Genomic DNA, 60,948 nt, shown 5'->3' with positions numbered 1-60,948 from the left:
CTACACCAGGTAGCCTACACCAGGTTTCCCCAGGTCGCTTCTTCTCAGGTCGCCTCTCCCGCCCTCGGTGTATAATCAGCAGTCTAACATAGTAAAACCATCTTATTTCATTTCAATGCATGATATGCATGCTTAATGAAAATGCAATGTAATATATTTCACAATATACAGATATTATTGAACTCACTGGTTCAAACCGCATCAATTTCGGAGCTCACAGACTCCTTCAACATCAAATATAGAGTTCACAGGCTCAACCATATCACATACAGAGCTCGCAGGCTGAAACCAATTTATATACGGAGCTCGCAGGCTCAGACCACATAATCACAGAATATTAATCACATATTACAGTTTTCTGATATTCACATATTATCAATCAAATATAAATAACTCACAAATAATATATTTATGCATTGTAGTTGCAAATGAATTTCTACTTACCTGAAATTCGCCAAAAACGTCAATAACCCTAATTCTTAAAGCTCTTTTTCCCGATTCCAGTATCGTATCTAAAAATAATTAATTACAAATATTACCCCAATTTACTAAATAATTATTTCTACTCAAAACTTCCTATACTTACTAAAATAGCAATAATTCATGAATACGGAAAAATATATGAACTAAGCTTTAACCGAATTCGGCGTAAAAGTTTCTTTTTTTTTTTTTTTCCTTTGCGTTGCCTTTCTCCCTTGCTCCTTCTGCAATTGATAGATATGGATTTGGTTGATGAGGTGGTGGGGTGGGGATTATTACCCCCACCGTCTTAATTTATTTTTTTATTTTATTATTATTATTATTATTATTATTATTATTTTATTTATTTATTTATTCTATTTATCTTACTTTTTATTTGATTACTACAAATAAATTTTCAAGTGATTTATATTTAATTTACATCACTAATATCCAAATAATTTACCTATTTGTATCCTACTAGAATCTCAGATAAATTATGATAATATTTTCTTATTAATAAACAGATAAAAAGCATATACCAAATTATAAATAATTTAGCATTCAATAGTAAAATAAATAACCTAACATCATCGGTGACATATAAATAATATAAAGTTCACTCGAAGCATAAATTATACTCAAGTAATTATAAATTAACACATAAATAATGTAAATAGAACATATAATTAAACAATTAATACTCAAGTAAACTAATGTATGCAATTCATGAAGTATATTTTTAAACTACCACCAATTAACATATAAGTAATTTACCAGCACCTAAAATATAAAATATATATATTGGCCAATGAGTAGTGAGAAACTCGGGTATCACATCCTCCCATCCTTATAAAAATTTCTTCCTCGAAATTTAACTTACCTGAAGAGTTCTGGGTATTTAGATTGGTAGAAAATGAGCTGATTTAGTCAATCTATCAACAATTACCCAGACTGCATCATAACCCTTTACTGTATTGGGAAAACCCTGTAATAAAATCCATTGTAATACTCTCCCATTTCCACTCTGGAATAAACAAGGATTGTAAAGTTCCTGCTGGTCTCTGATGTTCTGCTTTGATCTGCTAACAAGTCAAACATTGTTCTACGTATCGAGCAATGTCCCTTTTCATACCTGGCCACCAATAATGCAATTTCAAGTCCATATACATTTTAGTGGCTCCTGGATGTACAGAATAAGGTGTCAAATGTGCTTCAGCCATCATATATTCACGAATTTTATCAATATCTGGGACATATAACCGGTTCCTGTATCGGAGTACGTCATTCTCTGTCAACTGGCAATCAGAGGGTTCACCTAAAGTGATATTTTTCTTCACCTTAGCAGAGTACTCGTCATGTTGTTGTCTTGTGTGAATTCGATCTAGCAATTTTGGTCTGAGTGTTAAAGCTGCAAGTTTTGCTGTTACAAGTCCAGGTTCAATAAGTTCGAGGTTCATCCTCTGTAGGTCAAGGAGTTCAGGTTTCTGAATTAAAGTCATAGCTGCCACTCTTTCTACTGATTTTCGACTCAATGCGTCTGCCACGACATTAGCTTTACTAGGGTGATAGTTGATCACACAGTCATAATCTTTCACAAGTTTTAACCATCTTCGTTGTCTCATATTCAATTCTTTCTGAGTGAAGAAATATTTCATACTCTTGTGATCGGTATAGATGTTGCAGCATTCACTATACAAGTAATGTCTCCAGATTTTGAGCGCAAACACCACGGCTACTAGCTCCAGATCATGTGTAGGGTAGTTCTTCTCGTACTCTTTCAACTGTCGAAAGGCATAAATGATAACTTTATCGTTCTGCATCAATACACACCCGAGACCAATTCTTTAAAGGTTAGTTCACATGATTCTGTCCATTTATATGTCACATTCTTCCTGGTCAATTGTGTCAAAGGAGAAGCAATTTTAGAGAAGCCTTCCACAAATCTACGGTAATATCCTGTCAGTCTGAGAAAACTACGCACTTCTGATGGATTTGTAGGTTGTGGCCAGTTATTAATGGCTTCGACTTTGCTTGGGTCAACTGAAATTCCTGCTCCCGATAGTACATGTCCCAAGAATACAACTCGATCTAGCCAGATTTCACATTTCTTGAACTTTGCATACAACTGTTTCTCTTTTAGAACTTCTAACACATACTTCAGATGCATCGCATGCTCTTCTTCAGTCTTGGAATAAATTAAAATATCATAAATAAATACAATAACGAACTTGTCTAGAAAGTCTTTGAACACCCGATTCATCAGATCCATGAACACTGCTGGGGCATTTGTCAGTCCAAATGGCATTACTAGAAATTCATAGTGCCCGTATCTCGTACTGAATGCTGTTTTGGGAATATCTTCTGCCTTTATCTTCAATTGATGATACCCAGATCGCAAATCAATCTTCGAAAAGATAGTCGCACATTGTAGCTGATCGAACAAATCATCGATTCGGGGTAAAGGATATTTATTTCTGATCGTGGTTTTGTTCAATTCTCGGTAATCAATACACATCTTCAACGTGCCGTCTTTCTTTCGAACAAACAAGACTGGTGCTCCCCAAGGTGAGAAACTAGGACGGATGAAACCTTTATCTAGTAGTTCTTGCAGTTATGCTTTCAGTTCTTTCAATTCATTCAGCGCCATTCGATATGGTGATTTAGAAATAGGTGACAGTCCAGGTTGTAGCTCAATCACAAATTCAATTTCGCGATCTGGTGGTAGCCCTGGAAGATCATCTGGAAATACCTCAGGATATTCTCGCACTACTGGCACATCACCAACAGTAGGACATTGTTTCCCCTCGACACCCATCACACTTATCAAATAGCCTTCACAACCACTTTCAAGTAATCTTTGTGCCTTAACAGCTGATATTATAGGAAATTTAAAACGTTTCTTCATCCCGATGAACAAAAATGGTTCTTCACCCTCACACTGAAATACAATACTCATGTTTTGACAGTCGATTGTAGCACCATATTTCAATAACCAATCCATACCCAATATCACATCATAATCATTCATGTCCAACACGATCAAATCAGCATAAAATTCTCTACCTTCTATAAGAATAACACATCCTCGCAGGATCTGATTCGTTCATTTTGTATCACCGAAAGGAATCATCACATCGAATTTAGCCTTAGTTAAGTTAGGTGTTCTACCCAATTTTCTCACATACTCAATGGATGCAAAAGAATGTGTAGCCCCATAATCAAATAACACATAAGTCAAAGTACCGAAGATAGAAAGCTTACCGGTGCAACTGGATTTTCTTCTGCATCTTTCTTTGTCATCGTAAAAACTCGCGCTGGTACTCTCTCTTGGTTCTTTTGTGCTCTCGGACACATACTAGTCATATATCCCCTTTGTCCACAAGAAGAACAAGTTTTCGGTTCGTAACGACAGATCCCAAAATGTGGTTTACCACAATTTCGACACAGAGGTCGTGGTGGTGGTGGCGGCGGTAGTGGTACTCCTCTTTGTTCCACCCTGGGACGTTTATCTGGTCCTTTTTGTTCAGGTCTCTGTCCTTGTCGGGGTTGGAATGGTCGTGATGGTTGAGCTTGCCATGCTCTTTTTCTATTATTTTCACCCCACTGTGGTGCTTGCCGCTGCTGAAAATAGTCTCATCTCTTGTGCATGTTTTATTCGTATCTCAGCTTGTTCAGCAGTTTGTGCTCTCTCTGCAACTTGTGCATAAGTCATTCCTTGAGTTCCCGTCATACTCACATATCTATAAAGCTCAGGCCTCAAGCCTTCAAGGAATCTATCCACTTTTAATGCTTTAGTACTGACCATGTGTTCCGCAAACCTAGATAACTGCTCAAATTTACAGAGGTAGTCTGTAACAATCATGGTTCCCTGTTTCAACTGTATGAATTCATTCATCTTCATGATTCTGACTGGAGCAGTGAAGTATTTATTTCTGAAAATCTCCTTGAACCTCTCCCAGGTCATTACAGCAATATCTTCGATACTTTTGACTATGTCCCACTAGTGTCCTGCGCTACCACGTAACATGAAGGAAGCACACAAAACCTTCTCTGTATATGGAATTCTTCTATATTGGAACATATTGTTTAAAGTTCTCAACCAATCTTCAACAACCAAAGGATCGGTAGCATTTTCAAAGATTGGTGGATTCAGTTTACGTAATCGCTCGCACCCCAACTCAACAGGCTCTGTTCGCGGTTGTGGTTGATTCACATCAGTACGTTGGTTGTCCGCATTTCTTTGTTCAATAAGCTGTTCAATCTGTTGCGTCTGGCGTTCAATTAAGTCTGTCAGCCGAGCTATAACAGCATCCCGATCAACACCAGCAATCGGTGTTGTCTGCTCAGGCATTCTTTCCATACCATTACTTTCACCCCGTTCTCTCTCCATATCTATTCAAAAATACCACCCATCTTGAACCACATGGCCAATATAATTCATAGTACATATAATGTGGGAACAAGAAATAACGTGACTCTAGCCTACTAAATATGTACCCGATTCGTTTTACATTCGTATTATTCACAGTACACCATGTATAAGATAATTAAAACTGCTTCTATCCAAACTTAAACACAAACCTAAACTCACAAGTACCATGACTACCACACATGTACTGTACCTCAATACACATGCACGATCACACATGCTCATGAGCACACACTGCTGCATCAGCGGCTCAATGGTGGCGATCAAACAATAGCATTTTAGTAACAGTAGCACTATGTAGAAGTACGGTAGTAGGAATCATTTTACCACATATCATGTTCATTAATTTTGAAACCAATCGCCATTCATTATAAAATCATTTAATAACCAGCAATTTATTATCAAATAAAATCTAAAGTCAATATAATTCATGATACGCAAATATAAATAAAATTTAAAGAAACACTTACTGGGTGTAGCCGGGCTCTCTCAAGTTCTGAGCTCGTGTACATAGACATTCTACAGGAAGCTAACTGTGCTCTGATACCACTCTGACACGACCACACTTACACTACACTACTAATATCAATTCACATATAAAAAAACGATAAATATGCTATAATCCCTCTTAATTACTTACATATATAACCATCTGTTCACCTGCTATAATATTTTTTTCCTCAGCAAAACATAACATAACTCAACAGTAGCTTGTTAACATTCACCAAAAGGATCTCAAATCATATCAAAAACTACACCATCGACATACTATTTATAACAACACCATACAACTTCTAAAACATACGAAATATAGAACAACAGAAGCAAAACAAGCAACGGTCCTACCCACAGGTCGTCATCTATGTATACGGTAACTCAAAATGCCTGTAAGAGCGCTACGGCTGCTCCGGTCTGTCCACCAACTCATATATCATCAGGATTGCCTACAATGCATAAACTGTGTGAGATTTATAAATCTTCATAAGTAGAAATTATGCATGATGTGAAGTTTATCTCAAAATTCTCACTATGCAGAATGTGCTCTCGTTTGAAATCACCAATTTATTTATGAAATACTCTCCAGGGCCCCCTAAACACACTGCTATACACCGGAAGGAGCTCAATATCCACATATTCAAATCAAACGGTGGCCTACATCGGATTTCCTCGCAAGGTTCCCCCGGGTCGTTTATTCCCAGGTCGCCTCTTCCGAATGCATTGTTTAAGCAATGTATGTAAAGTCACAATAGACGGTGGCCTACACCAGGTAGCCTACACCAGGTTTTCCCAGGTCGCTTCTTCCTAGGTCCCCTCTCTCGGCCTCGATGTATAATCAGCGGTCTAATATAGTAAAACCATCTTATTTCATTTCAATGCATGATATGCATGCTTAATGAAAATGCAATGTAACATATTTCACAATATACAGATATTATTGAACTCACTGGTTCAAACCACATCAATTTTGGAGCTCACAGACTCCTTCAACATCAAATATAGAGTTCACAGGCTCAACCATATCACATACAGAGCTCGCAGGCTGAAACCAATTTATATACGGAACTCGCAGGCTCAAACCACATAATCACATAATATTAATCACATATTACAGTTTTCTGATATTCACATATAATCAATCAAACATAAATAACTCACAAATAATATGTTTATGCATTGTAGTTGCAAATGAATTTCTACTTACCTGAAATTCGCCAAAAACGTCAATAACCCTAATTCTTAAAGCCCTTTTTTCCGATTCCAGTATAGTATCTAAAAACAATTAATTACAAATATTACCCCAATTTACTTAATATTTATTTCTACTCAAAACTTCATCTACTTAGTAAAATAGCAATAATTCGTAAACACGAAAAAATATTTGAACTAAACTTTAACCGAATTCGGCGTAATTTTTTTTTTTTTCTTCACGTTGCCTTTCTCCCTTGCTCCTTTTGTAATTGATAGATATGGATTTGGTTGATGAGGTGGTGGGGGGAGGATTATTACACCCCCACCGCCTTAATTAATTAATTTATTTATTATTAATATTATTATTATTATTATTTATATCTATTATTATTATTTTATTTATTTATTTATTTATTCTATTTATTTTACTTTTTATTTAATTATTACAATTAATTTTTAAGTGATCTATATTTAACTTACATCACTAATATTCAAATAATTTATCCAACCTATTTGTATCCTATTAGAATCTCAAATAAATTATGATAATATTTTCTTATTAATAAACAGATAAAGCATATACCAAATTATAAATAATTTAACATTCAATAGTAAAATAAATAACCTAATATCACCAGTGACATATAAATAATATAAAGTTCACTCGAAGCATGAATTATACTCAACTAATTATAAATTAACATATAAATAATATAAACATAACATATAATTAAACAATTAATACTCAAGTAAACTAATGCATGCAATTCATGAAGTATATTTAAACTACCACCAATTAACATATAAGTAATTTACCAGCACCTAAAATATGAAATATATATATTGGCCAATGAGTAGTGAGAAACTCAGGTATCACATGTTAGCGACATCCGGTGGACACGTGAATTTTTATATTTTTTAATTTTTTAAATTTTTTAATTTTCAATTTTTAATTTTTTTTAAAAAATTACAAAAAAAGATAAAATAAATAAATTATTTTAAAATAAAAATAAAAATCCACGTGTCCGCCGGGTATCGCTGACTTAGTAGACATGTGTCCTCTGGCGAACCATGCGGGTGCAACGTAAGCATCTCCGGCACCGGAAGACTAAAATTGCAAAAGTTTTCACTTACGGAATTAGCTTGCTAATTTGCGACAAATTCCAATTGCGGAACTAAATGGTAAATGGTTTAGTTACGGGACTAAAAAATTAATTTACCTTTTATTTTTATTTTAGTTCTTTTATTTTTATTGTGTATCTATTTTTTAAATATTTTTTTTCTTCTACTAATCAATTTCCTTTTTTTATTTGTATGCATTTTTTCTAATTGGTTTAGTTATGCATATTATATTCTAATTCATTTTAAAATTTACTAGATTATCTCCAAATTTCAAATTTTTTATTTGAAATATATATATTTGAGGAATTATATAGAAAATTATAAAAAGTTTTTAAATATATATATTTTTATTTTAGTCATTTCATTCTTATTGAACCTATTTTTTTAATTATCTATTATTTTTTTCACTAAATATATTTTTTTTCTTATTGTCTATGTAAAATTCTTAATTGATTTGGTTTTTGAATTTTTATATTCTAATAAAATTTTTAATTTGGTAGATTATGCCATATTTTTTAATTTTTTGATTTGAAAAAATATTTAAAAAATCAATACGGAAAAATTATGATAAATTTTAATATATCCTTTTTTTATTGTAATAATTTTATTTTTATTGGATATGTATTTTTCTTTAATTATTTACATTGTTATTCTCATTTTTTCCAAATTAAAATTTTTTTATTTTTATTGTGTAGGTTATTTTTCTACTTATTTGGTTCCGAGTAATCTATTTTAATATTTTTAAGTTTGTAGATTATATCTAAATATCGAGTCTTTTGACTGAAATGAATATTTGAGGAATCCAGCCAAAAAAAAACAATGATAACTTTTAATATATAAAAAATATTTTTATTTTGGATTTGTTTATTTTTTTATTTTTGAATATTTTTTTTAATGTTAAGTATAAAGATTTGTGTTGGTAATATAAAATTAATATTTTTTGTTTAATAATCAATTTTTGTGAGTGAATATAATATAGTATTATATTTTTTAAATAATATTGTCGAAAAATTTTGTCATAGAATATCGTTGGACGGACAACTTTCATTCTTAGGGTGTGTTTGTTTTGTGAGATTGTTGAAAATAAATTTGTTTTTTTTTTTTTTTTTATATGTGAGATATAAGGAATTATGTACATAATATAAAAATAATGAATGTATGTAATGTATTAATTATCTATTGTATTCCTTTAATTTTCTTGAATCTTTTCTATTATTATTATTATGTATATATTTTTTTATAAAATTTAATTGATTTCAAATATTATATTTTGATACTATTTTTAATTTTATAGATTATGTTTAAATTTTGAATACTTCATCTGAAGAAATATGTAGAGAATTCATTAAAAAAAACTTACGGTAAATTTTAATTTATAAAAAAATATTTTTTATTTTATTATTTTCATTCTTTTGTGTATGTGTTTTTTTAAATATCTATCGCCTTATTTTTATTATCTACTAAACATTTATTTATTCTAATTGTATACATATTTTTTTGAATTGATTTGTCTTTGAGCATTATTTTTCTAATTGTTTTTTTTTTTCTTTTTTTCAACTTTGTAAGCTTTATTTAACTTTTGAATTTTTTTTTAAAATTATAATAAATTCTAATATAAATTTTATTTATTTTCTAATAATTTATTCTTATTTGTATGTGTCTTTTAAATTATCTTTAGTTTTTTCCTACTATCATTTTTCTTTATTTTATTATGTATTTTTCTAATTGATCGTTATGCATATTATATTTCAATATTTTTTTTAAAAAAAAATTTAGATTTTCTCAAAAAATTTTAGTCTTTTGATTTAATTGAATATTTGAAAATTTTATACAGCAAATTATGATAAGTTTTAATATATACAAATTTTATTTTTATTCTTAATGTGTATGTATTTTTTAAATTATCTATTGTGATTTTTATTACCAATAAAAAAATTTTATTCTTATTGTATACATATTGTTTTCTAATTGATTTTATTTTGAGTATTATATTCTAATATATTTTTCAATTTTATAAATTATGTCCAAATTTTTAATATATACATACTGAAAATTATGGTAAATTTTAATATATACATATATTTTATAAATTTTCTATTTTTGTATTTTTATTTTTATTGTGCATGTAATTTTTTGTAATTATCTATTATGTTTGTTTTTTCTACTGATAGGATCTTTTTTTTTTATCATTATTATGCATATATACTTTTAAAATTTATTTGGTTCCGAGCTTTATATTTTAATACTTTTTTTTATTTAATAGATTAGAAAATTATAGCATAAAAATCCAATACTTTAATAGATAATTTTATATAAATTTTTCGTGCATAGTATAGGTTTTTAGGCTAGTAGTTTGATATTCTAGAGATTTTTTCTTTAAAGTTGAATTTGTTTACTCGATATAATTGTCTCTTAGGTAATTATATTGATAGAGTAAAATTTGGTGTGTGTTTTTTAATGCTCTACAAGTGAAATACATACTATTTTAGTTGAATATTCACAAATTGTGTTTCATGATTTGCAATTATGTACATTTTGTGGTGTTAGATTGATATTAAGATGTTAGTACTTTTTATTAATAATAATTATATGCTATAAGATTCCATTTTATATGAGATTTACTAATATTTTATTTTTATTTTCAATATTTTTTTTTTTGTTTATTATTGTGTTTTTCATCTCATCATTATTAGATTTGTTTTATTTTTGTGATTGTTTCAAGCATGAATATTTTTTGGGTAAACTGTTTTTTTAGTTCCGTAATTGGACCCCTTTATCGTTTTAGTCCTGTAAGTGGAGCTTGTCGCAAACTAGTCCCATAAGTGAAAAATTTTCGCTGTTTTAATCCTCCGGCGCCGGAGACGCCCGCGTGGCTCGCCGGAGGTGACGTGTCCGACAGGTCAGCGACACCTGGCGGACATGTGGATTTATTTTTATTTTTTATTTTTTTTATTTTTTTAATTGGACCAAATAAAAAAAATAAAAAAAAATACAAATAAAATTTAAAATAAATTAAAATAATTTTAAAAAAATGAAAAATAAAAAATAAAAATCCACGTGTCCGCCAGGTCAGCGACACCTGGCGGACACGTCACCTCCGGCGAGCCACGCGGGCATCTCCGCCGCCGGAGGACTAAAACAGCGAAAATTTTTCACTTATGGGACTAGTTTGCGACAGGCTCCACTTACGGGACTAAAATGATAAGGAGGTCCAATTACGGGACTAAAAAAACAGTTTACTCGTGTATATATATATATATATATATTTCATATGTATTTTATAGACTTCAATTTGATATTATTTTTATTTTTCCTTCCAAATATATTATTTGTTGATTGCAGTTGCATTTTAAAAATCTCGATCTGAAAAGTCATGGTCTTAGGTTCTTATATTTGCATATTACAATTTTCTTATCATTTTTCGACTTTTGAACCTTAAAATTAAAAGAATTATTAAAATGTTTCGTAGCAATCATTCATATGTATATATATATGATTCATTTATCTATACAAATTTATTTATATTTCCTTTTTATATAACTTCTTTTTTTAAAAAAAAAAATAAGTTCTGATTAATTTTAATTTTAAATAAAATTATATTGAAAAAATTCGTGCATTTGAACTCATGAATAATTTTGAATTTGAACATAATTTAGTACCCAAAATATTGACAAGTAGCTAGTTGGCTATATACATATATTAAAAAAAAGTAAAAGTGTGGTAGTGGTTTAAAACTGAATCACGAATGGACCACCAGCACCATTTGTTGTTTGATTTTGTAATGATGATACAAAAATAAATTTTTTAAAAAAAAGTAGTAGTGTTGTAGTACTTACTTGTACGTCCCCAATTCAAAATTAAAACTTTTTGCCATTGCTAAAACAAACAAACAAGGCAAGCATTAATTACCACTCATATTTACATGATGTCGCATTAGCGATTTTGTCCTGACTATAATTCTATCTGTCCAGTGAAACTTTAGAGTAAGTGCAATGGTGAGTTCGTCGTATTAGGACATATACAATGCAATGTTCTTCAATTTTGGAGAACGTGATCATCTTATGTGGCCAAGCCACATGGGAAATAAAAATAAATAATAAAAAAATAAAAAATACAGGAACTATTCTTTTGAAGAACAACAAAAAAATGTACGCCAGCGTGACCGCGAGGTCATTGGTTCAAACCTCTCATGCCTCAAGTCACCTGCTACACATGGGGATGTCAAATGGGACGGGTTAGCCCTGAATCCACCTCGGATCCGCTCTTAATAGGGCGGGTTCGGGTCTAAATAATATATTTTGGGGCGGATTGTGGATTTAAAATTTTAAACCTGGCCGGATTCGGGGCGGGTTACGAGTTTTACTAATAATCCGCCACAACCCGAATCCGGATATTTTTTAAAATTATTATAACTAATATATATGTACATTTATATAATAAAAATATATTATTTATTTACTTAAATAATTTTAAATATAAAATTCAAATTAGTAGTCTGCTCCAAATAATTTTTTAAAATTATTATACCTTTTTATATATGTATATTTATATAATAAAAATATATTATTTATTTACCTATCTTATTTTTATGGATCAATATTTGATTATTTTTAGATTTTTTTTGTGCTTTTAATGCTATTTGTTTTAGTATTCGATTGTTAAAAAAATATTTATTATTATATATTTTTTAAAAAAACGAGGTTGCTGGGTTGGCCCTGAACCTGGAGGGTTCGGGGCGGGGCGGGTCCTGGGGCCGGGTGGAAGCGGGGCGGGGCGGGTCTCGGGCCTGCAGAACTCGTCTCAAACCCGCCCCGTTGACATCCCTAGCCACACATACATGGTTCGTCTAATTTATCTGTCGAGCCCCGGGTCTAATTTACAAGGTATTAGATAAAGTATTACAATTTTTATTATATAATTTTTTTATTAAATAAAATAAATGTATTGATACGAGGAAAAAAGGAATTCATGTTTACAATGTAAGTAAAAAATTAGATAAATTCTTATTGATCTCTTAATATGATGTGGCAGGATGCAACGGAAAGAAAAGACTTGGAGAAAACAAAAATAATTTCTTCATTGAATATGATTTTAGAATAACACATCCCTATCTCATGTGAATTTACATATAAGTAAAATAAAAATTAAAATAATTAAAAAAGATAAGAATTTTTTGCAAGAAGTGCTTTATACAAATATCTTTGTTATATTATTATATCATTATTTTTATTAAAAAAATAAGGTAAAATTATTTTAACACTATTTTTTAATTATTTATTATAATTAAAATAATATAATTTTATATTATTATTATATCATTATTTTTATTAAAAAAATAAGATAAAATTATTTTTACATTATTTTTAATTATTTATTGCAATTAAAATAGTTTCATAAATTCTAAGTAAAAAATAAATATATACTTACTATTAATTGAATGGAAAAAATAATTTATTTATATTATGCATTGAATATATTATATTTTAATAAATTAATAAAATGATGTAGCAAGCAAAAATTATTGGGAAACGTGAATACGAGTTTTGGCACTGTAATGGTCTTTAAAGACTTAAAGAATACACATAGCATTAGCATAGAAATAATTAAAATCTGATTAAAAAATAAATAAATAAATAACACTTCCACAAAAAATACTTTTTCTGTCTCATTTCAATGGTCACATTTTCCTTTTTCTTTTTTTTTCCTTTTTTTTCTTTTTTTTTGTCCCACTTTACTTCAATTTACACGATTATATTTTTAGTAAAATTTACTAAATATATTCATATTTAATAAATATAAATTAATTTAATTAACTTAATAACATGTAACATAATACATAATGTAAAACTCACTCAAGGCTCCTCTATTTATATCTCTCCTCAATAAATAAATAATTTATAACTTTAAAACATGTACTTTTTATATAATTAGTTTTATCTTAATTATAAATAAATAAATAAATATTTTTTTATTTATATTATTTAAAATTTTATTATCTACAAAATGATATTTATATTGCATATATTTTATTGAGATATAATATTTAAAATATTAAAACATATATTTTAAATTTATTTTAATCATATATATTCAAACTACTAATAATATTACTCATAGATAAATATAATAAAATAATATTATAATACAATATTATTAATTAATTAAACCTATTTACCTTAAATACAGTATCTCAAAAATCAAATGTACCGTGAAATGGAGGGATTATATATATATATATACATACATATATAGATAGAGCATTACATCATTTACATGTGCTGAATTATTTTTTACGTCACGCTTTATCCACCGCCAAAATGGTTACGGAGGTTAGGCCGGCAGATTGCCTATTAATTGTTTAGCTTGCTTTGGTTGACTGATACTATTTGTTAACTTTGTTCATTCTGCATAATTATATCAACTAATCAAGCAAGATAACTAGTCCCGTAAGGGATGACCTGGTAGTGATGTAGGGGTTAACTTGTGAATTTCAAGTCACCTGTCACATATGATTCGCTTAGTGTGATTTTTCCGCCGGACCTGATTTGCAGGGTATTAGGTTTGACCGAAGGTTTACTAGAAAAAAAAAAAAAAAAAAAATCAAACAAGATAACTGAAGATATGGAAATTATATCAAATTCATCTAGTTTTTAATAATAAGCTACACATAAATTATTTATTTATGTATGCATGTATACAATGTTCCTTTCATTTTCAATTTAGTGTAGCAGAACAATTTAATAATTATTGAACATGGGGTGTCCGTCCATGCTCCAATTATTTAAATTATAGCAGCATGCATATTTTGTTACGCATTGCATTGCAACTAAGTTTGCATATGGCCTCAGCCACCACTGATTGACTGACTCGGACTCCGATAGACTCCTATCTATATTAAATTAATATTTTAATTAATATATTCCATCAAAATAGTAGTATTTGGCAATGGCACTGTGCACATGACATGATCTGATTTTTGTCCTTTATTGATATTTGGTACTCGCCACACACTACGAACCAACACGCTTTTTGTTACTATATGTAACTTTTACATTGTCACTAGCGATTTTTACCATTTTTTTTTTTTTTAATTAGCGTTTCCAGCTTTATATTCGAACCTAGTGGCAGGCTACCAGGTACCGATTTTAAAAATAAAATTCTGTACTATTAAAAGTTACTGGTGGTTTATTCGATGAACTAATAAAATTAATTTTAGTTAAGTCTGACGTGGTCCGGTCCGGTCCAGTCCGTGGAAAATTCAACAGTAGTGCCGGCGAGCTACGGCCTACAGGCACGTGCCCATACAGCATCGGCTCTGTACGGCGCTGCCATGTTTCTTTGATTAATTTATTGACAAAAGCAAGTTGTGAGAGAGAAGAGAAGAGAGGAGACACCATTAAATAAAATATCATTGTGATGTTTATAAACAAATTGGCAAAGTCTAGAAGCAGAGCCATGCCAGTCAGCCTTGGCAGAAAACACTAGTGTTACTGTCGGTAACTTTAGCAGCCTTGAGTGCGTGTATCTTTTTTTTACTGTATTGTGTCGCTGAGTAGTGAGTGTGCGTCTCCCTTTGACTTGCTGCCAAAAGGATATCTGGCGGTGCCAAGATTATGGCCAATTATTATGGGACAACTGCATGTCAATGGATTGAAACATAATCTTGCAATTATGTGTGATTTCAGTTATTTTTTTTAAAAAACAAAAACTATTGAAAAAGTCAATTGATTGATTATTAATTTTGTAAAATCAAAACGTTGTGTTTTAATGTCATTTTAATTGTTTTTATGAAATACGAATGAATGTATTTATATCGTAGCAAATTTGAAAAAAATTTGGTGGTTGTAAGTGGATAGCGTTTGGTGCATTTGCGTTTGAAAATTACATGCGAAGCTTTGTATATAAATACCCGTTTTCCGTCTCTGGCGCTCACTTATTTCAAGTTTTCTTCTCTACTCTTCTCCGAGGAGCCTCGTGCTTCGTGCCCACTGCATTTTCTCTTTCTCTCTGTTTCTCAACTAACAGTAACAAATAGAATTTCATTACTTCAATACTCCTCGCCCACCTCACTGCTAACTCCCTCTATTGCTCGTTATTACTCGCTCCTACTCACATAACTCGTGCCACCACTTCCTCTGCCGGAAATAATGGTTATAAGGCACGGTGGAGTAGGAGGCGGTGGATTTCTAGCGGGAAGGCAAGTGGTTCCGGTGAACTACGAAGCGGATGTATCGCAGCGGCTCATTGACGCCTCACTTTGTAATGATTTGAATTCGGTTACCGAATGCCTCTCCGATCCGTTCGTCGATGTGAACTATGTCGGCGCTGTGTACTTGAAGATTCGTAGGACCTCTATCGTTTTGCGAGAGGAGTCGCCTAGCGAAGTGCGCGTCGACTACGACGAGTTTCGCACTGATGTTACGGCGTTGTTTGTTGCTGTTGCTAATGATAACCTGGCGCTCGTGAGAAAATTACTGGTAAGTTCCCTTTTAGCTTTAGTGCTCTAGCATATTTATAAAGATCTCTCGTTGTTGAGAACGGAAACTTATCTCCGATATCATTATTTTGTGTTCTGTGTTTTATGGATTTTCGCCGGACTATGATAGTGTTAACTACATTTCGGATAATCAAAATATCGATCTTAACTAATGTGATGTGTTTCAGTGATAGTTGGTGGTGCAAATTTTGAATATCTTGTTTAATCTATACAATATTCATCCCTTGCTAGTCAGATTTCCTGCTATATTTTGTATTTGCTTCATGAGTTTATGAGTTCACTTATTTTGAGTTGAAAATCAAACAAGTATTCTCAAATCTCAAGTCATTAGAAACTCGTGTCTTACACGATATGTAAAATGTGATCTTATTTTGTTCATGTACTATATTTTTTGAGTTCTAGAGTCATTTTTCTTGAGATTGTACAGTTGCTTGGATGATACGTTTTATAGTCCGATTTTCAACATTCACCTGAGATTGATTTTAACTTAGGCTGAGCTGACTTTAATCCATCGTTTGAAATAGCATGACCCACGCACGGTTGCCGTTATTTATTCAGTTCAGAGCCATAGATAGATCTTTCTAGTTGAGCACATGTATTCATCTCATAGGATATGCATACGCAGATAAATTCTGGAACTTTTCAACAGTAATCTCTAATTAAGGGAAATCTATAGAGAAAGTATGTGATCTGTGATCTATGAGTTCATAACTCTATTCCCTACTGGTAGAATAGATTCCTTCCGGTGGATTAACCAAGACGTTCCATGTTCTTTGGATTAATCATTTTGAGACTGTTCTATGAAATTGTTGGTGGTGTTGAAAAACAGAAGAAAAAAAAAAAAAAAGGAAAAAGGTTTCACAGTGTTGGTGCACAGCAGGTGTTTCAATTTCTTTGACAAAGATTTTTTGGTGATTCATGATACTCACAATGAGTGCTTTGTCCATTAAAATAAGTTTTAACTACTTTTCTCGTTATAATAAATTTCCCCCACCGCCCTAATGTACGACATTAGGATGGGACACCAAATTCCATATTTTTATGACGATACTTACAATGAGTGTTTTATCAATCAAAATAAAAGTTTTAATGATTTTCCTCGTGATAATAAAATTCCCCCATCACCCTAATGTACGACATTAGGATGGGACACCAAATCCTATATTTTTGTGATATTATTATGTGTAGATGCTAGGTCATGACGTTCATGCATTGAAGCTTAGATCTTAGTTTTTTATTTTCAATTGTTTTTGTTGGAACGTGAAACTTAAAATATATATTAACGCATATTTATAGTGTGATACAAATCATTTAAATAAGTTTAGAATAGTAATAATTATCTGTATCTTTTATTGTATAGAATTATAACAATTTTTTGAATCATTTTATTGTATATGAATTGCTATGTACCTTAATTTTACATGTCAAGCTATTAGTTGATGGTGCACTAGCATAAGCCATAAGTTTGTTCCCGAGGTTTGTGACAATCGGTTTTATTCTTTCAAATTAGATGCACTACCTGAACTAATCCACAGTAACTTTTATATGCAATCTGTTCATGTCTATGTTTTTCCCACAATGGCAGTGTGCTGGAGCTGATGTCAACCTACAATTGTTTCGGGGTTTTGTGACTGCAGCAGCTGCCAGGGAAGGCAACCATGAGATCATGGAGATCCTACTCAAGGCCGGGGCATCCCAACTGGCTTGTGAGGAAGCATTGTCCGAGGCCTGCAACCATGGGAACTCGAGCTTAATAGAGCTACTTATTGGATCTGATCTTATCAGGCCACGTGTTGCTGTTCATGCCCTTGTCACAGCATGCTGTAGAGGCTTTGTTGATGTGGTGGACACCCTAATGAAGGTACGGCTATGAACCATGCTTAGAATTCTTAAAAGATGCATGTATGCTGTAAGGTTAAAGAAAACCCAATAAGTATTAATAATGTGCTGAAGATATAGTTGTTTCATTTTGTTTTCGTCAAGGCTCATTGGCCAATTTTATCATTAAGTTTGCCACTAAATTGCAGTGCGGAGTGGATGCCAATGCAGCTGATCGCATTTTGCTTCAATCTTATAAACCTTCTCTGCATACAAATGCTGACTGTACTGCACTTGTGGCTGCTATTATCAGTAGGCAGATCTCTGTTGTCCAGTTATTACTTGAGGTAGATAAACTGATCTTTCTTTTTTTGTTTGTTTTTTTTTTCAAGTCCGCAGTATAGTATGGATTCTTTTTCTTGAGTACATCAGCTTCAATAACTTCAACTATTTCTTTTTCATTAATTCTAGGCTGGTGTCAGAACTGATATCAAAGTGCAACTTGGGGCATGGTCATGGGATACGGCTACAGGCGAGGAATTGCGGGTGGGCGCAGGGCTGGGCGAGCCTTATCCAATCACTTGGTGTGCTGTGGAATATTTTGAAGCGACTGGCTCTATTCTGCAGATGCTCCTTCAACACATTTCCCCCAACGTTCCTCATTTTGGAAGAACTCTTCTCCATCATGCTATTCTCTGCAACAGTGGAGGTGCCGTGGAAGTTCTTCTAAAATCTGGTGCTGAAATAGAAGCACCCGTCAAAACCACCCGAAGGAGTGATACTCGACCTATTCATATCGCAGCACGCCTCGGATCGTCAAAAATACTTCAAACTCTGATTGACTACGGCTGTGACATCAACTCCACAACAGCCACTGGCGACACAGCTCTAATCATCTCTGCAAGATACAAGCACGATGATTGCATCCATGTCCTGGCAAAAGCAGGCGCTGACTTCGGCATGGTCAACAAAGCTGGTCAATCCGCAAGCTCCACCGCTCGCTCCAGTCAATGGCACCTCGGTTTCCAGCAAGCTCTGCTCCATGTAATTCGAGGTGGAACCGTACCCATCTCCTCCAACGCCTCTGTCTTTTCGCCTCTTCTATTCGTCGCCCAATCTGGCGACGTCACGTGCCTGAAAGCTCTGATTGGCCGTGCAGACATCAACATAAACATCAACCAGCAGGACGAGAAAGGTTTCTCCGCCGCCATGTTCGCCGCAATTGAGGGCCATGTTGATGCTTTCCGTTTGCTTGTCTATGCTGGGGCTGATGTCAAGCTATGCAACAAATCAGGCGAAACTGCCCTCACACTCATCAGACTCACTAAAAGAAGAGATGTATTCGAAAAGGTGATGCTCGAATTCGCTCTGGAGAAGGGCAACCGACTTGCCGGCGGATTTTACGCCCTGCATTGCGCTGCGCGCTGCGGAGGCATAGACGTCGTCAAATTACTAACAAGGAAGGGCTACAACGTAAATGCCTGTGATGGCGATGGCTACACTCCACTTATGCTGGCAGCCAAGGAAGGCAACGGTAAAATGTGCGCTCTCCTCATATCATTGGGAGCACAGTTGGACATGAAAAACTCCAAAGGCGAATCCGCACTATCAATTGCTAGACAGTTTGGTAATAAGCAGAATGAAGCTGAAGAGGTTATCCTAAATGCCTTAGCACGCAAGCTGGTGTTGGGTGGGTCGTGTGTGAAAAAGCACACCAAGAAAGGGAAGGGAGCTCCACACATGAAGATCCTCAAAATGGTAGAAATAGAATCCACAGGTATTCTTCGATGGGGAAACTCAAACCGCCGCAGGGTTACATGCCAACACGCGGAGGTTGGGCCGAATTTAGATTTCGAGAAGAATAGGCTGCGGAAGGGCGCCTGTGATGGCAACGAGCCTGGAATTTTTCGTATTAGGACCACTAAGAATAAGGAAGTACATTTTGTGTGCGATGGAGGAGCTGAAATGGCTGGGCTTTGGGTGCGAGGGATAAGGCTTGTGACAGGTGAGTCTGTTTTTGGCATTTGAACATATTTTATTTTGAATATAGATATTCATTTAGGAAGAGATTTACAGTCACGTAGTACAGTACAATAGTAAAGATGTAGTACATGCTATTAGTAGTAGTAGCAGTACTTGGAGCACTGGGACGTTTATATTTGCATATTGCCATATGAATTGGGGTACGGCAACCATAAATAGGCCCTTTCTTGCCACCATATTCTACCTTTCAATCTGTTGATATCAATTGTTGGGTTAGGCCCATTTTTAATTTGGGCTCCAAGTGGATGAGTCGAAATATTGGTTGAAAAACATACTACTCCATAACGGGTAACAAATAAATAATTAATTAACTTGCCCTAGATTAATAAGAGCACTTGATTTTGTTTGGTTTTAATTGGAAGGTGCAGATTTAGAAAGCACATTATTATTATTATTATTGATTTTGTATGCTCTCTTTAGAATTTTGTGTGTACACTGTTTGGTGTTTTTTCTTTTTCGTTTTAAATTTAGAAATCAATCCCGCCTTTCCTCAAGTGTTGGTTTTGTTCTATTTCAGAATTTTGTTTATCGCTGTTGAATTTACTGCGATTTCAGGATTTTTAACATTTTGTTTTATTAATCCACGTAAAGTTTTTATTAAAAAACTACATTATTTTGTTCATCTTCCAAAGATTTGCTGACCTTTGCTAATTAATCTTAGATATTTTTTGAACATTATTAATATGTTGGCAGTTTCTAATATTTTATTGAACTATTTTTTCACAAATCTCTTCTCCCTCAATTAATCTAAAATCTTTAATAATTAAATAACGAAATCCAGGTAAATTAATTCATTGCAGCCAACTGTTACCCATTTACCCACCACCGAATTAAAAATTCACCCGTTTTCAGTTTTACGGAAAAGTGCCACGTTGACCTTTGTATGAGAAAAGACAGATAGGAAATTTAAAGACAAAAAGAAAATAGAAAATTTTTAAACACGTAAAAAATAATGAATGCAGATAACGTTCAAAGGTTGGGAATATGTGTTTTCAACCCCAAAAATTATCTAAAATTGCAAACCTGGCCCCTCCCCAACTCTTCAAGAGAGGTGACAATTGACATCAAAACTTTTAAATGGTAACAAAAAGGGCAAAAAAATGGTGAAAATAAAAAGATTCTTCCGTTCCTCCCTCCCTCCCCTCTCCTCTCTTCTGCAGTAGGCGGTTACAGTCTGTGTGGACGCAAACTCAAATTTCCTCAGCTCCATCTCGGCGCTGCAGCTTTGCTCATTCCGTGAGTTTCACGCTTAATGCACAGCAGAAACTACGGTGAAGCAGCATGTTCTACTCACATTTGATGCTGTCGAAGAAGGGGGCGTTGGGCGTCGTTTGGATGGCCGCTCATTGCTACAAACGGCTGAAGAAGGATCAAGTCCAGCAGACTAATGTTCCTGCTTCTGTCGGTCTGTCTCTCATCATGATCTTTCTCTTGCTTCGGTGTTTTGCTGTTGTTGTTCTCTGCGGAAAGAGAGGTCACTTGTCTATTAAGAATGTGAATTTTTGCTTTATGGATGAGTGTGTTTTGTTTGGCGATTAAAACCTTTTTATTCCTTTCCCCCTTTTTTTTTCAAAAAAAAAAAAATTATATTGTGTGGGTGGTGGGCGCTAAGGGTGTGGGTGCTTTCTTCTGTAGAATGATCACACGCAAACCCAGCCTCCGTGAATTCATTGGAAGTTCTTTGTTGTTTTATAACAGCGCCTGAATTTGAGGGGGGAAAAAGAATTAATCTTTTGATATGTGTGGAAATTTTCGAAGATAGGGGTGTGTGGCACCAATTTGTTATTTGTTAGAGAAATTGATGATTTTATGTTCACAAGACGCACAATCAAAACACAGATATGTGAATTTGTATGTGGCTCAGTCAGAGAATGAGTGATAACAGTTTTACAGACATTTTGTGCTTCCTTTTGCTCTTGCATTCAATAGCAAGAATCTATTCTTGGCCCATAGGTTAGGTGTATATATATATGAGAAGTAGCGTTTGTGATATTTGTATCTTGTAATGGTAAGAACGAGTGCAATTTGTAGCATTCATTTGCACCTCCCACATTGGAAGATTATGTATTAACTTGTAAAAATCTGAACTTGTTTACAAAATGTCAGGAATCCTCCTATTTTGATACATGTTTCCTCATTATATTAGTTTGGATTGTTTTCAGATATGATTCTTAAGGAGGAAGTGCCTAAGCTGACGCATAGAATCTTAGCCTTCCTTCTACTCGGCATTGCGAGGATATACGCGAAAAAGGCGGAGTATCTGAACAAGGACTGTGCAGACCTCCTAAATAAACTATGCGAGGTTTTCAAGAAAGAAGATAACACTGACTCAAGCCTACGAACTTTGCGGAAATTCTCGATCGCCATGCCGAACAGCTTCGATCTGGATGCTTTTGATCTTGACCTCTGTGAAGATCTAGACTTTGTGGGGTGAGCTTTGTAAACTATATCTGCTCGTTTTTTGGACTTATGCCATTTAGTAGCTCCTTTCTTCATGGGCATTTTATGTACTGTTTATTTCATGGTTTTCTTTTGAATTTGTTATCATGCAGTGGAAATGTGCGGCCGCACAATCAACTTGTGCTTGCAGGTATATATATATATATATTCTATTGTGTCACGCTATTTATATACGACATCTTGGGCTAATATGAGAGTTTATCATGTTTCAGAGGTGCAAGAAAACAACAGGAATGCACATGATTTCCAGTGTGAGGTACGGTTGTGTATTCATTTTTCCTGTCTGTGATCGTGTTAGAGTAACTAATATGCATAATGATTGAAAATTAGTTCAGGTTCGGTGTTAAATCTTGATGTAACGGTGCACCTTCTGCTGCATTTATGGACTGTCCGGCTTTTCGGATATTTTAATAATTGATACATGTCGAATGATCATTAATAGATAACTCAGTAAGCGTGCATTGATTATTGATCATTACCATTCTTTGTCATTTAGTTGTTGGGGTTAAATCTTGATGTAACGGTGCACCATTTGCCGCATTTATGGACTGTCCGGCTTTTCGGATATTTTAATAATTGATACATGTCGAATGACCATTAATAGATAATTCAGTAAGCGTGCATTGATTATTGTCTTTCTTTGTCGTTTAGTTGTTGAAAGCTTAGTAAGGGAAGATTGATTATTGTCATTCTTTGTCGTTTAGTTGTCGAAAGCTCAGTAAGGAAATATTGATCATTCCGCTTTTGTCTTTTAATTTTTGAAAGCTCAGTTAGGGAATATTGTTTATTGCCATTCTTTGTCGTGTAGTTGACCAAACCTCAGTAAGGGAATACAATCATTTAAACATTACGTAAGCACCATGTGTTCTATCTGTTGAGATTCGATACGCGTGTTCTTACTCATCTTTTTCTATTTATGAAGATTTGCCTGTTTGTTATGTGAATCTCTTACATCTAAATTGATTGGCGGAGGGTTGCTTTAATAAACTGTTTTGCATTGAATTTGTCAGCTGCAGGAGAACACAACAAATACACTACCCGGAAAGTAAGTAGCCACAAATTCCTCTGCTGAAATTTAATTCTGCACTGACCTTGTTATCTCAGGCCTCCGATTCTGTGTTGCAGTGCATATTCGCGGCATTATGAGGACAGACAATTGGTCTTGGCCTCATCCGTTAACACGGATTCTTCTTTGGCTCGCCTAGGGGAGGTACCCAATACAAGTTATTTCTTGGAAGATCGTTTGGAGCCACTGGTGTTAGATGTGGCTGAAGAAGAACAGCTGTGTATGAAGGCAACGGACACCATGTGCCTTACATTGCCGAGCTTGGAGAGACCTCGTGATGCTCAGTTCTCTTTTGAAGATTGCTCAGACTATATGTTGTTGGATGGAGCAGAAAAAGAGCAAACAAGCCATAAGCCATCTGATGACATGATAGGGACTGACTTCCCTGATCCGATCAAAGATGTTGAGTTCGATGATGACTCAAGTCCATTAACTCTTGGAATTGAGTCGGCCAAAGGTACGGAGATACTTGAAGCAACTGATATCTCCTTCGAATACTGCCCCACTTTGAAAACATCAAATGAGGCTGAAAAGGATCAAGGCAGCAACGAGCCTTCTTCTACAGAGAGTGGAATTACGGAAAAACCTGTGGAGAATCTAAAGGCTCAATTGAGCATGCAAGAGGGTGGACTGGAACGTGTTGATATAGCGCAGCCCGTGGCTGTGAATAAGAGGAATGTGCTGGAGGTGCTTACCCCAGACATTATGAGCTGCCAGAATATGGATGTGTTTCCGATGTCCATTGGCACTCAAAATCCACAGCAGCTAGGTAATTCTGTTTCTTCCCAAATTCAAACTAGCATAGTGAAACTTGCTTGTCAAATGGATTTCTTGATTTTTGTACTTTTGTGTAATGGTTATCTGTTTCATTTGTTTGTAAGTTATCAAATACTCCTTATCTTCTTCTGGTTTTATTTTTCAGATACAAGTAGCCCTGAGCTTGCTGATATCCTGACTCCTGCTGCCCAAGAATGTGGTAAAATTCAGAGCAAGCCGGAAAATTTATTTGACACTCCTAGTGCACAAGAATGTGGTAAAACTCCGAGGAAGCGGAAGATTTTACTTGATATGGACACTATTATTCCAAATAGGTATGTCAATGTATCTTTTATATCCTTTTTAGTGATGTATTGTAGACATTTGCCAAACATGTCTGTATTTCTTGCTTTATCAAGTTCTTACAGGTGTGATGAACATGCTACAGAGTAATATTAATGGATGAATTAATATTTTATGGTTAATTATCTTGTCAATTTGTAGGGTAATCAAAGAATGGATAGCGAACAGTCCAAGTGCTTTGAAACGTGAGAGAAAGGATGTTCCAAAAACTGTTTTGCAGGCATGGAGGGCTTGCAAACTTGGCCAAAGCACTCCTAGCTTTTCCGAGCCATTAATATCCGGTGAATACCTTCTTTGATTTGAATTTGTTGCAAATTTCCTTATTCGCTTGCTCATTTTTGTAATAACCATGTCACATGCAGGCATGTCAGCTGATCTAGCATCACTTCATTGTGACAAGAATTGTGCAGCAGCGACTTCTGGTGCCGAATTGCATGCCAATCCCGACAATTTCCAATTTCCAGCATGCACAGTTGATGAACAAAATGTGGATGCTGGTTTCCCGGCTATCGAGTGTCCTCCAAGACCAGCCCCGCTTGCTCCCAGAACACCCACATCTAATCTGGGTTTATTGAGGCCACAGAAGATTGGAGAAGCTCCGGATTCAGACATCCTGGAAGCCTCCACCTCACATGAAAGCATGGACAAGATGCAATCTTCAAATGAAGAAGAATTGAATGAAGTCTTTTGTGAGGTACCAATTTTATATTACTATTATTTATTAAGATCGCAGTGTATGTTTATCCCTACTTGGGATTCTGTTTTGTTTCTCTAATCTGTGTTTGACGCAAACGATGCTTACGGTGTAACATCTTTCTTTGCCAGGAAACAACTTCAAGTGACATAGACAGCCAAGCAAAATGTAAGCCCACGTTATGTATTTGCTGTTATTTAAGAGGACTTTGTCTGTTCCACCTTTGTTAACTTTGTCTCTTTATTTATTCCAGATAACTATTCTGCAAATACAAGGTATGTATTATAAACTCTTATCTTGTGCCCTTTTTCTAATGGAACATATCCGACTTTGCTTTGATCATTTTTCTTTGCCTCTCAGAACATTGGGATGCTATCTTCATAGAAAATTCATGGCTAAAAGAAGAAAAGATGAAGAGGAAGTATTGAACTTGTCGAAGTTGCTGAGTGGAAGGAGAAAGAAAGCAAGCGCAAGGACATTTTTCGAGATATTGGTACAATTAGTTATCTCTTATCGAAGAAAATTACCTTTATATCCCATCCCATCCCATCACATGCATCTGATCTAGTATTCATATATACAAACAATGACAATGCTTTGGATGGATTTTCAGGTGTTGAAAACCACAGGCTGCATACATGTACAACAGGACAATAACTATGGCGATGTTATGCTGCGGGAGGCTTCCAAATTGAAGCAGGTAGTAGAGAATTTTGTGTAGCTACAAGTTGGTATATAAAACTTGCAGAGTGCAGTTAGATGACTTACTAAGTATAAAGAAGAGGATATAGTTGGGACAGAGTTAGTTATTTGTAACATGATAGAGAGACAGGCTAGGCTGTTGTAGTTTGTAAATTTATCATATGATGAATTAATTGATGGATGCTTTGAATTGTACAAATGTAACAACAGTTGCCCAAACTAAAATTTATTTATTTATGATGGATGGAAGAATGATGCTTCTTCCAAATAACAAAATATGAATGGAATGGTTCTTTGGATTATTATTATTATGTATAGATGTGAACTCTAATATCTTTTCTAGTAAGTTTTACAGCCACCTTTTGGTGCAGATAAAGATCATGAATATAAAGTCTACTATAAGGATTGAGGGCAATCAATATACAACATGTCTGAATACATAAAAATTTTGGCCTTGAAGAAAATAACAATAATCAAACTGTTAATAAAAACAGAAACAGTGAGTGCTACTGCTATGCCTGGTCGACACAAATCAATAATCCAATTCTGATGGCCTGTAGAGTTTCGAGAACAGGTTGAGAGAGATCAATCGCTGGAAGATCCATCGTCATTGTCTTCGTGTTCTCTCACTACCCTCTCCAAAAACTTCTTCCTGACTCCATCAAGAACATCGTCTCTGGATTGCTCCCCACTGTGCCCGTCATCAAGCACAGGGTCTGACTGGCACAGAACTACCGCAACACCTAAATTCAAACCACAATCTCATTAATATCCCGTCACAGAAATGGAAAGCACAGAACAGCTATAGTAATTAAGGGGAAAATGGATAAGAAACTCTTCAAGAATGCATTGCCATACACAATTCGGGCGGGGGTTGGGTTGGGTTGGACACATCACTGTGTTTTTAATTCTTTTCATCCCAATTCATATATCAAATGTATTTTTCTCCTTTTCTGCCTAAGTTGTTTGTTTCCCACTTTATCACTGAAACTGTTAACTTACAAGGGAAGACCTTCAACATCAAAATAAAAATTTCAGAACCAGAGAACTTTCTAAAGATGGCACAACTAGAAAACTGTTAAACTCTAATTAAGGTAAGCAAAAAGACAGCATGGCGAAGAGAGACGTACTTTCAGGAGTGCACCTTCGTCCAAAACTACGCAGTCCCACATGAGTTGCCTTAACAGCGCTATTATTGTAAACCAGAATCGTCGGAAGATTTAGGTCAGGATAGTTGGGAATACACTCTGTTGATATAATTTTGACAAACTTTGTCGCAGGGTACTTTTTAGCCAGTTCTTCAAGGCATTGAAGAAGCACTCTACACTCCGGGAATCTGTCAAAAGAACCAAAAAGATACAAAAGAAAAACATATGTAAAAATGCAAAGATACAAAAAAACACAGGAAATGGCTTTTGCTTGGATGCTAATGGTATTTACTTACCCATCTTTATACAGTAGCACTACAACCCAAACATCTTGAGGAGCTTGTGAAACTTCTCGCACAAAATCAGATCCTGAAATTGGAATCACTGAACCAAACTTTGCAACTTTGACTGCTTCCCTCATCTCAGCCAACCTCTTTTTCCTACCACACCCAAATGAAAGAACACCCATCACATCTGATTGTCACATTTTACAAAGATTGATACAATAAAAGGGTTTATCTACTTAAAGATATAAGAATTCCTTCGCCAGGAAATTTAAATTTTCATTTTAAAGTGTTTCTGGCATATGCTCAATCTCATTTTCCAAGTAAACCAACTATTGAAGTATAACAGGATAAATATATATATATATATATTGTGTGTGTGTATATATATATTTCAATTAAAAAACATCCAAACGAGCCCTTGTGACTGCAATCGATTCCATTCAACTAAGATTATCAATTTTCTGTAAATGCATCAAAACATCAACTTCTGAATCATCTCAATTTTCGGATAAATCTCTTATTAACTCGGCAAATGCTCAAACCTTTCAATGCTAATTTCCAATCGTTCAACCGATACATGAGTAAAGCATCTCAAAAGTATAAAGTAAAATCAAATTAAATATTAAAAAAGCGAATCACTACCTGTACTCATCGAGGAATCGATCGTCGTCGAGATCATCTTCAAGATCTTCAAGCTCTTCCTCAGTTTTCTCGTCGATCCAACTCTTGTCTTTAGACTTCGAATCCTTGTCTTCAGCTGGCGTGAAGGAAGGGGGCTTGAACGGTGGCTGTTTAGCAGGTAGATTTCCAAGTTTTCTTTGAATGTCATCCCACTGCGTTGAAGCTCCTTCTACATCCTTGTAAACGAAATGATAATCCGCCATTGCAGTGGATTTTCTCAGCTCCCAGAATTGGAGTCGCACGTAACAGAAATTTCCAGGGACTTATGAAAATTTACATTGGACCGAGAAAGCCCAATACTGTCCAATTTGGGTCATAGGCATAAAAATTGATAGAACTATCACTTGCGCATTACGTTCGAACCGGCGGTCCGCTTCAAACCGGAATCGCCACCGAACCGAAATCAAATCGATTTTTACACGGTTCGGTTCGATTTGATTTCGGCTCCTTTCTTTCGAACCGTTACTCGCCAAACGCACCCTAATTATTTTATATTGTTAATTTTTGATAAAAACTAATATTAATAAAAATAAATGTAAATAATGATATTAATATTACTGAGTATATTTATGTTTTGAATTTTATAATTATTTATTTAAATTATATATTATCCCTTTCATATTAAGTATAATGTCACAATTTAACACAGAAAACAAAAAATATAATTAATAAATAATTAAAAATAAATTAAATAAATTAAATAAAATAAAATTTAAATATTATAAATTTAATTAATTAATTTTATTAAAATTTTAGGAAAATATATAAATTATAAAATTTAAAGGATTTGTTTGGCTCTAATTTTTTATTTGAAATTGATATTAATTCTAATTTTTGTTTAAATAATAATAATAATAATATATTTCTATTTTAAATTATTTAATTATAAAATAATTATTTTTACATAAATTATGTTTTTATAAATATTTTTTACTTTATTTGTACACTATATTATTATTTTTATATTCCCTCCGTCGCGCGAAATTAATCGTGTTTCTTTTTTGCGCGAATTTTAAGAAAATTTGGTTTATATAGTTAATTAATGTGATTAGTTAATGTAATATGTGTAATAAAATGTTATTTTATTTTTATTCGATGAAATATTGAAATAAAAGTTGAAATATTTTTTATTTTATTAAATTTAATATTTTATTTATTGAATCTTTTTATTTTAAAAAAAAATTATTATATTGATTGTAAATTATGGAATTAGATAAAAAAAAATTAATTGTAATAATTTAAATACAAAAATAACAGCCGTAATACTAAAATTTTTAATATAAACGAAACATCAAATTTTTTGAATTTGATTGTTGGTAGGGATAATTCGATATTGCATACCAAAATTTATAGCGCATATTTTATATATCGTACCAAATTTTTTAGTATGTTATTTTATCGTAATGAGATATTGTATCAGTAATTCGATATACCGAATTTATAGATGTAAAATTACTGAATTACAGAAATAACACATACTGTAGTAAAAAATATCAAAAATGCCAATTTTCAGTATATCAATTTTTTTTTGTATGGTATCGGTATTTTTTTAAAAATGCCAAAAAATTTGGTGTGATATACAATATAGTTCGGTATGATTTGAATACAGTATCGAGTAATTTATAATCGAATTACATGTATAGTATCAATATAATATTTTATGCTGAAAATACTCCTTTCATCCATAACAAAGTATCCATTTTTTCATTTTAGTTTGTCTCGTAACAAAGTATCCATTTCCTTTGTTAATAACTGTACTATCTACTAACATTACAAATACCCTTATAACTTACAATATATTACACAAATGTCGTTACCTTTATATTAAACGTACTAATAAGGTTATTTTAGTCATTTCAACTTTATTTCCTACTATATCACAATATAATATTAATATTTCTAAAATTACGTGCAAAAAACAAATGGATATTTACTTATGGGACGGTGGGAGTATAAAAATTAACAATAATTTTACAATTTTAAGAATATATTAGAAAATTAATTATTTTAATACCAATATACTAAATTATTGATATAGACCGATATATCAAATACTAAAATATCAAATTGTATTGATATTTTCAGTATATATTATACCAACAATGCTAAAAGTATATACAATTGTCTCATACCATATTTTTTCATGCATTATTTGAGCAAATTGATAATTTTCACTCTTAATAATAGTGATAAATGAATTTTTTTTAATGAAATATAAAAATCAAATTCTAAATCAAATCTCATTATTAACTAATTTTCAATAATAAAATATCAAATCAAATTTTTTTATATTATATTAAAAAATAATTAAAAATTTTAGACATCATATAAACAGTTATTTATATCATATTGAATATTTATTATTTTTATTATTCAAAATTATATTACTACTTTTAAATTTACAATAAAATAAACGAACAAACAATAAAAGTTAGGGGTATTAATAATTGAATAAAATATAGTTAAATTTGTAATTGTTATTAGTATTTACTAATTATTATTGTATTAGAAAATGTGACTAATTTAGCGGGACAACCAAAAAGGAGAAATATGGACTAATTTCACGGGACGGAGGGAGTATAACTTTTAATTATACACGAGCCAGTATTTTATATTTTTATTGACAAATATGTTTAAATAAGTAATACAAATTTGAATTTAAAAAAATAAAAAATAAAAATAAAAATAAAAGCAAATCCAATAATATAAGAGGAAGATAGTATATACTCCTCACTCCATCCTATTTGAAAATATATATATTTTTATTTTGGGATATTCAATTACAATGTAAATATTTCATTAAATGCCTAGTTTTACACACAAAAAAAAAAGATAAAAATATCATTATACTATTTTTAACTGCCAACTATAACTAAAATACTATAATTATATGTGGACAAAGGGAGTATATTTTTCTAATATTGAACCAAACATATAGAAAAATAGCAATCGTTGAAAAAAAAAAAGATGTATAGGATAATAAAATATATAATTATTATATTTTGAATTATGTCAGTTATTTTACATAAATTTTTAATTGAGATTATCTGTATAATTTATTTCTTCATTTAATTTAAATATTTCAAAAAATAAGATAATAATAAATTGTTTCTAATATGTTTTCAATGTTAGAAGCAAAATATTGAAAAAATAAAAAATAAAATAAAATACAAAAGTGCAGAAAGAATAGACACCGTAATAGATTTGCAATTTTTATTATTTATTGTATTTATACACAGAACAGAAAAAAGAATTATAAATAAAAATATTGTATCATTATTATTTGCTAAATTTGCAATAAGGCATATAATAAGCCCAAGTCACGACTTAACCTCTCGCTTCCAATCCTCCTCGTTTCGCTTTCGGCCTTTCGGATCGTACCACGCTCGCCATCTATCGAAGTTTCAGTCTTTCCTTCTTAAGGTAGATTCAATTTTTAGCGATTTCATTCTTTGTTTGATAATTTTCATTACCTATTAGCGTTTGCCCCTCTGATGTTCTGAATTTTGTTCGCCGTTGGAGTTGTGGACGCGTAGTTCTAGGTATCGTACAAATTGCTGCCGTAGATTCTCTCTGACTTTCATTTTCAGCTTTAGTGCTGTATTTTCATTTTGTTTCCTCTGATCTTGAATCAATTCGAGCTGGAAATGATGTGTGTGAGTTTCATGTTTCTGATTGTGAGAAAGCGAATATGGTTTCATTGCGAATCGCGTGTTGTTGGCTTGTGTGATGATTTGGAGCAGTTTTGGTCTGCCTTCAGTCCTGACACGTCATTCTTAGAGTAGATTTACATATGGAAATGTTTTCGCTTGCGTCATTAATTCTTGCTAGATTTTCATTTTGGACATCAGTGTGTGGTTCCCGGGATTTCCATTTTGAATTCATTTCTCCCGGTCGAGGAATTTCAATGGAATCCTCGTGCGAAATGATAATTTGCTTGCATCACATTTGATTTTTGTTCAGGTGGGTTATTTGAAAAGAATGAAAGTGTGGGGATATGATGGAAGGGAATAGTCTGTTGGTCATCTATTTCATGCCCTAATATGCGAATCATGATGTGGGATTGGAAATTTTTCTTATGAAAATTTTGGGCTGCTGAATCATTGCAATATATTTCTCAAGCATTTATCATCTATAAGTTGATTGAATTTAAAGTTTCACTTTCTTTTGGTAAATAAGCACATTCAAAGTATTTTATTTGGTGGTGGTGGTATAAAAATTCAGACAATCAACAACTTCAATGGCATGTTTTCAGTGTGCAGTTCCTTCCAAATTTTAAAAATCTTTTTTCATCAGTGTCTTGAACCAACATACCATCAGCACACATAAAATGTCAGCTGATTCTTTCCTCTGTTAAGCATTCTGTATTGTGGTATTCTCTCTTGCTTTTCTGAATTTTAAGGATGAAAATGCTACACAACTTCCCTTATTCTCTATGCTGTTCGCTTGCTTATCATATATTTTCTTTTTCCCCCTTCTGATGAATAGACACGGTTACAATTAAGATGTTTGGAGGTAGAGCCATCCACCGGTTTCTTAGAGAGAAACTTCAGTCACAAAGCAGTGTAAGTTATCATAGTTTTGATTTTTCTAATCCTGATTTTATTCTTCTTTTGTATAGTGTTTATTTTGCTGAAAAGCAAAACCACAAGTCTTGCTGTGCAAACATCCAACAAAACTTGATTGCCCAATTTTTTGCTTTGCCTGACCCATTCTCAGTTCTTCACTAACTATAAAAGAATCACAAACTTTTAGATTTTTCATTGATAGTTAAAATAGGATTTTAATACAAATTGTGTTTTATGGACTGAAACATCTGTCTCAGTTTGCAAATTTTTAGAATTATATATACACATGTACAGTTTGTTGATAAAAGAAGTAAAACCAATATTTTTCTGTTTCAGTCATCTTTGTTTTTGTCATCTTTTATTTCCAAGAAAGGGCATGAAGGTCTTGGATTTGGCACTTCAAATTCCTTGAGGGCATTGGCTGTAGTTGGAGCTGGTGTATCAGGAGTGTTGAGCTTTGCTACAATCTCATCCTGTGATGAGGCTGAACATGGTCTGGAAGTCCCAAGCTATCCTTGGCCTCATAAGGGCATTCTAGGATCCTATGATCATGCTTCGTGAGTTTTCAAATCTTCTTTTTTATTTAAGTTCCATGAATAGTCAGTTGAATAAATTTATGATAAGCTGTGCTAATCATCTCATTTGTGAAGTTTGGTTTAGAAATTTCCATTCGAGACTTTTAATATCACTATCAAGTTGTGCATATTTACAATTTGACACCACTTTGTTTTTGGTGGGTATGATGTTCCATTTCCATATCTGAAATATGTTTATGCCGGAGCACTCAGCTTGCATACTTGTGTCTGATACTGTTTTGTGTTTGATTTCGTATTTGGGAACTTAGCGTTGTCGATGTATGTTTATTGTCAACTGTTATCAACCTCTGTGCTCCACTTGAATAATTCCTGTGTCAAAGCTACCTAAATTTTAATTTTGTTAGAAAAAATTAAAATGAAAACTATATGCCATATTTCCTTTACCCCCTTTTCTGGAGTCTTCATTTCACATTAATATATTTTCCTGAGAAGCTTTGGTTAAATACTGCTAATATTCTAAAATACAAAATAAAAGATGAACATGCACTCTTTTGTGTTCTTGCTTTTGTTGAGTTTTTTGTTTTGATGTTTTTGAGGTGAATAGTTGTTGGATACAATGTTTTGGGAGGGAACATAATTAGATTGAATAGTAAACTTATGAGAATATATATATATATATATATATACAAAAGAACACACCCTAATTTAAGTCGAATTGGATATACCTATCAAATACCATAGAAAAGACTAGAGAAAACTTTGTAGAATCTATATTATAAGCATGTTTCTTTTGTGTCCGGTTATTGAATGATGTGAAGATGCATTCTCTTCGAAAGACAGCAAGTCTTCTTTTAATTGTGATTTTGAAGTTTTAGCATAATAAAATCTTGAAGCTTGATGGTAACAAGTCATGTTGTTTATACACCATAAAGATTGTCTTTTTAGGTTCTTTCTTAATTCCGTGCATTTTACCACTTGTAACATCTATTGATGTCAAAAGTATTATCAACTATTTTCTACATTTGTTCCAAGGTTAATGATTTGTTCAGCCAGTCATGGACAAGATTTTCGTAATTTTTGAATATTTTGGAAGCTCAGATAAAACTTACCACTTTCATCACATTGATAAACCAACAACTGTATGTCCTTGATTTACTTCAACACTGCTTGTTTTAAATAGGATTCGGCGTGGTCATCAAGTTTATCAACAAGTATGTGCTTCCTGCCATTCCATGTCTTTGGTTTCATATCGTGATTTGGTGGGCGTCGCCTACACAGAGGCAGAAACCAAGGCTATGGCTGCTGAGATTGAAGTTGTTGATGGCCCTAATGATGAAGGGGAAATGTTTACTCGGCCTGGGAAACTGAGTGATCGGTTTCCTGAGCCATATCCAAATGAACAAGCAGCTAGATTTGCAAATGGTGGGGCTTATCCTCCAGATCTAAGTCTTATCACAAAAGTATGTCCCACTTTTCCTTGGAAGTTATAATAGTTAATTTGGTATTTCTTTTCATCTTTCTTGGCTAAGTTACAGTTTGTTTTGTTCTTAGGCTCGTCACAATGGCCAAAATTATGTATTTGGCCTTTTAACTGGGTACCGTGATCCTCCAGCTGGCGTTTCGGTGGGTTTGGATAGATCTCTCATTTATTTTATGCAATGAATAATAACTCTTATCCATTTCATTCTGTCTTATTCTTCTGTAAATGTTTGATTTACAAAAAGGTTTGAAAAAACAAAATATCCTGGTTCTATCTTACTACTGGTTGTGTAGTTTTCCTTTATTCAGTATGCAGTAACCCAGGCTCTCTAATTCGCATGAATGCCGTCATTCTATCATTGCATTTCTTAGAAAAATATGATTGATTATACTTGAAAGAACCATTTACTTAGCCTCTTTTGTGGAAAGCTTGTTTTCCTTTTAGCCCAATGCTAGATATTTTTAATGACTACTGATTATTTGCTCATAGAAATCCTCCTTTTTTTTGGTTATACTTGTAGAATGTACATGGCTGATTTGATACACTAACTAGCCCATTTCTTTTTGCTTATTAGATCCGTGAAGGGTTGCATTATAACCCTTACTTCCCGGGAGGTGCTATAGCCATGCCTAAAATGCTCAACGACGGAGCTGTTGAGTATGAAGATGGTACCCCTGCAACTGAGGCTCAGGCAAGCTCACATTTCTGCTCTTGTTCTATGCCTGCGCATGCATTGCATTAGCTCATCCTTATTTTAAAATCTGTTTTCTTGTTTCTTTAGATGGGGAAGGATGTGGTATCCTTCCTGTCATGGGCAGCAGAACCTGAAATGGAAGAGAGAAAACTGGTAAGCTTTCTGATCTCCCGAATTGATGTGAATAATTAGTCAGAATGAGCGAGCTCTATGCTGACACAGTTTCGCCTCGCTACTACAGATGGGATTCAAGTGGATCCTTCTGCTGTCACTGGCCCTCCTTCAAGCTGGGTACTACCGGCGCCTCAAGTGGTCGGTTCTCAAATCCCGGAAGCTGGTCATCGACCCCATCAATTAGTCCGATGCCTCTGTGTTTTGCATATCAAGGATCTCAAGTATGCTGCCAATAATTTTGTTCCATTGACTGACTGACTGACAAAGAAAGAAACAGCTGCCATTCATTCCCTATTACAATTTGACAAGGAAGGAATAAATAGTTGAAAGAAAAGTTGCAGAGATTTTCTTGATTTGATGAGCTCTCTGCCGATTGATTGTTCATTTTTATTTGAATTTGGAAAACATTCTCATTCGTCTTTCATAATTTATGTTGTTTTCATTCCCTTTAATTTAATCTGGGCTTTAATACTTTGATGGGTTTATATTTGCTCTTTGTGTATTCCGATGTTTTATCTTTTATTTATACCATTTCCCACCACACCCGCAACACCAAGACAAATGAGTATTCTATTTTCACACCCAATCGTAATAAAAGAATAAATAAAATGTGATCTTTTCAAAATTTGATACGTGGACCAACACAAATTTCCAAACAACCCTACTACTATTATTCTACTCTTTAGTGTCATCATTAATGTACAAATCCATCATCACTCACACCCTTACATCTGTCCATAATAATAATCATTATTATAATATGTCCTGTGTACTGCCAATATTCTCCAATATTTTAATTGGAGTAATATTTAGCTTCCATGTTGCATCAGAGACACTTTTTTCAACCCCAGAAAATACACCGCAGCTGCATATTTATTGCCAAGATGATGGATGAAGTTTTATCGCCGGTACAGTGAGAAAGTACAGTGCAGTGCAGTGCAGGAAATACACATACGTACTTGGGATACGGTCCGGTCCGGTCCGGTCCGGTCCGGTCGGGTTGGGGCGTAAGTAAGTAACTTTCAGGCTGAATGCTGGTGAATTGAATAAGCAGCGTAGCCATCGGTGAGGATACACGTGTCCCTTCTCTGGAACCTTCCTCATCTTCACTGACAACACACCATTATTCCTTTACCTTGCATTAGCTGTGACCTGTCCTCTTCTCTGTTACGTTGCGCTCTCCCATTCGATGGTTTTCCTGCGTCCCTCTCCCTTTTTTTCATCCCTAATTTCCTGCGTCTAACATGTGTCACATTTGGTACGCAACCTTTACTTTTTCTCCCTGCTTCCTTCCCAAATGAGATCTCGGTAGAATCCTCGCTTTTGGAGGTTAATGAGGTGAACAGAAGGTGAGTGGTGTTGGTGCTGGATTCGTTTGGGTTAGCTCTACGTGCTTGTGTGTTTGTGTTGCATCGATGCGTCGGCTTCGTTGTGCTGTGAAGTCATCGTCGTCGGAAAATTATGACCCGGTGATGCATCGAGTTATGATGCTCAGATTCCGGCCGATTGCGCCGAAACCTGCGGATGGAGAAGCGGTTTCCGCTGCGCTTAAGGTTGTTGGAGCGAGAAGGAAACGGAAGTACGTTAGGGTTCGCGGTCGGAAAAATACGAACATGAGAAGTAACGGGGTAAAAAAACCGTCTCCGCCGCTAAAATCAGGAGTTGAGGACGACTCGTCGCTGGAGAAAGGAGTGGAGACGCTGCAACTGATGCTGGAGAGATCGGAGAGTGATAAAAGCTACGGAAATAGTACCACCGTCCAAAAAATCCACCAAAATATTTGGAATATCGGCGGCGGCGATGAAGCAATACTTCCGGTGAACGGCGGTTGCGACGCGGCTGCGGAGTCGGCGGCGACAGGAAACTCCGGATCCGTGATGGGGACGTGGATAGTGGTAGAATGCGTGACGGACACATTCTTAGATAGTGGAGTAGGGTTAGGGCTTTCTGACCGGGATAAAATCAACAGCCTAAAAGTGGACACGTGTCCTGGATTCATATCCGACGGCGCACAGAAAGTGGTTTGGATTAACGAAGCATATAGAAACATGGTGGCGGAGGAGAACCGGAATGGGACGATGGTGCGGCTGTCGGTGAGAGACGAATTAATTCCCCAAAATAGCCCTTCGTTCTCATGCAGGGTGAGAATGAGCCAGCAGACGAAGCAGGGGTATAAATGGAATAGAATATTGGCATGCGATGTGTGGAGAATGAAGGAATTTGCAGGGTTTGCATGGAGATTGGATCTCAACACTGCACTCGGCTTGGCCATTTAGAAATTAATTAAATTATTCCTCCACAGAAAACATCTCAGGTACTATTATTCAATTTTCACTCCACCATTGCTAAATGCTAACTAATTAATAATACTCCACTAGTATTTTACTGGACAATAGATACACATGTATAATTAATGAATAATATCTTTGCTAATTCAACTCGATCAGTCTTGAATTCTTAATAATTAACATTTTAAATATATATATATATTATTATTATTATATTTTTTTATATAATTAATAATATTGATAATTTTATACAATTAATTTAATATATATAATTTAAAAATTAAAAAATATATTTAAATATTTAAAAATTATATTGTAATAAAAAAATATATATGCATTATGAATATCATTTAGTAGAGAATAAAGTAAATAAAAAAATATTTTCTTTATTTATAATTAACCTAATTAGATAATTTAAGTGAAATTTTAAATGTAAATAAAAATATATATATCTTTTAAGAGAGACAAAAATAAAATAATTTTGAGTGAATTTGACTTATAATGTTATATGTTATATATAATTAAATTGATTTATATTTATTAAATATCTTTGAATTTAGTAAGTTTTGTACAAAATGAAAAATGTCAATTTTTATGAAGAAACAAAAGTAAAAATAATATGGGACGGATGGGGATAGAGTATATATTTGGGAGATTTGATTAGATTTTTACTGTTCATTATATTTTTTTCCCCCAAAAAATATCAAATCAAACACTTATTTTTTATTTTTTATATTATACTAAAAATAAATTTATATTTAAAACATCACATCAACACCTATTTATATCACATCATACATCTATTTAAAATTCAAAATTTTTATTATTTAAATTCCAACTTAAAATTCAAATCCCTAAACAAACACACCCTAAGTGAACAAGAGGAAATTTCATTTAAGATAACTAAAAAGCAGCAGGGATGGATGATATATCAAAATACCGATTTATCGTATCGTATCGTATCGTGTCGAAAATATAAAAAATTTTGGTACTGTATAGATATCGTACCGAAGTTTTCAGTACAGTGTCGGTATGAATTTTCGAAAAATTCGGTATTTCGGCATGATACCGTACCGATATTATTTTTATTAAATAATTTAATTATTAATATTAATAATAATTATTAATATTTTTTTAAATCATAACAAAAAAAAATGTAAACTAGTGAAACTTTATTGGTTTTTTAATTATTATTTATTATTATTTTTAATTATTTTGAAATTTAAAATTTTATTTTCGGTATAATTAGTATATATCGGTATCTATCGAAATCAAACTTTTCGGTATAAACTGTATATACTAGTATCATACTGAAATTAAAATTTTTGATATAAACGGTATATATCGGTGCCGTACCGAAAATTTCAGTATATTAAAATTTTTGGTACGATACCGATATGTATTTTAGTCATACCGAAAAGTTTGATACGGTATCGGGATCAACCGATATTCGCATCCCTAAATGCAGGTGATTGATCAACCTTCATTCATTAATAAATGAAAATAGGTCTTGACTGTAGATCGTCTATTAATTTTTATTTTTTATTTATTATTATTATTATTTTTATGCAATGTCCAATGCAAGAAAACTTTGGGTATGTTTGTTTGAATTGTACTTGTTGTTTATTACTGTAAATTATATTTTTTCCTAATAAACATCACTTCCATGCATTAAGTATTGAAGATACTATTGTTTCATTCATTTTAATTAATTTATTTATTTAAAACAATACATACACTACTTATGTATATATTTATATATATATACACACACGTATATCTTTCATGTAGGATCATATATATATATATACATACATATAATATGTGGTTTAATAATTAATTAATTGTTGGGACATGATGATATATATATGCAGTTGATGGAAAGTTTGGTGATGGATTTGTGTTGATACTAAAAGTTAAATGAGAGAGAAATCAGGTAGCTAGAAGATGCATGTGCCTTGGAAAATCAGTCCCTTCATGCAGGATCAGGACACAATTACCAGCTGCCTCGTCGTAAGTATTATATATATATATATGTATGTATACATGGTAGTATCAATAATCTTACTTGTGCAATGCATGCAAGTATGACAATAGGACTAGCTATATATATATATATATATATATATAGCCTATAGCTTAGCTAGTCATGTAAAATTAAAGCTGTAAGGTATTGTTTGAAAAAGAATAACTTGACCCATCTGCTACAACTATATAATCGCGCCCGTATCGATGCAAAGTTGCCGTTTATTTTTTGCACGTAAATTTTTTAATATTAGTATTATAATAAGTTGTAGTGAAAAAGATGAAAATGCCTCTATTAGTATTGTGTAATATAAAAGTAACAATATTTGTGTAATATAGTATAAGTTAGAAGGGTATTTATTATGTTAGGTACGTAGTAGTATAATTACTAAATTAAGAAATAGTAACCTTTGTTTTGGAGTCAATGAAAATGGAAAATGACAACCTTTCAATGAGACAGATAAAGTATATTAAGGATATGTTTAGATTAGAGCTTACAAAATTGGTCGAGTCCGTCGAATTGGTCGTTCTGCTTCACTTATTAAGAAAAATTGAATTTTAATTTTTTTAACCTGTTAATTATAATTATTATTTCTATTATAATTTTATATCTTACATATATTTGAGGCCGGCATGGGTTCACTTTTGGCAAAACTTAAATTTCTAGCTATTTTGTATTATTTTTATTTAATTTTTTTATTGATTGTTTTATTTTATAATTTTATATATTTTATGAATGAATGTGGTATACTATTTTTTTGTTTTTTAATTGTTTGTATAAGTTGTTGCCGGGAGGTAGATAAATGTGAATGTCTATTATACTATACTAAAATCGTTCACTTGCACAATCAGTTTTGAACCGTTGGGTTTAGCCCAATGGTTGTTTATTCAATTTTATATTTGCATATGAAAAATTATTTCACAAAGAAAATACCAATCATATTATGGGTTTTTTTACTCTTCTTTATGTAAGAGTAAAAGACAATATTTTAGATGCAAAACTATTGTTTTCATATATAAAATTAGGGATGTCAACGGGGCGGGTTCGGGATAGGTTCTGCAGCCCCGAGACCCGCCCCGCTAGAAAATATTAGACTTCGAAACCCGTCCTGCCCTGCTTCCACCCGGCTTCAGTACCCGCCCCGTCCCGAATTCTTTGGGTTCGGGGCCAATCCGGCAAATCCGTTTTTTTTTTTAAAATATATAATAATAAATATTTTTTCAACAATCGAATACTAAAACAAATAGCATTAAAAGCAAAAAAAAAAAATCTAAAAACAATCAAATATTGATCCATAAAAATAAGATAAATAAATAAATAATATATTTTTATTATATAAATATACATATATTAGGTATAATAATTAATTTTAAAAAATTATTTGGAGCAGGCGACTAATTGAATTTTATATTTAAAATTATTTTAGTAAATAAATAATATATTTTTATTATATAAATGTACATATATATTAGTTATAATAATTTTAAAAAATATCCGGGTTCGGATTCGGGTCCGGATTGGGGCGGATTTTTAGTAAAACTCGTAACTCGCTCCGAACCCGGCCGGGTTTAAAATTTTAAATCCACAACTCGCCCCGAAATATATTATTTAGACCCAAACCCGTCCCATTAAGAGCGGGTCCGGGGCTAACCCACCAAATTTGACATCCCTATATAAAATTGTCTTATATTGACAAAGTATTAATTGTCTGTTATGTACACGTATGTCTATCGTATCACCTTGCAAATATATACGATTTGTCGACGTAGGTGTAATATGGATGTTTTGTAGTAGGTTCCTTACCCTATATATATATATATGTATAGGTTGAATGTAGAAAAAAAGGAAACACAGACAATTCGGATCAATCTCCTCCACTGCCTCTCTCCCACTGCCTCTCTCTCCGTATATCTATATCTATTAGATACATTAATTATCACACACATTCGTATATATTATACTTATATTATTATACTTACCAACTATATTATATTATTATATACACGTTATCAGCACGAGGGCTCTTGCCTATTGTATTTTTGGTAAGTTTTATTTTTATACTATCTATATTATCTATTTTCTAAACTATGGAAAATCTTGCAAAATTTTCTTTTAAACCTCTTTCTCTCACCGGCAATAATTTTCTGACTTGGTCCCTGGATGTAGAAATGCATCTGGTTTTTATGGGCCTTGTTCATACAATTGCCAGTGAAAATGCGACTACAAGCTAAGATCGGGCTAAGGCTATTATTTTCATCCATCATTATTTGGACATTCCTCCACAATCTGAATATTTGACGGTGAAAGATCCACTAGATTTGTAGAATGAATTGAGGGAGAGATTTGGGCACTTGAAATATATCACTCTCCCCAAAGCCCGACATGATTGGCTTAACCTGCGGTTGCATGATTTTAAAACTGTTACAGAGTATAACTCTGCTATCCATCAGATACATCTATGTTGAAACTCTGCGGAGAAAATGTTACTGAGAATGATAAATTGGAGAAGACTCTCTCTACCTTTCATGCTTCGAATGTTGTGCTGCAACAGCAGTATCGCGAGAAAAATTTTCAAAAGTACTCACAGCTCATTGCATGTCTTTTATTAGCTGAGCAAAATAATGAGTTATTGATGAAAAATCATCAGTCCCGGCCCACTGGTTCCAGTCCGTTCCCTGAAGCGAACATGACATTTTCTGAACGAGGCCGAGGACGTGGTAGAGGCTGTGGACGTGGTCGCGGTCGTGAGAGTCAATGCGGTCGATATACTCCTTACAATCGCCGCAGTTTTGACGTTAACAGGATGCAGAGTAAACCCCAACATGGGGATATAGCCGAAAAGGCTAAACAGGGAAAGAGGCAAATCGGCATTTGTAACCGGTGTGACATTGAAGGCCATTGGGCTAATACCTGCAGAACAGCCAAACACCTAGCCGATCTTTATCAAGCCTCACTGCAGAAAAAGGGGAAGAAGGTCGAGACTAATCACATTGATAACGATGACGACCCCGATGATGATCTTTTGGATTGCGACACAACGCATCTTGATATAGCGGATTTTGTCGTAGATCCAGCAAACCCCCAGTGATAGACATATTATGTCATTTTACATTATGTTTTGTAATATTTAAATTATCGCATATTACCTTTTTGTAATATATTTTGTAATACTTATATCTGCCTTTATTAATACTGCGTTTACTTATATTTGAAGGTTAAATGGATGCCAATCAAAATGATGCAAATATGTGTTTCATTGACAGTGCAACGACACATACTATATTGAAACACAAAAAATATTTCTCCCATTTGAAAAGGGAAAAAATGAATGTCAATACAATAAGTGGCAGAGCGAAATTAATTGAAGGCTCTGGAGAAGCCATTATATTTCTCCCCGTGGGGACGAAAATTGTGATACAATATGCACTGTTGGCCACTAAAGCTCGAAGAAATCTACTGAGCTTTCATGACATCCGGAAAAATGGTTATCACATTGAAACTATGAGTGACGATGGTGAATTTTTATTGATCACCAATATCATTGATAAAAGGAAATGCATCATTGAGAGATTACCCTCACTCTCTGCTGGATTATATTATGCTAGATTAGGTGTTGTTGAAACATACCTCACGGTAGATCAAAAGACTACCGATTTTCAAATATGGCATGATCGCCTTGGGCATCCTGACAGTATAATGATGAGGCGAATAATTGAGAATTCGCATGGCCATTCATTAAAAGATCAAAAAGTTTTAAACTCAAATGAGTTAACATGTGTTGCCTGCACTCAAGGAAAATTGATAACCAGGCCATCGCCAGCTAAAGTAGGTATTGAATCACTTACATTTTTTGAAAGAATACACGGGGATATATATGGACCAATAGACCCACCGTGTGGGCCATTTAAATATTTTATGGTGCTTATTGATGCATCTACCAGATGGTCACATGTCTGTTTATTATCTACTCGCAATATGGCATTCGCGAGATTGCTTGCCCAAATTATTAAATTATGGGTACAATTCTCCGATAATCCAATTAAGACTATACGTCTGGATAATGCTGGTGAATATACATCGAATGCATTTGATGATTATTGCATGTCGATTGGAATTAATGTAGAGCACCCAGTTGCTCATGTTCATACACAAAATGGCCTGACAGAATCACTTATTAAAATATTGCAATTGATTTCTAGACCATTACTGATGAGGTCTATGTTGCCTGTTTCAGCTTGGGGCATGCAATCTTACATGCAGGAACACTTATAAGAATGAGGCCGACAAGCTACCATAGCTATTCCCCAATGCAGTTAGTATTTGGTCACGAACAAAATATATCTCATCTACGTATTTTCGGGTGTGCTGTTTATGTCCCTATTCTACCCCGCAAACGTACAAAAATGGGTCCTCAACGTAGATTGGGCATTTATGTCGGATATGAATCGCCGTCAATTATAAAATATCTTGAGCCTATGACGGGTGATTTATTCACTGCAAGATTTGCAGATTGTCATTTTGACGAATCATATTTTCCGACATTAGGGGAAGACAGAAATGAACCGAAAAGGGATATTAATTGGAAAATCCCATTGACTTTTTGTGATCCTCGTACAAAGTAGTGTGAACTAGAAGTTCAACGCATTATACATTTGCAAAATATTGCAAATCAGTTACCGGATGCATTCAATGACTCGAGCAAAGTCACTCGATCATATATCCAAGCTGTTAATGCTCCGGCTAAAATAATTGTCCCTGATGGACAAATTACAAGTGCTAATGAATCAACGACACGCTTAAAGCGTGGTAGACCACTCGGTTCCAAAGATAAACACCCTCGAAAGAAAAGAGGAATTAATGATGATAATCATGAAAATATCAGGAATGACATTGATAAACCTCAATCTAACGTGGAAGTCAACCCTGAAATAATTGCTCCAGAAGAGCACGATCTTGAAGAACATGATGAGATTATTGAAAACTCAATTAACTATATTACTTCAAGAAAATGTTGGAACCGTAAAAAGGCAATTATTGATAATGCTTCGCTTAAAATCTAGCACTTGATATAATGGAAGAAAACGAGGATCCAGAGCCAAAATCGGTTCATGAATGTCGGAAAAGATATGACTGGCCAAAATGGGAACATGCGATTCAATCAGAGCTTGATTCATTAAACAAAAGGGAGGTCTTCGGACCAATTGTTCAAACACCAGATGATATAAAACCAGTTGGATACAAATGGGTGTTTGTACGAAAAAGAAATGAGCATAATGAAATTGTGAGATATAAAGCCCGTCTTGTAGCTCAGGGATTCTCACAAAGGCCTGAAGTAGATTTTGATGAAACGTACTCTCCAGTTGTTGATGGAATAACATTTAGATACCTTGTGAGCCTAGCAGTGCGAGAAAAACTCGATATGCGTCTTTTAGACGTAGTCACTGCATATCTTTATGGCTCATTGGATACTGATATTTATATGAAAGTCTCTGAGGGATTCAATATGTCTGAAGCATACAAATTAAACCCAAGGGAATCATATTTCATCAAATTGAAAAGGTCATTATATGGACTTAAACAATCAGGGCGAATGTGGTATAACCGTCTGAGCGAATATTTAATAAAAGAAGGTTATACTAATGATCCAATATGCCCATGCGTCTTTATAAAGAAAAATGGATCAAATTTTGTCATTATTTCTATATATGTTGATGATCTCAATTTAATTGGAACTCCAGAAGAGATCCAAATTGCAGTTGAATATCTAAAGAAAGAATTTGAGATCAAAGATTTTGAAAAGACAAAATATTGTCTGGGATTACAGGTGGATCATGTGAACAATGGAATATTTATCCATCAATCCACATATACCCAAAAGGTATTAAAACAATTTTATATGGATAAATCTCACTCTCTGAATACACCAATGATTGTCAGATCCCTTGATCCCAATAAAAATCCTTTTAGGCCAAGAGAAGAAAATGAAGAAATACTTGGCCACGATGTACCATATTTCAGCGCTATTGGCGCATTAATGTACCTTACAAATTGTACCAGGCCAGATATATCTTTTTCAATAAATCTACTAGCCAGGTTCAGCGCATCCCCCACAAAGCGCCATTGGAATAGTATCAAGCACATTTTTCGTTATCTTCAGAGGACTCATGACCTCGGTTTATTTTATTCGAGTGAATCTCTAAATGAATTAATTGGTTACGCTGATGCTGGTTATCTGTCTGATCCACACAAAGCAAAATCTCAAACTGGCTATTTATTTACTTGTGGTGGAACCGCATTCTCTTGGAGATCTGCTAAACAGACAATAACAGCAACTTCTTCAAACCATGCTGAGGTTTTAGCAATTCACGAAGCCAGTCGTGAATGTGTTTGGTTGAGGTCTATGACCCATCATATTCAAAAAAATTGTGGCTTGATTTCTGATGATGTATTACCTCCTACAATATTATTTGAAGATAATGCAGCTTGTATAGCTCAATTAAAGGGATGATATATTAAAGGCGATCGGACAAAGCACATATCTCCGAAGTTCTTTTTCACTCACGATCTTCAGAAAAGTGGTGAAATTGATGTGCAACAAATTCGATCGTCTGAAAATTCTGCAGATTTATTTACGAAGGCGCTACCGACTGCAACATTCAACAAACTGGTGCAAGGAATTGGAATGCGTCGGATGAAAGACATCAAATAAAGTCCAAAACAGGGGGAGCGCATTAATACAAGAATGATGTACTATTTTTCCTTCACTATGATTTTTTCCCACAAGGTTTTTTCATAGTAAGGTTTTAACAAGGCACATTCTTTGTATAAAACATCCAAGGGGGAGTGTTATGTACACGTATGTCTATCGTATCACCTTGCAAGTATATACGATTTGTCGACGTAGGTGTAATGTAGATGTTTTGTAGTAGGTTCCTTACCCTATATATATATGTATAGGTTGAATGTAGAAAAAAAGGAAACACAGACAATTCGGATTAATCTCCTCCACTGCCTCTCTCTCCATATATCTATATATATCTTTATATATTAGATACATTAATTATCACACACATTCATATATATTATACTTATATTATTAGACTTATCAACTATATTATATTATTATATATTATATAACATTCTCGGTGTTTTTATTTTTTTTATAAAAGAATTGACATTGTAGATACTTTTTTTTTAAAAGAAAAAAGAAAACTGACGTCTTATATTGAGTTGTTGGTTTAAAATTAATAGTTCGTATTTAAAATTTATTAGTCATTTATCTTAAACTTTGTGTTTGAACAAGCTATGGGGTATGTTAATCTAATTTATAAAAATTTATATATTTAAACAATTAATATATTTAAGGCTTTTGATTAAATTTAATTTCGAAATAAATGTGTAAATTTATTAATAAAATATACGTTTGTCAATAGATGATATATTAATCTTCTTTTTTTATTGTAAAATCATCTAATACACATTTTTAAAATAATTAAATTTGAACAAAGAAAAAATATATACAAAATATCTTTTAATATGAATCTATAAAAAAAATAATAGACTATTTTTCTTTTTCATTCAAATATATTGTTTGGTATTAGAAGAGCAACAAATATGACTTCTTTTACTCTATTATATTATCCCACATTGGAAGAGTAGTTAGTGTGGGTATCTCGGTTGTGTTCGTTTTGTGAAATACTTTGATGAATAATTTTTTTTTTTTTATGTAAAATATAAAGAATTGTATACATAATGTAAAAATAATAAATATATGTGATATATTAATTTTTTAAAAAATATATGAAAAAAAAAATATAAAAAGAACACGTCTCTCTACTTTTCTATATAATTCAACATTGGAAGAGGATAAGTGTGGATGTAAAATGTTTTGTTTGTTTTGTATTATGATTTGAAATGAAATTTGTTTTATGTGAAATATAGAAAATTATATGAATAATATAAAAATAATAAATGTATATAATATATTAATTTTTTTAGAAAAATATGTTAGAAAATTTTCACAAAGCAAAACAAATTTTGTATGTTATCCCACGTTAGGAAGAGTAACACAAGTGTAGATACATTTAACAAGTGTGAGTAACTTTTCTCTTCTATATTGTCTCACATTAAAAAAAAGTTATAAGTGTGTTTTATCTTTCAATATTGTCCACGTCAAAATAACAAGTATTGTTCTTTATTAAAAAATAATAATAATAACAAGTATAAAAGAAATTGGTACATCCTTAAGCACGTTAGATCGGGCAGGTTAGCCCCGGACCCGTTCGAATTCATTCTTAATGAGGCGGATTTGGGTCTAAATAATATGTTTCGGGGTGGGTTGTTTATTTAAAATTTTAAACCCGGCCGAGTTTGGGGCGGGTTACGGGTTTTATTAAAAACCCGTCCCAATCCGGACCCGGATCCAAACCCAAATCCAGATATGTTTTAAAATTATTATAACTAATATATATGTACATTTATATAATAAAAATATATTATTTATTTACTTAAATAATTTTAAATATAAAATTCAATTAGTCGGTGCTCCAAATAATTTTCTAAAATTATTATACCTAATATATGTATATTTATATAATAAAAATATATTATTTATTTATTTATTTTATTTTTATGGATCAATAATTGATTGTTTTTAGATTTTTTTTGTGCTTTTAATGCTATTTGTTTTAGTATTCGATTGTTAAAAAAATATTTATTATTATATATTTTAAAAAAAAACGGGTTTTCTGGATTGGCCCCGAAGCCGGGTGGAAGTGGGGCGGGGCGGGGCGGGTCTCGGAGCTTAATATTTTCTAGCGGTGCGGGTCTCAGGGCCTGCAGAACCCGTCCCGAACTCGCCCCATTGACATCCCTGTACATCCTGGTTCAATTTTTTTTTTTTCATGGGTGATCCAATCTGAGTTTAAACAATTTTTTTTTAATTGTTTATTTTATATCCATATAATATTTATATCATAATATACATGTATATTACAACAACATTAGTAGATTGATTATTCATAAATAATTTCTAATAATAAATTGATATAGTATGTATAAAAGTAATTAAAATAATATATGAATAATGATAATAGTATTATATTTTTATTTTATTAGTTATTAAAAAAATATATCATATCAAATATTAAATTATTTACACTCAATTTTTAGTGCTATTTTATTTTAAGCAATTACTTTTTATTTAAAGAAAAATATTACTTTCTCCGTCCAATTAAAAATATATATTTATTTTTGGCACCTATTTTAAAATATTTGTAGAAAAAAAATAGTTTATAATTATTAAAAAAAATGATTAATACGTAATTGGACAATGAAAATAAAAATATCTATACTGTGTTTACTTGTGTGATTTTGATTTTAGGTTTTGGTTTTGAATAGTAAAATTTTGAATTGAAATAGTTGTTTGATGTGATATAAATATTTATTGATGTGATGTTTTGAAAGTAAAATTAAATTTTAGTGTAATAAAATAAATAAAAATTGAATATTTGATTTGATATTTTTTGAAAGAAAAAAAATTAAAAATAGTAAAATCGGAAACCAAATTATTATTTTCACTTATATATTAAAAATATTTTGATTTGAACATTAGAAAATAGTTGTATTCGAAAAATTGAAATCAAAGTAAGAATGTAGAAATTATTACATGATATTAGTGGATGTTTCTTGACACTTTGATTCAAAGTCTCGTGCTATTGGCGGCAGGTAAAATGTTAGAACATACTCCCTCCGTCCCATGTAATATGGGTGTATTACTGTAGACACGATAATTTAGGTAAAATATAATTAGTAAGTAATTAGAAAGTGTATTACTAAAAATAATTATTATTTAGTTAAAATAATTATAGATTCAGATTAAGATAACAAAATAGTTTAATTAAGATTAAAAAAATTAAATTTTAAATTTTAAAATATGATTAAAATGTGTTACGATTAATGGAATAAACTTTATTTTCGTTAAAACACAATTAGGGTACAATGTTATATTTATACAAGAGATATATTAGGTAGGATATATATATATAAATATGTACAATATATATAGAATATATATCAACATCCCCCCTCAAATGTTATATTTATACAAGAGATATATTAGGTAGGATATATATATATAAATATGTACAATATATATAGAATATATATCAACACCCCCCCTCAAACTCAAGGTGGAACGGTGAAACCCAACTTGAGTTTGCTAAAAAAATACTGAAAACGGCCGAGAAGGTGAGGTTTGGTGAATCCGTCGGCCGTCTGATCAGCAGAGGAAATGGGAGACAAGGAGATGCTTCCATGAGCAACGTGATGACGTACAAGGTGATAGTCGATCTCAATGTGCTTCGTACGCTCATGGAAGACATCATTCGTCGAAATCTTCATGGCGCTCTGACTGTCGCAATGGATAATAGTGGCAGAGTGCTGAGGCACTCCGAGATCAGCCAGCAGCCAGCGAAGCCATAGAAGCTCGGCAGTGGTATCGGCAAGGGCTCTATATTCGGACTCTGCGCTGGACCGGGAGACAACTGTCTGTTTCTTGCTGCGCCACGAAATAAGCGAGTCGCCAAGGGAGAAGCAAAACCCGGTGGTCGAGCGGCGATCAGAGGGATCTCCCGCCCAATCAGCATCAGAATACCCGGTCAAAACTAAGGAAGAACGAGCGAAATAATGAAGCCCATGAAGAAGAGTACCTTTGACGTACCGAAGAATCCATAGGATAGCAGAATGATGAGTCGTCCGAGGAGCAAACATAAACTGACTGACGATATGGACGGCATAAGCAATATCCGGTCGAGTGACAGTCAGGTAGATGAGACTTCCCACCAGCTGACGATACAAAGTCGGATCATTAAGGGGAACGCCGTCTATCGGAGTAAGACGGCAATCAGAATCAAGAGATGTAGGAGCAGTCTTGGAGTCAGTGAGACCGGCACTAGATAGGAGGTCGGAGGCATACTTGGCTTGAGAGAGATAATATCCGTCGGAGGTGTCGGAGATCTTAAGTCCTAGGAAGTACCGAAGCGGCCCTAAACTCTTCATCTCAAAGTGGCGGTGTAGATGAGTCTGCAACTCAGAGATACCTGATGCATCATCTCCCGTAATGATCATGTCATCCACATAAAGCAATAAAAACAGTAATTCCAACTGACCCACGTCGAAGGAAGAGAGCCGAATCATGATCGCTAGAGGTAAAGCCAAACTGGAGTAGAGCAGAGCTAAATTTCTAAAACCAAGCTCGAGGTGCCTGTTTCAAACCATATAGGGCACGGCGAAGTTTGCATACCTTGGAGGAGGTAGGAAAACCAGGAGGAGGAGACATGTAGATGTCCTCAGATAAATCACCATGCAAGAACGCATTATTGACATCAAGCTGATGCAGGGGCCACCGACGAGCGGCAGCGATGGCGATAAGACAACAGACAGAGGTAAGATGAGCAACCGGGGCAAATGTCTCCTCATAGTCGATACCATACTGCTGGGTGTAGCCTTTGGCTACCAAACGCGCCTTGTAGCCCTCGATGGATCCATCATAGTGAATTTTGATTCTGAATACCCACTTGCAGCCAATAGGTTTCTTGCCAGAGGGAAGATCAACCATATCCCACGTATGAGTTTTCTCCAAAGCCTGTAACTCCTCAGACATAGCCTGCCGCCACAACGGATCCGCATACGCCTCACGAAAGGACCTGGGCTCATGATGGGACAAGGTGGCGGAGAAACAGTGATAATCAAGTAAGTGAGTAGGAAGGTGACTAACCCGAGTGGAACGACGAGGGCCAGGATCAGGGGCTGAGATCGAAGTCGTGTCGGGCTCTGGTGATGGTGATGCATCAGAGTCGAGAGTAGGAGTAGGCTCGGGGATCAGCGTCGGTTCAGGAGGCGCAACCGGGACAGCGTCAGGGACGGAAGACGGAGCCGTGTCACCGGAGGGGAATAGAGGTGGAGAGGACAAGGCAAAGAACGGAGACGAACGATCAAAGAGGACTCAAAAGTGAGACAAGGAAGAGAATTTGGTATCCTCCCAAAATGTGACATGACGAGAAATACGTAGCCTATTGGAAATGGGATCCCAACAAAGATAACCCTTATGCTCTAACCCGTATCCCAGGAAGCAACACAGACGCGCGCGAGGTTCTAACTTAGTGCGCTCATGAGGAGGGAGGAGGACAAAACTGACACAACCGAAAGGGCGGAGAAGACTATAATCAGGGATACGATTAAATAGTTTTTCAAAAGGACTGACATTACCCAAGACAGAGGAAGGGACACGATTTTTAGTGTGGACAGCGGTAAGTGCGGCTTCCCCCCAAAAGCGATCCGGACAAGAGGCAAATAAGAGAAGGGTGCGGACTGTATCGAGGATATGTCGGTGTTTACGTTCGGCGCGACCATTTTGTGAGAGGTGTATGGGCAGGAGCGTTGGACAACAGTACCTTGATCAGATAAGAAACGAAGAAATGATGAATCAGTATACTCAAGAGCATTATCTGTGCGGAGAGTTTTTATGGTAGAGGAAAATTGGGTATGTATCATTTTAGCAAAGGTCATATAAATAGATGGAAGTTCAGAACGATGCCTCAGAAAGTAAATCCACGTAAAGCGAGAATAGTCATCAATAAAAATCACAAAATAACGAAAACCATTCATAGACACAACGGGCGAAGGTCCCCAAATATCTGAATGAACTAAGGAAAACGGTGTATCCGCAATGGAAGTACTATAGGAAATGACAAGGCAGGTTGTTTTCCCAACAAACAATCCACACAATGAAAAGACTCAAACTTGACAGAACCTAAACTACCTTGACTAATCAAACACCTGACTTTATTGGAGGACGCATGACTGAGACGATGATGCCACTGAAGGCAGGATGGTGTAGAGGTGGTGGCAGCCGAGATAAAGGGACGAGGGACCTGGAGTGACGTAAGTTCAAATAAGCGGCCCGTCTTCCGGCCCTTCCCAAGAGTCCGCCCGGTTTGCGCGTCCTGAACCTACACACCAGTAGAAGAAAAAATCACTGTTAGACCTTGATCAACTAATTGACCAACGGAGATCAGATTTAAGGTTAATTGAGGGATACAGTATGTGTCGGGGAGGGATAAGGATGAGGTGGATGTATGTCCGGTATGAGTGATGCGCATATGGGTACCATTTGCAGTAAGGATAGGAGGTAAGGATGGTGCGGTGGATGTGGAGGTCATAAGGCGTATATCAGAGGTCATATGATTACTGCAAGCAGAATCAAAATACCAATGAGAGTTACCTGATGTGGTAGACATGGCGGTATTGGAAGATAGAACCTGTTTAAGAAGAGCTTCCAGGTCCTGAATCGTGGGAGGCGCAGGCGCAGGCGTGGCAGAGGCTGTGACAAAGGAGGTACCAAACTGAGGTCCATGAGAATGCCGAGGTTTGTAGTTACTACTGCCAAAGCGAGACGGCCTAGTGGGGCAGTATTGTATGGTATGACCTAAAACATGACAGTAGTGACACTCCACCTTTGGGCAATGACCGAAGTCATGATCAGAAGACTGACATCTTTTGCAGCGATGAGAACGATTCTGAGTAGGAGTTCGGGCGGTGACAGCAAGAGCAGAATCAAGCTGAGGAGCCTTAGCTAGGTGGAGACGAGTTTCCTCAAACAAAATCTCCTGAATAGCTGCATCCAAGGTAGGAAGTGGATGCCGATGTAACAAAGAGGCACAAACTGCCTCATACTCTGGACGCAAAGCCATCAAGACCTGAATGAGGCAAAGATGATCAGTACTGATCTCTGCTTGATCCAACCGATGCCAAAGGGGTTGCACTTGGGCAAGGAAGTCGTGAATCGTGGGAGGCGCAGGCGCAGGCGTGGCAGAGGCTGTGACAAAGGAGGTACCAAACTGAGGTCCATGAGAATGCCGAGGTTTGTAGTTACTACTGCCAAAGCGAGACGGCCTAGTGGGGCAGTATTGTATGGTATGACCTAAAACATGACAGTAGTGACACTCCACCTTTGGGCAATGACCGAAGTCATGATCAGAAGACTGACATCTTTTGCAGCGATGAGAACGATTCTGAGTAGGAGTTCGGGCGGTGACAGCAAGAGCAGAATCAAGCTGAGGAGCCTTAGCTAGGTGGAGACGAGTTTCCTCAAACAAAATCTCCTGAATAGCTGCATCCAAGGTAGGAAGTGGATGCCGATGTAACAAAGAGGCACAAACTGCCTCATACTCTGGACGCAAAGCCATCAAGACCTGAATGAGGCAAAGATGATCAGTACTGATCTCTGCTTGATCCAACCGATGCCAAAGGGGTTGCACTTGGGCAAGGAAGTCGTTGATAGATTGTCCTGGTTCCTGTTTTAAATCATGGAGAGTGCTCCATAACTGATAATAGTGTGCCAAACCAATAGCACGGAAGCGGACTGCCAAGAAATCCCACGCTGCCTTTGCAGTATCAAATTGAGCAAGCTGAACATGGATCGCCGGAGTGGAAGTATTGCGCAACCAAGTGAGAATTTGATGGTTCTTACTATCCCAATCCTCCAATTTTTCAATATAGGATTCAACAACTGTGGCGGTAGGCGTAACTTCTCCTATAGAAACCGGAGCAATGGGAGCAACTATATCTCCCGTAACAATTCGCCACAATTTTCGACCTATCAAAAAACTTTTCATCGATTGTGCCCACAAACTATAATTATCTCCGGACAGAACAACATTGATCGGAATATGGACATCCATCTTTTCCATAGAAATTCAAGAGAAGACAATATCTCAAACTTCAACCCGAAAGCCGAAACGACAGAAACACAAGAAAACCGAATCGAACCCGAAACTCGAAAAGTCAACCGGATGCAAAAAACTGTTCAAACGGAAGAAGTGAAGATACCATCGCGGAGGAAATAAAATTTCGAACACAACGGTGAAAAGATCACCGCCAACAGCCGCCGCACGCGCCTCCACGCGCCGGTGAGGCGTCCGGCCGGAAAACTCGTCAGGCGCGTGTGAGGCTCACACGCCGCCGTTCGCCGAACTGTTCCGGTGTTCGGCCGGTCTCGTGGCGGTGAAGACGATGGTGGTGGCGGTGACGGTCAGATGTGGTCGGAAATATGCTATCTGAAATGCGTAGGTTGTTTCGATTTGGTCAGGAAAAGGCATGGCTCTGATACCATGTTACGATTAATGGAATAAACTTTATTTTCGTTAAAACACAATTATGGTACAATGTTATATTTATACAAAAGATATATTAGGTAGGATATATATATAAATATATACAATATATATAGAATATATATCAACAAAATGTATAATTAATTTTCCAAAAAAGAAAATGACAAATTATATGGGACGGACGAAAATAGAAAATAGGGACAAATTATGTGGGATAGAGGGAGTAAAATTTAGTATTCTATTGAATAACATACTGTGTGCTAATGAATATCATACGGTATTACTATAAATAATATATTGTATAAGTTAATATAATATAAACATGTATAGCACATGAACTAACAACAGATTATATAGTCTCATACAATACATACAATATTGTTTTTTGTCCAAAGCTGATGTTTTGTTGTAAGCATAAGGCCCCAAAATTTTTAAACCTTTAGAATAACCACTTTGTCCTTTAATTCTCTATTTTCTCTGGGACTCTGAACCCTATTCTTCCCTCTTTGTAACTCTTCCCTTGTCTACCATGTCTTTGTTGTCTCGATTAGTTTTTTTTATTTAGATATCTTTAATGATTTAGATATTTTTAATTCATAATATTATTCTTTTAAGAGTTACAAAAAATATATATATTTAAAGGATGAGGAACTTATCGCCATCCATATCTCCTGTATTTTAACATTTTTTTCATATCCTATTTGATATATCTCCGTTCCAATTTAATTTTGAGATATTTTAATATTTGTAAAAAAATCATTTTTATTACAAAAAAAATCAATATTTTTTAGTGGTACAAACAAAAATATACATTAAAATAGGATGACGAGACTATTTTTTTTTATTTTAGTTATAAATAACATTCAATTTTAATTTTTTACATATTTAGTTTATGTTCAATATTTTAAATAGTATAATGAGAAATTAAATTTATTATTTAATAATAATAATAATATTTTAACATTTATACAAATATAGATAAAAAATATTATTATAATTTACCATAAAACTAGTAGAGTTGACAAAAACTGACCCGACACGACAACTTAACACGATCCGACACGAAATAATGGGGTTTGGGTCAAATATTTCAATCCGATTATGTATACGGGTTAACACGAACTCGACAAGACAACCCGATTATAATATATTAATATTAATTAATATATTCATTATATATATGTAAAATAATCATAATTTAATAATTTTCTCATAAATTAATTTAAACTAAATTCAATTTTAATAATTCAACTTAATTTATGCTCAAACCAATAAAAACTGACATAATACGACAACACAACAAAAAATTATTTAATTTGAATCAAGAAATTCGACTTAATTATGTATACGGGTCAACACGAGTTAACCTGAACTCGACACGATAATAACCGGGTCAACCCGAACCCGACACGATAATAAACGATCGGGTTAAGGTTGAATAATTTAACCCGTTTAAAGTATTCAACCCGACACGAATCGACCATTGTCAGCTCTAATCACTTGAGTTTAAAATATACTCTTGCAAATATTAAAGCACCAAAACAATAAAGGTAAGAAAACGGTTTATAAATATATTCAACTAATTTTTTGGTCTTGTTTTACCATCTTCTTGCGAATATGACTAAAATATTCAATATATATAATTAAAATATAAATATAGTTGATATAAAATTGATTGCATATTTTTTTCGGTAAATATTTTATGGATAAATCTTCAATAGGAAATGAATATTTGATGTGTCTATATGTAAACTTCAAAGTCATATTTCTATTAATATCATTTATTTTTATAATTAATATATAAATATAGTTGATATAAAAAATTGTTACTTGCATACATTATACTTATTATATTAAAATCATATGAAAAATAAATTAAAAGAGATGTTCAAAATTTATATATCTCACCCATCTTTATGTTTAAAATCACTTATATAGATTTTTTGTGTCAATGATCATAACCAAACATAAATATAATAATTATAATCAATAAAAAATTTAAATATTAATAATAAAAAATATTAAATATAGTAATTTTTATCAATTATGAAGATTGTCACTAAATTTTATTGATGTGTTCACATACAATTTACTAAATTAGTATGTGTAAACCTTAAATACATTACTATTTTTAAAAAATAAAAAGAAATTGATGTATTTTCTTGTTTTTAGGTAAAATATATATTTGTTTCTCTTTATTTAATAATATGTCAATTTTAGGTTTTTTTGTTTTGAAATAATGATTTTTATTCATTTTATTTATTAATGTATCAGTTTGTCTCTCTATTTTGAAATTATAATTTTGATTCTCTATTAATTTAAATAGTTGAATTTTAATCCTTAATTATTGTTTTTTTAAAAAAATAATAAATATAATTATTTCTCCCTATGATCTAAAAATATGATTACTTTTTTTTTTCCTATTATCTACAAATATAATAATTTTCTTGTAATTAAAAATCATATTTTTTTATTATAAAAGATAAAAATAAAAATAATACACGCCATCCTAAAATTTGTGTCGAAAATTTTGAGTTTATTTTTTCTATGATTGATGCAGTATATAATTTTTATTTGAAAATTTTATTTTTATTTATTATTTAAATTAATTTATCTTATTTTTTTCAAACATCTCAACGTAAATATTTTCTTCTAGACAAATCGATATAAAATAAACTTAAACACCAAATTTAAAAATCAATTGTTTAAACAGCATAGTTGCAAGTTGTTTCTTAATTAAATTTAATTAAGTTGTTTATTGTTTGTCCTAAACGAAAGACTTTTTTTTCTTTTTTAAGATAAAAAATTTGATATTAAATATGGTGATATATTTTTTGTTGATAGATAATACAAGGAGAGTAATTTTTATGAAATGATTTTTAAAAAATAATATATTGGATGACTATACATATAATAAGTATACGTTGTTTGTTTAATGTTTTGATTTGAAGTTTTTATTTTGATGCGAGGTATAGGAAATTATGTCGGTGACATAAAGAATAATGTTTTATATTGAATGTTGACTTTTGTGAGAGGATAAAATATATATTGGAAATCGCGTCGGGAAAAAAATGTGTGAATAATTATAAACAAAATTTGAATTATATGCATCGATAAGGATTTGAAAAAATTATCATTTTAAAATACTCTCTCCATCTCATATATATGTATCCGTCTACTTTTTGCACGGTATTTTATAAATATTAGTATTATATTGAGATATAATATGAATAAATTAGAAATAATTAAAATAATTTTATTAGTATTATGTGGTATAAAGGTAATGACGTTTGTGTAATATATTGTAAGTTGTAAGAGTATTTGTAATATCAGGTAAATAGTATCGTTACTAAAAAAGAAATAGATATTTTATAATGGACGAATCCAAATAAAACCATCTATAAATTGTTAATGAACGGAGAAAATAAAAAGATTAAAATTGACACAAATAGAAACACAATGAAATTTTATTATTCATCAAAATCCCCCCTACCCCTAAACATTTATTTTTATTTTCTTTATTATACTAATAATAATTTTTACATTAAAAAAATTACATCTTAACACTTATTAATATTACTTCCTTTGTACCAAGATAGCATACACTTTCATTAGGGACACTGTTAAAAAGAATGATGTGTAATTAGTTAATAATAGTGAGTTATGGATTAATTAATTATTTATTTTTTATCCTAATATAAAAAATTATTTAAAATCCACTCAAGTCTATAGAATTTAAACTCTGTATAAATTTTATAGAATTTATAAATCCACTCAAATTTACGGATTTTTTAAAATTTAAACAAATTCATTAAAATCCTAATTGAATACAACCCTAAGACAATAAATAAAATAAATATTTATTTTTATTGGAAAAAAAAAAGAAATCAATTAAATATAAAATTATTTTTAATTAGAAAAAAGAGAAAAAAAAAATCAATTTTTGTCTTAATATAATCAAAATTAATCAATTTTGGTTCCAATATAAAAAATTTATCAATTTTGGTCTCAATATAACCAACTTCAATCAATTTTGGTTCCATTATTATCAATCCAACGGAAAATGCTGACTTGGACTTAATGGAATCAACGTGGCCGGTGAGTTGGACAGTACACGGCTGTGTAAAATTAACACGCCCGTGTTTAGATAGTCAGCATCAACCCAGTTAAAAAATGCAGCCATGTTCTATTTTATACGGTCGTATACATGTTAATAGTCATGATCCAATACTGTGTTAATACACGCCCGTGTGGCTTGAGGAAAAATATAAATTTAATTGGAGAGCTACTGCTAGGTGATATAGGCCTGTAGGCTGTGGGCAGTAATAATAATACTGATATTTTTTATTTTTTATTTTTATATAATCTTTTAAAAGTGTTATTAATTATAATTCTTTTTAAATAAATTTTGTAGTTAGTAAAGATGTGTTTGTTTTTTATTTTGGTTTGAAGAGATTTTTTTTATGTAAAATATAAAAAATTGTATAAATAATATTAAAATAATTGTTCTGTTTATCCAACACTATTTTTGAATTGTGATTTTCTAAAAATAAGAATAAACAACACAAAATACTTTTTACCAAATTAAAAAAAAACTTTTAAATCTTTATTAAAAAAAGTAAAAAAAACCAAATATTCATTTTAAAATAATATATTTTATACTTTGACATAATTTTTGTATCATATATATATAAAAAAAATCAATTCATGTTGCGTGAATGGAGCCAATAAGTATGTGTAATAGCATATTATTTTTTTTAGACAAAAATGTTTGAAATTTTTTTATTAAAAGAACACATGGTGTGTTTGTTTTGTGAGTTTTTAGAAAGGAAAATTTTTATAGGAGATATAGGAAATTGTGTATGGAATATAATAATAATGAATGTATATAGAAGTATATTAATTTTTTTTGAGAAAATACGTGAAAAAAAATTAAAAAGAAAAAACCCACAATTTTTCATAGAATACTATCTAATATTTTATTTTTTATTAATTTTAGAATTTTTCAAAAACTTCAATTTTTTTTTTTATTTTTTTATTTTTATTTTTATCTTAACAGTCCATATTATACATGTACACGGCAATGTACAGACAGAGTATGGGATTATGACCATTAACATGTATAAGGCCGTATAAAATAGAATATGGCCGTATTTTTTAACTGGGTTGATGTTGACTGTCTAAACACAGGCGTGTTCACTTGTACACGCCGTGTACTGTCCAGCTCACCGGCCACATCGACTCCGTTAAGTCCACGTCAGCATTTTTCATTGGATTGATAATAGTGGGACCAAAATTGATTGAAATTAGTTATACTGGGACAAAAATTGATGAGTTTTTTATATTTGGACAAAAATTGATTAATTTTGATTATATTGAGTCCAAAATTGATTTTTTTTCTTCTTTTTTTCTAATTAAAAATAATTTTATATTTAATTGATTTCTCCTTTTTTTTTCAATAAAAATAAATATTTATTTTACTCCCTTCGTCTCATAACAAAATATCAATTTTTCCATTTTAGTCCGTCCCATAACAAAGTATCAATTTTCTTTTTTAATAACTGTACTATCTACCTAACATTACAAATACCCTTACAACTTACAATATATTACACAAATGTCATTACCTTTATATCACACATACTAATAAGGTTATTTTAGTCATTTATACTTTATTCCTACTATATCCCAATATAATTATTGAGCACAAAATAATAATAATAATAATAATAATAATAATAATAGTAATGGCAGTAGGATTCTGGATGGGTCTGGATATAAGCCAAACGACC

General features: G+C 33.1%; 6 protein-coding genes across 8 annotated transcripts; 4 read left to right on the top strand and 2 right to left on the bottom strand.

The window, feature by feature from the left end:
- Positions 1-15,633: 15,633 nt before the first annotated feature.
- LOC127257987 (uncharacterized) lies at positions 15,634-20,468 on the top strand. The gene is made up of 4 exons (XM_051284602.1): positions 15,634-16,179; positions 17,785-18,060; positions 18,227-18,364; positions 18,489-20,468. The coding sequence occupies exons 1-4, from the start codon at positions 15,850-15,852 to the stop codon at positions 20,043-20,045; spliced, it is 2,301 nt and encodes a 766-aa protein (XP_051140559.1). The 5' UTR covers positions 15,634-15,849; the 3' UTR covers positions 20,046-20,468.
- A 302-nt stretch (positions 20,469-20,770) lies between these two features.
- Positions 20,771-26,377, top strand: LOC127257989 (sister chromatid cohesion 1 protein 2-like). Its single transcript, XM_051284603.1, has 13 exons — positions 20,771-21,465; positions 22,223-22,490; positions 22,613-22,650; positions 22,733-22,776; positions 23,531-23,565; positions 23,646-24,355; positions 24,509-24,677; positions 24,847-24,986; positions 25,068-25,399; positions 25,531-25,567; positions 25,653-25,674; positions 25,760-25,892; positions 26,013-26,377. The coding sequence occupies exons 1-13, from the start codon at positions 21,342-21,344 to the stop codon at positions 26,118-26,120; spliced, it is 2,160 nt and encodes a 719-aa protein (XP_051140560.1). The 5' UTR covers positions 20,771-21,341; the 3' UTR covers positions 26,121-26,377.
- A 100-nt stretch (positions 26,378-26,477) lies between these two features.
- Positions 26,478-28,484, bottom strand: LOC127257990 (uncharacterized). The gene is made up of 4 exons (XM_051284604.1): positions 28,179-28,484; positions 27,546-27,689; positions 27,232-27,437; positions 26,478-26,844 (listed from the first exon to the last, which is right to left on the bottom strand). Exons 1-4 carry the CDS (start codon positions 28,418-28,420, stop codon positions 26,687-26,689), a joined length of 750 nt encoding a protein of 249 aa, XP_051140561.1. The 5' UTR covers positions 28,421-28,484; the 3' UTR covers positions 26,478-26,686.
- A 3,030-nt stretch (positions 28,485-31,514) lies between these two features.
- LOC127258526 (cytochrome c1-2, heme protein, mitochondrial) lies at positions 31,515-36,140 on the top strand. 2 transcript variants are annotated; one of them, XM_051285396.1, is made up of 8 exons: positions 31,515-31,640; positions 32,706-32,782; positions 33,122-33,342; positions 34,502-34,781; positions 34,873-34,944; positions 35,376-35,492; positions 35,583-35,648; positions 35,737-36,140. In XM_051285396.1, the coding sequence occupies exons 2-8, from the start codon at positions 32,723-32,725 to the stop codon at positions 35,851-35,853; spliced, it is 933 nt and encodes a 310-aa protein (XP_051141353.1). In that variant the 5' UTR covers positions 31,515-31,640; positions 32,706-32,722; the 3' UTR covers positions 35,854-36,140. The 2 variants fall into 2 exon arrangements, with proteins under 2 accessions (XP_051141353.1, XP_051141354.1); XM_051285397.1 differs by having other exon boundaries at positions 31,638-31,759.
- A 690-nt stretch (positions 36,141-36,830) lies between these two features.
- Positions 36,831-42,693, top strand: LOC127258332 (uncharacterized). Of its 2 annotated transcripts, XR_007840290.1 has the most exons (3): positions 36,831-37,983; positions 39,832-39,970; positions 42,631-42,693. XR_007840290.1 is itself a non-coding variant. In XM_051285129.1 (2 exons), exon 1 carries the CDS (start codon positions 37,085-37,087, stop codon positions 37,943-37,945), a length of 861 nt encoding a protein of 286 aa, XP_051141086.1. In that variant the 5' UTR covers positions 36,831-37,084; the 3' UTR covers positions 37,946-37,983; positions 39,832-40,175. The 2 variants fall into 2 exon arrangements, 1 of the variants encoding a protein (XP_051141086.1); XM_051285129.1 differs by lacking the exon at positions 42,631-42,693 and having other exon boundaries at positions 39,832-40,175.
- A 7,475-nt stretch (positions 42,694-50,168) lies between these two features.
- LOC127258084 (uncharacterized mitochondrial protein AtMg00810-like) lies at positions 50,169-51,179 on the bottom strand. The gene has a single exon (XM_051284726.1). It carries the CDS (start codon positions 51,177-51,179, stop codon positions 50,169-50,171), a length of 1,011 nt encoding a protein of 336 aa, XP_051140683.1.
- Between the last annotated feature and the right edge of the window lie 9,769 nt (positions 51,180-60,948).

Source organism: Andrographis paniculata, unplaced genomic scaffold, assembly GCF_009805555.1.
Source record: "Andrographis paniculata isolate CXL003 unplaced genomic scaffold, ASM980555v1 Contig59END, whole genome shotgun sequence".
NCBI lineage: Eukaryota > Viridiplantae > Streptophyta > Magnoliopsida > Lamiales > Acanthaceae > Andrographis > Andrographis paniculata.
Note: the sequence above shows the minus strand (reverse complement) of the source record. Positions and strands in the feature narration are given on the sequence as shown.

Coding starts and splice junctions, on each gene's coding strand:
- LOC127258084 (XM_051284726.1), bottom strand. CDS start 51,179: ATGATTCGGCTCTCTTCCTTCGACGTGGGTCAGTTGGAATTACTGTTT.
- LOC127257987 (XM_051284602.1), top strand. CDS start 15,850: ATGGTTATAAGGCACGGTGGAGTAGGAGGCGGTGGATTTCTAGCGGGA. Junction 16,180..17,784: donor CGCTCGTGAGAAAATTACTG/GTAAGTTCCCTT, acceptor CCACAATGGCAG/TGTGCTGGAGCTGATGTCAA. Junction 18,365..18,488: donor TTGTCCAGTTATTACTTGAG/GTAGATAAACTG, acceptor CATTAATTCTAG/GCTGGTGTCAGAACTGATAT.
- LOC127257989 (XM_051284603.1), top strand. CDS start 21,342: ATGTTCTACTCACATTTGATGCTGTCGAAGAAGGGGGCGTTGGGCGTC. Junction 22,491..22,612: donor GAAGATCTAGACTTTGTGGG/GTGAGCTTTGTA, acceptor GTTATCATGCAG/TGGAAATGTGCGGCCGCACA. Junction 25,893..26,012: donor GGACATTTTTCGAGATATTG/GTACAATTAGTT, acceptor ATGGATTTTCAG/GTGTTGAAAACCACAGGCTG.
- LOC127258526 (XM_051285396.1), top strand. CDS start 32,723: ATGTTTGGAGGTAGAGCCATCCACCGGTTTCTTAGAGAGAAACTTCAG. Junction 32,783..33,121: donor AACTTCAGTCACAAAGCAGT/GTAAGTTATCAT, acceptor TTTCTGTTTCAG/TCATCTTTGTTTTTGTCATC. Junction 35,493..35,582: donor CCCCTGCAACTGAGGCTCAG/GCAAGCTCACAT, acceptor TTGTTTCTTTAG/ATGGGGAAGGATGTGGTATC.
- LOC127258332 (XM_051285129.1), top strand. CDS start 37,085: ATGCGTCGGCTTCGTTGTGCTGTGAAGTCATCGTCGTCGGAAAATTAT.
- LOC127257990 (XM_051284604.1), bottom strand. CDS start 28,420: ATGGCGGATTATCATTTCGTTTACAAGGATGTAGAAGGAGCTTCAACG. Junction 27,690..28,178: donor CGATTCCTCGATGAGTACAG/GTAGTGATTCGC, acceptor TGGGTGTGGTAG/GAAAAAGAGGTTGGCTGAGA. Junction 27,438..27,545: donor GTGCTACTGTATAAAGATGG/GTAAGTAAATAC, acceptor TTCTTTTGACAG/ATTCCCGGAGTGTAGAGTGC.